Below are 60,948 nucleotides of genomic sequence, written 5' to 3'. Positions count from 1 at the left end.
AGTTTCAGGGGTAGGGATGAACTCGGTGCCAGCTGATACAGAATCGGTACTGATACCGAAAATACCGGTTACGGTACCGGTATATAAAGGTAAAAAAAACGGTAGTGAACCGGTACCAGGAACGCCAAAAGTCGGTACCGAATTGGTACTTAAGATCTTTCGGTTCAGCAAATTTGGTACCGGTACCCAGAACAATTTGCTCATCTCTGACCACGGGTTTCATACGAACAAGTGAACAACATCGTTACCATACAACTTTTTTGGTTGATTTTCTTTCGGTTATCTTTTAGTGTTTTTTTCTACATTTTCTTTTTATTCTTGTCAGCAGTTCTATTCGCAACACGCTCGTGGTGATTTCAAAACACATGTAAAGACAGACTAAATAACAAAAGAAATTCGTCGCAACGCGGCGAACTTTTTTTAACCTAGTTTTAAATTAAGGGCTAATCATCCTAGTGTATAATGATATTAATAATAATTAATAAAAAATAATAATTATTATAATGATAAGATTGTTATCAATAATAATATTGTTAATAACAGTAGTAGTAGTAGTAATAATAATAATAATAATAATAATAATAATAATAATAATAATAATAAGGGTGGGGTTCGGCTACAAAGTCCATTTTTCCTACAAAGTGTACAAAGTCACAAAACACCACAATTTTAGCTATAAAACACACTCAAAACCCACAAATAACATAGTGAAAATCACTAAAACACAATATCAAAACCCTAACAGTCCTTAAAAACTTCAAACACACGATCGTACAACTATGAATATAAAACACAACATGATAATCAACATAAAACACACTAATGTTATCCATTCGATAATCAAAGCCTTATCATCCAAAAAACAACACAAAACCCACACATATGGTGTTTTAGTAATATTCACTATGTTATTTGTTGGTTTTGAGTGTGTTTTATGGTTCACATTATTGTGTTTTTTGACTTTTTACACTTTGTAGGAAAAATAGACTTTGTAGGAAAAATGGACTTTGTAGCCAACTCTCACCCATAATAATAATATTAATATTGTTGTTGTTGTTGTTGCAACAACAAAACCAGTATGACATTTATGTTTAGCGATTCGAAATTTCAAATAGATGCATCATGAATTGAACAGTTATGTTCAAACCATTATATAAACGTTCTGTTGAAACTAGGCCTGGCAATAAAAATACATTTGGGTTTTTAGGTTATTGTGTGTCATTTTAAAAATGAGGATAAATGGGGTTTAGAAAATAATTAAAGATGAGTCAGGATGGGTTATATAATGTCTATTTAAAATAATCCTTGGGTCCGAATGGGTATTACGTTACGTAAATGAGTAACTTTAAAAACAAAAATAAAAAAAATACAAAAATAAAAAAAAATCTAAAAAATAATAAAAAAATCCAAAAAAAATTAAAAATAAAAAAAATTCAAAAAAATCAAAAAATAATAAAGAATCCAAAAAAATTCAAAAAAAAAAATCCAAAAAATTCTAAAAAATAAAAAAAATTCAAAAAATAGAAAAAATAATAAAGAATCCAAAAAAAATTTAAAAAAATCCAAAAATATTGTAAAAAAGAAAAAAAAAATAAAAAAAATCTAAAAATCATAAAAAAAATCTAAAAAATCAAAAAATAATAAAAAATCTAAAAAACTCTAAAATTTAAAAAAAATCCTAAAAAATAAAAAAAATCTAAAAAATCCAAAGAATTCGAAAAAATAAAAAAATAATAAAAAATCCAAAGAATTCTAAAAATCAAAACAATAATAAAATTCCAAAGAATACTAAAAAATCAAAAAAATTCTAAAAAATCATAAAAAAAATCATAAAATCATAAAAAAATCTAAAAAATAAAAAAAAAATCTAAAAAAATCTAAAAAATATGAAAATTCTAAAAATTAAAAAAAAATTCTAAAAAATCAAAAAAATTCTAAAAAATCATAAAAATTCTAAAATATCCAAATAATTCAAAAAAATGAAAAAATAATTAAAAATAAAAAAAATTAAAAAAATTTTGTGGGATTTTTTTAGAATTTTTTATTTTTTAGAGTTTTTTTTTATTTTTTTAGATTTTTTTGGATATTTTAGAAATTTTTTTATTTTTTAATTTTTTGAGTTTTTAGAATTTTTTGGATTTTTTAGAATTTCTATGATATTTTTATTTTTTAGAAGTTTCTTGATTTTTTAGATTTTTTATATTTTTTATAATGTTTTTTGATTTTTTTTTGATTTTTTTTTTTTTTGACTTTTTAGAATTTTTAGAATTTTTTACAATTTTATTGATTTGTTTTAGTTTTTTACGATTTTTTTTAATTTTATATTTTAAAGAATTTTTTAGAATTTTTAAGATTTTTTAGAATTTTTTTAGTTTTTTTAGAATTTTTAGAATCTTTTTTATTTTTTAGAATTTTATTGGTTTTCTAGATTTGTTTTTATTTTCTAGGATTTTTTGAATTTTCAGAATTTTTAGACTTTTTTACATTTTTTATCTGTTTTAGTTTTTAGGATTTTTTTAGAATTTTTATTATTTTTTAGATTTTTTTTCTAGAAATTTTATATTACTTTATTAATTTTTTTCGATTTTTAAATTTTTTTTAATTTTTTTATTTATTCGTATTTTTAGTCTTTCATGCCCAAACCCATCTTGAATAAAATTCATTTATATAAAAGCTTGTATTTGGGTAATAAGATTAAATCAAAAAACAAACGCCAAAGCGTCCCACATTCATTGCCTCCCCTCGACCTTGACCACGACCCTTTGCGCCGAGGTGGCGTGAAGGCTTGAGCCTGTTCCAAATAGTTGAGGAAAGTTGTCATTTGTAAATCCGGTTTAAGTTTTATTTTACTTCTATATGAAACAAGAAATGCTACAATAACTCTTGTTCTCTCTTCTCTTAAAGTCAACCTAAAAACTATAACATTGTTTATGTCATTGTTTATTAATGTTTCCGGTTTAGGATAAAATACAAAGGCTTCAAAAAATAAGAAGTCGTCGTATAAAGGGTATCAAACGGACTCCGATTGACTTTATTCAAGCGGTATTAGAACCGTTTCATCGAACTCTACAATGTGAGATTTTAAATTTTCACTTTTGGATTTATAGGCTGTAGATTTTAGAATTTTTGTTTATTATCATTGTGTCTTTTCTATATTTGCGTCGTTATGTTGTTTTTCATCGACATTGTGTTATATTTTTCAGCATTGTGTTATATTTTGCTCAACATTGTGTCATCTTGTGTGATCCATTGTGTCTCTGTACACTTCTTATTTTTAGTAGCATTTGTAGAATAACTTAACCCAATGTTTCCAACTAAATCATTGTAGGGACATCTTAATGGTTTATGCTTCATATATCATCATATCTGGTCTAACGTCTAATAGATTATTGTTAAGTGTCAGTTCGTTAGAATTCAAAGATTGGATTTGCATCAACCTTATAAAGAGCAAATTTCATATGAAGTTTTATGCATTTTTGTTAACCCTTTAATAATAAGTTTATTTATAAATTTTTAAAATTAATGAGTAAACTTTTTTAACGATTAGTCCCTAAATTCTATTAGAATAAATTTTTCCCCGGATTATTTGCAAACTCTACTGAAAAGTTGTAAACAAGATAATTTGATATATTACAATACTAGTTTGAGTATCCGTAAATTATATCATTTAACACTATTGACATAAACCTTGAAATGAAAAAAATGTTCCATTATTTATATAAATATTAAATTACATTGAACTGAAAATAATGAAAAGGATAAAATCACAAATCGTTAAAGACTTCTTTATACACCACATGTGTTTATAACTTTATAAATTCAAATTAAGAGAAAACAAACTAACCTCTGCTATGGTGAACTTATCATGCCAAAAATTTAATGCCCAAATAATTATATAAATCTATACGATTCTTTTTTTTTCTTTGGAAGTCCACAAAATCTTTATTAATCACCAAACTGGCTAACAACATATTAACCAGAAAAAAAAAAAAAAGAATACAGCTACATGTATTCAGCCAAAGTTAAACAAACTATATCCCCATACAAGTTAAATAAAAAACAATCCAACTTTCCCAAGTTAATTCTCGCCCCTTAGACCTGCTCCGCATCCATAGCCAAGGATTCGGATCTCCTCGATCAGATTCTCCACGATTACATGTTTACGGTCCATACGACTGTTTGGATGACCAAGTATACGACACAGTTTCGAATGTTGGCCTACATATGATCCAAAACAAAAATGGGTTTTATTAGCTTGTAATAAAATCCCAAACCTGCTACCAACTTGGCATGACCCAAACAGGTGTAACAGGTCCCTAAAATACCTATATAGATGGCTGATGTCTATCCTTAAAAATAAAATTTGTGGGCAATAATTACCAATACATCTTCAAAAGTTGCATAGTGTGACTATTGGGACGTAAGTGTCGACGCGCAATAATCAGATACCGAAAGAACAAATGAATAAACGTTGACAAACATTTATTTCCCATTAGCACTGGACCATATCGCAAAAAGTATCAAGAAGACATCAAGAAACCGAGGATCCTCCAACAGATCATCAACGACTTTCTGAATCAAACTTCCTTTCTCATGATCCATAATGGTGACACTGTTTTCCTTAGTCAAAGTCTGGAAAGGTTGACCAGAATCAAAAGTCAAAGTCAGAAGTCTGGAAGTTTGACCAGAAATAAAGTCAACATCAGAGGTCAAAGTTAGAAATCTGGAAATTTTACAAGAAGTTAAGTCGATGTCAGAAGTTAATGTTAAACGAGAGATCGGAGAGGAACATAATACTATCAATACCCTGCTAACCAATGAGATTACACAAAACGCAGCTTACGCTATTCAAGACGGTTAAATGCAGGAAATAAATACAAAACCAGGTCGCACTCTAACTACTTCGATTTCCGATCCACGTCTTTTTTCGGCTTAAACCCACTTTCAGAAAGAAGTTTTGACAGAAAATTACTACTGTTATCGTCTATATCTCTATCACTAAGCCTGCTTAGAGTGCTTATGAGAGACCAATGAGTCTCAAAGTCTGGTTTGTACCCAAACTGTTGCATTCTTTGTAAAAGCTCCGACGCCTTTGTAAAGTTTCTTTCGAACCGATACCTACTAACCACCGACCCAAACATCCCCTTACTCGGTTGCTCTCCTGCACGAATCATACCGTCGATTAGCTTTTCGCCTTCTAACGTTCTTCCACATTCACAAAGCTTTTCGGTCAAAACTTCATATGTTTTGATACTTGGCGCGAGTTTGTGGTTCAACATTTCGGTATAAAGATCAAGGGCGTCGTCGATCTTGTTACAAACGCTTAAATCTTGAATCAAACGATCGTAGGTTGTTGAATCTGGGATGCTTGCTTTCATCAGCATACTGTCGAGAAGATCGGAAGCTGTGTCGTTTCTTCCATGACGACACATCTTCTTGATTAGATTATCGTAGTTTATGCTATCGGGAACGAGGTCTTTACGAATCATGTTTTCGAGAAACTTTACAGCTTCTTGAAGCTTACCCATGTTCAAAAAACCCGTGACGATTACATTCTGAACAATCGAACAATGAACCCATCTTTTGGTTTCCATTTCTTGACTCAATTTCAAGACTTCCGTGAACTTGTTATCTTCTAAAAGCGATCTTACTACTGCTCGTAGAGATCGGTTGCTTGGTTTCAGGTCTTTTGACATCATTTCGGTTAGATAATAAACAGAACGTGACCCAGATTCACAGTTTGAGAATCCATATACGAGAAAGTTATACGTGACATCGTCAAACTCGAGTTTCTTTTCTTGAATTTCGTCTAGAATCGTATCAACAAATACACTGTTCTTCGAGGCGAAAAGATGGAACATGAGGATGTTATACAAAGTTATATCTATATGTGAAGAACTCTGTTTGACCATTAGATCTTTCAACGAGAAAGCATAACGGTATCGACCCTCGTTGCACATTAACGATACCAACTTACTGTAACTTGAAGTGTAGATGGTTATGTTCTTCTTTAAGATGGCACCGAATACCTCTTTGACTTTCGTCAAGTCATTAACCGCACAATACCCATGAAGCAAAACATTATAAACGTCGACGTTAGGGGTCGTAATATTGGCTAGCATCGTATTTGACATAACGAAAGCTTCTGAAAAACGGTTCTCTTTGCAAAGTCCGCTTAGAAGATGACTATACGCTACCTGATCCAAGCGATAACCGCGTTCTAAAAGCTCGTGGAACAAAAAACGAGCCGTTTTAGTGAACCCGATTCCGCATAGATTTTCAAGAAAACCGTAAAAGATTTCTGTTACTTCATGCGGGTAATCCGTCATTGCATGCTCAAAGAGAGACAAAGATTCCACCACCATATTGTTCTTGCATAACGAATCGATTAAGGTTCTATAATCATTCAACGTAGGTAACCAGTTCTTGTTTCGAATGAAATCGCAGCATTCACGAATGTCACTTGAGTTCCCTTTCTTGCATAAGCCTTTTACTAAAGCGGAATATGTCTCTTTCGTGATTACGACTTTCTTCTTGACCATTTTGTCGAATATTTTCTTTGATTTATGTACGAAACCCCTTTTCGCATACGCTTGAACAAGCAAATTAAGCGTTTCTTCATCGAGATTATCATGTAAATTCGGCGTTTTCTCCAAGAGAGTTGTGAGCGTTTTGAAACCCGAATTAGATGCATGAAACTTTTTCAGTTGTGTTGAAAAACCCGAAACCAACAATTCTTGACCCCAGTGAACCAATTCGTCTATCGTAGCAAGACCGTCATCATTCAAGATAATACGATTATAATCAGGAACCATTGCATCATCTAGAACGTTTATCGTAGTTTGGTCAAAGTCAACTACATCACCGTCTAAATAAAGTCCATTCCCCACACTATCATAAAACTCGGTTTTGGAGAACGCCACATCATTATCCCGCCTCACTTTTAAAACCGATGGATCAATACCCAACAACATAAACGCTTTGGAAATAGGATCTTGTAACGGTGAGTGTTCGATTGATCCTTTTTGCGCCATCGTTTCGACAATCACCTTCACCTCATCAAACCGTCTGTTGTTACAATACCCCGCTAAAAGAACTTTAAACGTTGACGTATCAAGTGTTACACCCTCATCTTCCATTTCAAGAACAATGTCATTGGCATGATTCCACATACCATGCTTAAAAACCGCACTAATAACGGCATTATAAGAATTTTTGTGCGGTTTTAGGCCTCTAGATACAACATTCGACAAATAAAAAAGGGCGTTTTTCAAATGTCCCTCTTTGCAACTCCACCCGATCAAGATTCCAAAGGTTATAGCATCCGGGGTGTAGCCCAAACGCTCAAATTCATTAAGAAATTCAAAAGCTTTTTTTACACCGAGATCTTGACAGATCGAATGTATGATCTTGTTGCCAACCGTGACATCGGGAAAACAATCCATTTCGATAAAAAGACTCATCAAATCATCATAATCCTTTTTCTCACAATAACCACTAGCAATTGCATCAAGAATTAATAAACTCGGCCTTATTCCATAAACATACGCCTTCTTAATCAAATTTCTCGATTCGAGAACATTCCCAACTCTACATAGAACTTGAACGACTTTCTCGTACGTTTCCTTTTCCGCCATACCCATATCAAGCATATCACCACAAACTCGAAAACATAACTTGCTTTCATCCGTATGAACAAGATAATTAACGAGAGTACGATAGCAAGACAACGATGGAACCAAATTCAACCCCCTCATTCGATCATACATATCAACACTCTTTTCTAACTCATCAACACCTACATACCATTCAATCAAACTACTATAAACTTGTTGATCATCCAACAAAATCCCTTCTTTACCCATCTCCAAAACTACCCATTCGGCATCTTTAAACAACCCGACCCGAACCAACAACTGTATCATAACCTTGAAAGACTGATCAAGATGCTTAAAGCTTGTACCTTTTTTAATTCTTGAACCGACCCACTTGAAAAATTTGAATAAAGATGCAACCTTTTTGGCATCAACACCCAATTTCTCAGAATTAGATTGAAAACCCAGTAACAATTCAAGAACATCTTGGGGTTGAAACTCAGACTTCCTCCAAAACTTACGGGTAATTCTAGGGTTTATATAAGACACATCAAGAAGATATTGTTGGACAGAGGGACTAGTGGTTGTGGGGTGAGGTGGTTTGGTTAGAAGATTAGAACATTTGGTTAGGATTGATGTTGTAAGGCTAGAAAGGTTGATTGAGGTTGTGTTTATGTGGGGTTTGTGTGGGTTTGATTGTGGTTGTTTGTTGTTACAGGGTGTGGATGAACAGTGGTGTTTGATGAAGAAAAGAGGGAAGAGATGACTGACCTTTGTGAAGTGGGTGCTTCGTTGGAGATTGAAGACCATTCGGTTGCGGAGGATTGTTGTAGTTTGTGTTCTGGTTCTTGTTCATGGTCGCATTTTGCAGAGTAAGATCTCAGAGAAGAAAACTAGGGCCCAATTCAAGAATCAGACGAGATTAAGGGCATGTTTGGCAAGCTTTTTGAAACAAGTTGTTGACTTATTTTGGTTTTTTTTTTTTTTTTTTAAGTCACATGCTCTAGGATTGTGTTTGGCAATTAGGGTGTATGTGAGACAAACAAGTTAATAAGTGACTCCATACTGACTTTCTCAAAAAGCCAATAAATCAATAAATTGTTTCAAAAAGCTTAGCCAAACATGCCCTAATGGTTGTTGTGGTTGCTTGCGACCTGTTTGTTAATATGGTAAAAGACTCATCAATAGATTGCACAATCTCTGGATCAAGCGGTGGAGACCTTATATTTTTCTTGACAAATACAGGTTCAATTCTCGTGTAGAGTGAGGTACTACTGCTGGGCAATGATAGGAGACCCGAGACCCAGAGAAACCTAGGTTCGATCCTTAAGCCAAACGGGTTTTACCGGTAATTTCACTGTTGTGCCTACGAGCGGGTGGGTTACTGAATTTTCCCCAGAATGAGTGGTGAACTCGCTTTACTCTCGAATTACTCCATTTAGTGCGATTAATACCTCAAAAACACTCGAGATTGATTATGTTGCCTGTTTAAAAAATAATAAAATAAAGCCCACAATGGAATTTTAGAAAAAGCTATAACAAAAAAATCTAAAACAGACACCTTTTTTAGCTTTTACAACCAAGCTAAACCAATCAGAACTACGGATGGCCATTTTTTTTCCAAATACCTATACACGTATTGTATTCGTAAAGATTTTAGGTATTCGGTACATGTGTTGGCATGTAGTTTTATTGATTTCGGTATATGGTAAACTTGATATCGGTACAGGTACAGGTAAAAAAGAGTACTGGTACCGAATTTTATATAGAACTTTAAGTGTTTATTATATTATGTTTTATTTTGTATTATGGTATTTATGGTACTCGTATTGATTTTACCTATTTGGCACTCGTATCATATTGGTACTCGTAACAATTTTATCTATTTGGTATTCATACTATATTGGTACTCATGTTGATTTTATCTATTTAAATACACGTACGAGTGCTCAAAAACTAAAATAAAACAAAATGGTACCAAAACGGGTACCATACCAAGATACTCGTACTTGTACCGTACCGTACCAATATATTTGGTACGGTATTAGGTACCCAGTTTTGTTCAAATTCGCTACCGATATTTTCGGGACGGATATTGTACCCAAGGCTAGCTCTTGGGTTGGCCAACCTGTGCCGTCGCTCGAGGCCCAAATTTTTGAAGGGCCCAAAATGTTTTTATAAGCTTTTAAATTATGTATTTAATATACGCATTCATTTATTATACATAAAAGGAGCGTTGGTGGTGGAGTGGAAAAATCACCTCAAAATAAAAGTGTAGGTCTCAAGTTTAAGGCTTGGCTCAACCACCAAGGTCTTTTTTTTTAAGTCATTACCTCTTACCACAATTTTGGGCCCATGTTTTTACTTCGCTCAAGGCCTAATTTATTTTGAGAGTTTTCGAAGACGACTCTGACTGTACCAATCTCATCTCTAATCAGAACGCACTAAGTTAGCTCCCACTAGCTAAGACGGTTAGTACAAGCCGATGGCTAGGGGCTTTTTTTAGTGTTTAAATAACAGCTAGGGTTTTTTTTTCTTGTTAGCCAGCGGCTAAAGGATTTTTTATATTTAGCATGGCTAAGGCGTTATTTTTTGTTTAGCCAACGATTAACTTGACTATTGGCAACGGCTAAAAAGACGTCTACTTTGGAAAAAAAAATTGTCAAATTTGTTTATTTTTTTAACTAGAAAATAACCACCCAATATTGTGTTTCGATATTCAAAAAAATAGTTGACACACCGCGTGTTCTTAACCTTCTAGTTATTGCATTAGTTAAGGTGTATGTAAAACATGTGAGCTTTCTAACTAGGTTGGTACATGTGATCGAAGGATGAAAGATAAATTATGTGATCAGAAGAATGAATGATGACTAATTAATTAATTATTTAATTAATTAAGGTGGTGTCATGTAAGATGTGCCTACTTGCTAACAGGGTGATACATGTGATTGAAAGATAGAAGATAAATCATGTGATAAAAGGAATCATGATTAGTTAATTAATTAAGGTGGTGCCATGCAAAATGTTTGTGCTTACTGTCACACCCCAACCGATGGCGGAATCATCGGGGCATGGCACTGAGCGAAACAGATTGTCCAGAAGTTTCCACAACAACTATCATTACTATTTAGTTTAAATAATACGTCCCATACCGTATCCCAAATAGTAAAACAAATTATTACAGATAACAACTAGTCAAATGTTCAGTTCCGACAACTCAGATTCAAATATAAATATAGATATTGTTCAAATGCTTCTAGAGACTCGATCTGCAAGATCTACAGACAACTATGCTCTAGACGCTTATTCTAAGCTCGCCTTCCTAGCAGATAAGCATCCCAATTGCCTGTCACATACGTTAAAATAAAGTCAACACATAAAATGTAAAGGTGAGCATACAAGTTTGATAATAGCATATAGAGTTCGAAATTCTTTACGCATAACCAACACGTACACAGAGGAAAACGAAGCATGTTAATTATCGACATGGATCTATCGATACTAATGACTGCGGGTTGACTGCCCGAGGCAGTTCGCAATACATGATTACCACCGTAATCTATGCAAGTAATTGTCCTTAACAACCCCCGTGTGAACGGGTGCTGAGTCTAAACTATAGTACTATCGTCGTTAAGGCAGGTAGACAACATTCCACGTGTAAACATAACAACAAGCATTCATTTAGTCACGTAATACATGCAGGACGGTTAGCGTTTAAAGTAATTGAGTAGTGTGTTCGATTGTGATTTAGATAAGTAACGTATGTAACACCCAAAAGTGCTAAAGCAAAAAGGGTTCGAGTATACTCACAGCGATTGATTGATGGATTGAAGGGAGCGCTTGAGAGTAGGGTTAGCCTGAATAGTTCGATAGCATAACGATGAGTAGCGCGTTAAATGGAAATAAGTGATGATGGGTCGAACAGCCTGGTCGATCGAACTGTAGGTTCGATCGAACGGGTTGTTCGTTCGGTTAGACAGTCCGTTCGGACAGCCTGTTCGATCGGTCGGTAGGCTCGATCGGTTGGACTGTTCGAGTGGATTATTTCTTCCTTTGAGTAGGATGTGTTTGTATATGATGGCTTGTTCTTTTGAAGTTTTCGTTGTAATATTTGAGAACACTGAAGTGTCCTTACCTTTCAGGTCAATCGATCGAATGGCCTGTTCGATCGGCCGGATTAACCGATCGGTTAGGTACTTCAGAATGGGTCCTCAGTGGGATGTCACCTGATCGGACGGCATGTTCGATCGGGTGGCACTCCAATACGTCGAACGAGTTGAAAATCGATTAAGTGTTGAAGCATAGTATCTCATGATCCGAAGAGTAATTCAACCCAAGCCGTAGTTCGATCGAACCGCACTTCATTCAATACTAGGCTTCCTGAAATTGTTAAGGAGTGGGGCCATGTGCTAGCCGATCGGTTGGGCTGTTCGTTCGAATAGCCTGTTCGATCGGTCAGCATTCTGACATGGTCGGCATGTTCGTCTAACACTTGGATGTTCTGATTGTTTGACGTTATATCGAGGTATTTTGACAACGAGTTGAACCATGGCACCTTCGTTCTTACTTGTTTCCCCTGCTCGGACATGAATCACCCAAGTCCGGCCGGTGAACGTTTCGGAATGGTAGTTTAACGTTTAACCCAAAATCGGTGAACCTCGTAGATAGAATCCGAATCTTGAACCACACAACCATTAGAATAATTAGTGAGTTGGCTCAAGCTCCGTTTCTACCGGTTTGAAGGCATTGAGTGTAAAAGAGTTGAAAGAAAGTTGGAAATCCTTCTTTCAATCCTTCACACCATGTAAATGTTCAGATCTGCGATAGATCTTAGTTGTTTATGTGGAAATCGGCTAGATCCAAGTGATTCTTTGTGGATTGAGGCCAAAACATGAAGTTCTTGAAGAACACCATGATGACATCATCCTAGAATACTTAGATCTTGATGATTTCATGGTTAGAAACCAAGATTTGAAAGATAGGAAGGTGTAGGTGTGAGCACAGATAAAAAACGTACAAGAATTAGGATGAAATCTTACCGGGATTGAGAGAAATCTGAGAAATAGTGAAGAACACGAGCTGGTCGGTCAGAGGGTTTCCAAAAGTGGAAAGAATGACAATGACATGCCTATTTATAGGCTTCCAAAAGGGGAAAGAGCTGGCCGATCAGCCAGGCATCCCGATCGGACAGTCCGTCCGATCGGCTGGGCTGTTCGATCGGTTAGGAGCCTGATCGATCAACAGCCTGCGTTGAGCATTCAGTGCGATGATTTCTGATATTTCGATTTCGATTGAAAACGATATGAATACGATAGAGTTTCCTATTCAAATTACTTTTAATCCCAACCACTATATCCACCATATCTACATACAAGCATCTATATTTCATACTATCCTTTCGTCACTAATCACCATAATTCGATTTCGATTAAGTTCGATTGAGTTTTGAGTTTCGATTCGATTGATCACCACACATAACATAAAGTAAGCATGCATAGGGTACACGTAAGGCACACACACACACACGTAATATAACACCAAATTCGCATAATGGTGACACTGTTTTCCTTAGTCAAAGTCTAGAAAGGTTGACCAGAATCAAAAGTCAAAGTCAGAAGTCTGGAAGTTTGACCAGAAATAAAGTCAATCTAAATTCAAATTATTGTTCAAATGAACAAAGTATAAATCTTTTTCCAAATAATTGTCTAAATGCAGCAGTTTTGATACCCAAATAAAGTCGAACCAAATTGATCACCATCGTTTAAGTCATAGTATAAATCTTATTTTGATGAAGGGTTGCGTTAAACTTACCCCGCCACCCCCTCCATTTCAACTCGTTGTCAAATCTCTAATACTCTTCCCTTACACAATAATATAAAACAAAAAAAAATCCCCTTAATTTGACGTCTGTCAGGGTACGATGAAAATTTTAGGGGGTGGGTGGGGTATGTTTCGCCAACGCCTTAGCAAATTGTCTAAATGTAACACCTTTCACACTGAAGTCAAACTAAATTCAAGAATAATATCTTGAAAGTCAAATGGGTAATTCTATACACACCCCTTTAATAATACAATTTGTTTAAGTATTTTAAAGGTATTATTTATACCAGTTGTTTGAATTACCCAGCCATGCAAGCTTTGTTGGGAGTCGTCGACAGATTTCTTGCTGGAAAAAAATTTAAGTAAAAGAAAACACCGAAAGCGAAGGCGTCCAACCCTTTTATGTAGGCACATTACAAGATAACACACATACAAACATGAATCATATAATGTAAATGATCTAACGAAAAAAAAAAAACGAAACCTCACAACATACCTGATTTGTCGAAAATCAACGCTTCATTAGTATCCTTAACAGAACCACAATCACTAAAACCTGAAATTTTTAGTTAAAATCAGGATTCAAGACGAAAAAAAAAAACAAATAAATTCAAAATAGGATACGTATGGCATACTAAGAAAATTGCAGTTGACTATGAATCGGAACACATACCTTCAAGATCAAGATTGAAGATGTATGAGCAGATATATTAAAGCTTGTGGCGATTAAAAAAATAGAAGAAAAAAAAATCGAAATCAGAAAAGAAACAAATAGACACAATATTGCGATCGAACATGAATCAGAATACATACCTTGTAAGTATAGATACAGAATGAGCAATTTCAAAAAGAAAATACAAACGCAGCTTACGCTATTCAAGACGCTTAAATGCAGGAAATAAATACAAAACCAGGTCGCACTCTAATTACTTCGATTTCCGATCCACGTCTTTTTTCGGCTTAAACCCGCTTTCAGAAAGAAGTTTCGACAGAAAATTACTACTGGTATCGTCTATATTTCTATCACTAAGCCTGCTTAGAGTGCTTATGAGAGACCAATGAGTCTCAAAGTCTGGTTTGTACCCAAACTGTTGCATTCTTTGTAAAAGCTCCGACGCCTTTGTAAAGTTTCTTTCGAACCGATACCTACTAACCACCGACCCAAACATCCCCTTACTCGGTTGCTCTCCTGCACGGATCATAGCGTCGATTAGCTTTTCACCTTCTATCGTTCTTCCACATTCACAAAGCTTTTCGGTCAAAACTTCATATGTTTTGATACTTGGCGCGAGTTTGTGGTTCAACATTTCGGTATAAAGATCAAGGGCGTCGTCGATCTTGTTACAAACGCTTAAATCTTGAATTAAACGATCGTAGGTTGTTGAATCTGGGATGTTTGCTTTCATCAGCATACTGTCGAGAAGATCGGAAGCTGTGTCGTTTCTTCCATGATGACACATCTTCTTGATTAGATTATCGTAGTTTATGTTATCAGGAACGAGGTCTTTACGAATCATGTTTTCGAGAAACTTTACAGCGTCTTGAAGCTTACCCGTGTTCAAAAAACTCGTGACGATTACATTCTGAACAATCGAACAATGAACCCATCTTTTCGTTTCCATTTCTTGACTCAATTTCAAGACTTCCGTGAACTTGTTATCTTCTAAAAGCGATCTTACTACTGCTCGTAGAGATCGGTTGCTTGGTTTCAGTTCTTTTGACATCATTTCGGTTAGATAATAAACGGAACGTGACCCAGATTCACAGTTTGAGAATCCATATACGAGAAAGTTATACGTGACATCGTCAAACTCGAGTCTTTTTTCTTGAATTTCGTCTAGAACCGTATCAACTAATACACTGTTCTTCGAGGCGAAAAGATGGAACATGAGGATGTTATACAAAGTTATATCTATATGTGAAGAACTCTGTTTGACCATTAGATCTTTCAATGAGAAAGCGAAACGGTATCGACCCTCGTTGCACATTAACGATACAAACTTACTGTAACTTGAAGTGTAGATGGTTATGTTCTTCTTTAAGATGGCACCGAATACCTCTTTGACTTTCGTCAAGTCATTAACCGCACAATACCCATGAAGCAAAACATTATAAATGTCGACATTAGGGGTCGTAATATTGGCTAGCATCGTATTTGACATAACGAAAGCTTCTGAAGAACGGTTCTCTTTGCAAAGTCCGCTTAGAAGATGAGTATCCGCTACCTGATCCAAGCGATAACCGCGTTCTAAAAGCTCGTGGAACAAAAAGCGAGCCGTTTTAGTGAACCCGATTCCGCATAGATTTTCAAGAAAACCGTAAAAGATTTCTGTTACTTCATGCGGGTAATCCATCATTGCATGCTCAAAGAGAGACAAAGATTCCACCACCATATTGTTCTTGCATAACGAATTGATTAACGTTCTATAATCATTCAACGTAGGTAACAAGTTCTTGTTTTGAATGAAATCGCAGCATTCACGAATGTCACTTGAGTTCCCTTTCTTGCATAAGCCTTTTACTAAAGCGGAATATGTCTCTTTCGTGATTACGACTTTCTTCTTGACCATTTTGTCGAATATTTCCTTTGATTTATGTACGAAACCCCTTTTCGCATACGCTTGAACAAGCAAATTAAGCGTTTCTTCATCAAGATTATCATGTAAATTGGGCGTTTTCTCCAAGAGAGTTGTGAGTGTTTTGAAACCCGAATTAGATGCGTGAAACTTTTTCAGTTGTGTTGAGAAACCCGAAACCAACAATTCTTGACCCCAGTGAACCAATTCGTCTATCGTAGCAAGACCGTCATCATTCAAGATAATACGATTATAATCAGGAACCATTGCATCGTCTAGAACGTTTATCATAGTTTGGTCAAAGTCAACTACATCACCGTCTAAATAAAGTCCATTCCCCGCACTATCATAAAACTCGGTTTTGGAGAACGCCACATCATTATCCCGCCTCACTTTTAAAACCGATGGATCAATACCCAACAACAAAAACGCTTTGGAAATAGGATCTTGTAACGGTGAGTGTTCGATTGATCCTTTTTGCGCCATCTTTTCGACAATCACCTTCACCTCATCAAACCGTCTGTTGTTACAATACCCCGCTAAAAGAACTCTAAAAGTTGACGTATCAAGTGTTACACCCTCATCTTCCATTTCAAGAACAATGTCATTGGCATGATTCCACATACCATGCTTGAAAACCGCACTAATAATCGCATTATAAGAATTTTTATGCGGTTTTAGGCCTCTAGATAAAACATTCGACAAATAAAAAAGGGCGTTTTTCAAATGTCCCTCTTTGCAACTCCACCCGATCAAGATTCCAAAGGTTATAGCATCCGGGGTGTAGCCCAAACGCTCAAATTCATTAAGAAATTCAAAAGCTTCTTTTACACCGAGATCTTGACAGATCGAATGTATGATCTTGTTGCCAACCGTGACATCGGGAAAGCAATCCGTTTCGATAAAAAGACTCATCAAATCATCATAATCCTTTTTCTCACAATAACCACTAGCAATTGCATCAAGAATTAATAAACTCGGCTTTATTCCATAAACACACGCCTTCTTAATCAAATTTCTCGATTCGAGAACATTCCCAACTCTACATAGAACTCGAACGACTTTCTCGTACGTTTCCTTTTCCGCCATACCCATATCAAGCATATCACCACAAACTCGAAAACACAACTTGCTTTCATCCGTATGAACAAGATAATTAACGAGAGTACGATAGCAAGACAACAACGGAACCAAATTCAACCCCCTCATTCGATCATACATATCAACACTCTTTTCTAACTCATCAACACCTACATACCATTCAATCAAACTACTATAAACTTCTTGATCATCCAACAAAATCCCTTCTTTACCCATCTCCAAAACTACCCATTCGGCATCTTTAAACAACCCGACCCGAACCAACAACTGTATCATAACCTTGAAAGACTGATCAAGATGCTTAAAGCTTGTACCTTTTTCAATTCTTGAACAGACCCACTTGAAAATTTTGAATAAAGATGCAACCTTTTTGGCATCAACACCCAATTTCTCAGAATTAGATTGAAAACCCAGTAACAATTCAAGAACATCTTGGGGTTGAAACTCAGACTTCCTCCAAAACTTACGGGTAACTCTAGGGTTTATATAAGACACATCAAGAAGATATTGTTGAACAGAGGGACTAGTGGTTGTGGGGTGAGGTGGTTTGGTTAGAAGATTAGAACATTTGGTTAGGATTGATGTTGTAAGGCTAGAAAGGTTGATTGAGGTTGTGTTTATGTGTGGGTTTGATTGTGGTTGTTTGTTGTTACAGGGTGTGGATGAACAGTGGTGTTTGATGAAGAAAAGAGGGAAGAGATGACTGACCTTTGTGAAGTGGGTGCTTCGCTGGAGATTGAAGAGCATTCGGTTGCGGAGGATTGTTGTAGTTTGTGTTCTGGTTCTGGTTCTTGTTCATGGTCGCATTTTGCAGAGTAAATGGTTGTGGTAGGTAGCGGCAGCTTATAGCCCGTTTACTAACTATTTCGGTAAATCCGTAACATTACTTTTTTAAATATTAAAAAGTTCTATTTAAGTAAAAAAAATTTGTTAATATGGTGAAAGACTCATCAATAAAGCACACAATGATCTATGGATTAAGCGATGGAAACCTTATATTTTTCTTGAGAAATACAGGTTCAACTCTTATTTGGTGAGTTGGTGTAGAGTGAGGTACTTTCCTGTTGGGTAATGATAGAAGACCCAGAGAAACCTAGGTTCGATCGTTAAGCCAAACGGGTTTATCGGTAATTTCATTGTCATACCTACGGGCGGGCGGGTTACTAGATCTTCTTCAGAATTAGTGGTGAACTCGGTTTACTCTCGGATTGCTCCATTTGGTCCGGTTAATACCCCAAAAGCACTCAAGATTGATTATATTGCCCATTCAAAAAATAATAAAATAAAATAAAGCCCGCAATAGAATTTTAGGAAAAGCTATAACAAACAAATCTAAAATAGACACCTTTTTTAGCTTTTACAACCAAGCTAAACCAATCAGAACTATGGATGGCCATTTTTTTCCAAATATCTAGTGTTGTATTCGTATGGATTTTAAGTATTCGGTACATGTGTTGGCACGTAGTTTATTAATTTCGGTATTCGGTAAACTTGATATCAGTACAGGTACAGGTAAAAAAGAGTACTGGTACCGAATTTTATATAGAACTTTAAGTGTTTATTATATTATGTTTTATTTTGTATTATGGTATTTATGGTACTCGTATTGATTTTACCTATTTGGCACTCGTATCATATTGGTACTCGTAACAATTTTATCTATTTGGTATTCGTACTATATTGGTACTCATGTTGATTTTATCTATTTAAATACACGTACGAGTGCTCAAAAACTAAAATAAAACAAAGTGATACCAAAGCGGGTACCGTACCAAGATACTCGTACTTGTACCGTACCAATATATTCGTTACGGTATTAGGTACCCAGTTTTGTTCAAATTCGCTACCGATATTTTCGGGACGGGTACTGTACCCAGGGCCAGCTCTTGGGTCGGCCAACCTGTGCCGTCGCTCGAGGCCCAAATTTTTTAAGGGCCCAAAATGTTTTTATAAGCTTTTAAATTATGTATTTAATATACGCATTCATTTATTATACATAAAAGCGTTGGTGGTGGAGTGGAAAAAATCACCTCAAAATAAAAGTGTAGGTCTCAAGTTTAAGGCTTGGCTCAACCACCAAGGTCTTCTTTTTTTTAAGTCATTACCTCTTACCACAATTTTGGGCCCATGTTTTTACTTCGCTCAAGGCCTAAATTATTTTGAGAGTTTTCGAAGACGACTTTGACTGTACCAACCTCATCTCTAATCAGAACGCACAAGTTAGCTCCCACTAGCTAAGACGGTTAGTACAAGCCAATGGCTAGGGGCTTTTTTTAGTGTTTAAATGACAGGTAGTTTTTTTTTTCTTTTCAGCCAGCGGCTAAAGGATTTTTTATATTTAGCCGATGGCTAAGGCGTTGTTTTTTGTTTAGCCAACGATTAACTTGACTATTGGCAACAACTAAAAAGACGTCTACTTTGAAAAAAAATTGTCAAATTTGTTTATTTTTTTAACTAGAAAATAACCACCCAATATTGTGTTTCGATATTCAAATTCAAAAAATAGTTGACACACCGCGTGTTCTTAACCTTCTAGTTATTGCATTAGTTAAGGTGTATGTAAAACATGTGAGCTTTCTAACTAGGGTGGTACATGTGATCAAAGGATGAAAGATAAATTCTATGATCAGAAGAATGAATGATGACTAATTAATTAATTATTTAATTAATTAAGGTGATGTCATGTAAGATGTGCCTACTTGCTAACAGGGTGATACATGTGATTGAAAGATAGAAGATAAATCATGTGATAAAAGGAATTATGATTAGTTAATTAATTAAGGTGGTGCCATGCAAAATGTTTGTGCTTACTAAGTAGGGAGGCAAGTACAAACATTTTGCATTAGTTAAGGTGTATGCAAAACATGTGAGCTTTCTAACTAGGGTGATACATGTGATCAAAAGGTGAAAGATAAATTATGTTATCAGAATAATGATTACTAACTAATTAATTATTTAATTAATTAAGGTGGTGTCATGTAAGATGTGCCTACTTGCTAACAGGGTGATACATGTGATTGAAAGATAGAAGATAAATCATGTGATAGAAGGAATCATGATCAGTTAATTAATTAAGGTGAGGCCATGAAAAATGTTTGTGCTTACTAACCAGGGAGATACATGTGATTGAAAGATAGAAGATGAATCATGTGATTCAAGGAATCATAACTCTTCGAATTCACAAACCAAAAAACGTGAACACTATATTGCGGGTCATGGTAAGATTGCTATATAAATTCTAACTCTGAGTATATCTTTATATATCAATATATCTTGCTAGCTAAAAAATTGAGGTTGAAATATCATGTGGCCCAAGATCGTGCGAGTTGTAATCTGTTTGTTCCTTTTATTTGTAACTCAAGATTATTATATGACTCGAGCATCAAGAGTGGCAAAGATCGTGCCTAAGATTAATCATCATCAAGTTGATGACCAAGGTTTCCCGCAGGTGGCTTATGGGCTACATAAAAGCGGCCCATCTCCTCCTGGTCAAGGGCATCATCATGTTAATAAACAAGGTTTAGAACAGGTGACTTATGTTCTAGGCAAAAATGGCCCATCCCCTGGCGTTGAGCATCATCATGGTAATAAACAAGGTTTAGAGCAGGTGACTTATGTTCTAGGCAAAAATGGCCCATCCCCTGGAGCTGGGCATGGCGGTGGGCATCATGGCGGTGGTGGGCATCATCATCAGATTGATAACCAAGGTTTTTCGCAGGTGGCTTATGGGCCACACAAAAGCGGCCCATCTCTTCCTGGTGTTCTAGGCAAAAATGGCCCATCCCCTGGCGCTGGGCATGGCGGTGGGCATCATGGCGGCGGTGGGCATCATCATCAGGTTGATAACCAAGGTTTTCCGCAGGTGGCTTATGGGCCACACAAAAGTGGCCCATCTCTTCCTGGTCAAGGGCATCATCATGTTAATAAACAAGGTTTAGGGCAGGTGACTTATGTTCTAGACAAAAGTGGCCCATCTCCTCGTGTTTAGGGGCATCATCTGTAACATCCGTCGAAAACGGATCCCTGAAACCCAACTTGAATTATAAACCGAGTTCGAAATGTTATAAATAAAGTGTGAAATTTTATTCTCCTTGTTGGCATTAATGTTTGGTTAATTGGATTGAAATAATTAAATTACTAAAAGAATATATGTATGTTTAAATTAAGAGTAAATTTCCGTTTTGCTCCCTGTGGGTAATTACTTTAACGGTTTTGCCCCAAACCTTTAAAAATAGTCATTTTCCTCCAATAGTTTGCCATGGTTTTTCCATTTTGCTCCCCGCCTCTAACTCCATCCAAATTGTCTGTTTTTCCATTTTGCTCCCCGCAATGAGCAAAATGGAAAAACCATAGCAAACTATTGGAGGAAAATGGCTATTTTTAAAGGTTTGGGGCAAAACCGTTAAAGTGACCAAACCACAGGTAGCAAAACGGAAGTTTACTCTTAAATTAATCTTGGTTAGTTTCGTCGGTTTTCCTTAGATTTTATATGCAGGGACTAAATTGCAATTTATGTAAACTGTTTAACATTAAAGGTTAGTTATAGTATGCAGGGACTAAATTGTAAATTATAAAAAACTGGTCAACAAAAGTGATAAAAAATTAAGACCCATAAGACTCGAACCCGAGACCACTCAGTTCAAAAATGACACGCAGACCAGCTGGACTACAGCATGATTTGGTGACAAAACTTCATTCATATTATTTATATCGAAATAAACGCAGGCTTGTTAATAAAAAAGAAGGGAAACAATGAAAAATAGAATCGAACCTGGGTTACCTCGCTTATTAAACAACGCAGCCAGCCAACTGAGCTGCAGGGGATCCTATACTATGCTCTGATAAAAATGAATGTTATATGCTCTTTGACACCTGCAGAAGCATAATCTTCATCAAGAAGGATACGACCAAGACTCGACGATTGATCTTCATTTTTCGCACATTTAAGTTGGAATTTAGTGAAAATGGCCCTCCATCATCAAGCTTTCGGTTACCATCCATAATCACACTTTATTGGGTTCTTTAAACCCAAGATTACAACCATTAATGAGCTATGGAACACCAATCGATTTTTCAACTGATTAGACCACCAAAGTTCATGAATTTTGTATCAAATTATTCTAGAAATCATTCCACGACATATCCTACATCTAAAACTTGCAAAACCTCTTTATAATTCAGGAATTTTATCAAGAACACAAGCTAGGACTCCAAACTTACAAGAACGATATCTCCTTCATCCGGACACCAATTCAGGAATTCAAGAGCCTAACTTCTTTAATTTTGGCTCATTCTATTCCCACCCCCCTAATTCCTGATTACACCCCCCTATTAAAAACATCACATCCATCAGTCATTTAGTTTTTGTTTTTAGCCTGTTTTGTCTTTTTGTTGTCTTTTTTTTATTCATTTATTTAATTATTAGTTATTTAGTATTTGTTTATTAATTAGTTATTATTATTATTATTGTTATTGTTGTTTTTATGATATAGTATTTATTATTAGTTTTTATTGTTATAATTTATCAAATTATATTTATAGCTGTAACAAAAGCTATATAAAAATAAGTACTTTTTTACAAAATTATTATCATTTAATAATTTACATACCGAAGTTTAATCTATACTTCCCCCAAATGTAGCAGGTTGTGCTATCCAAGGGCTCATTCTATTCCCACCCCCTAATTCCTGATTACACCCCCCTATTAAAAACATCACATCCATCAATCATTTAGTTTTTGTTTTTAGCCTGTTTTGTCTTTTTGTTGTCTTTTTTTTATTCATTTATTTAATTATTAGTTATTTAGTATTTGTTTATTAATTAGTTATTATTATTATTATTATTATTATTATTATTATTATTGTTTTTATGATATAGTATTTATTATTAGTTTTTATTGTTATAATTTATCAAATTATATTTATAGCTGTAACAAAAGCTATATAAAAATAAGTACTTTTTTACAAAATTATTATCATTTAATAATTTACATACCGAGGTTTAATCTATACTTCCCCCAAATGTAGCAGGTTGTGCTATCCAAGACTTATACATATTTTGACGTGATTCAAATATATTCTCCCAGCCAGCTGCATCATTTTCTCTCATTAATTTCCATAGGTTGTTTGTGCTGGCAATTGGATACTCTCCTTGCAATTCTACCATTATAAAATGGTTACCATTCACGTGTGCAATTGTAATTATTTTTTTTTTCTGGGAACTCGTGAGGGTCTCTCCAAAGCGAAAAACAAGTAGAACTGTTTATTTTTTCTTGAGATAAAAAATGAACGATCACATTAAACTTGTTCGCAATCAAGAATCCTGCCTCTGGCATAATCATCCAGTGTTTTTCAGGTGCAAACCCCGATCCTGACCAAGCCAAGGACGTGAACACATCTTTGAATGAGCCTAAGAAAGCCTTAGTGTACTTATTTCTAAACTCGAGTAGCTCTTCCATCAGTGATCTCCGGATAAATAACCATTCATCTTCACCGTACCCGAGAGCAGAAGCTGTCGCCCGAAACCCACAATTTCCATCACCTAACACGTTATGTATGCGTGTAACATACGCATGGAAGATTTTTGGAATTAGATGAATATAATTGTGTATCACCTGTGATGCTTTATCTTGGTTCAACCCCATGAAGTCATAGCCTGGCGCACTTGTAGAGTTGGCGAAAGAACTTTGTTCGACAATATCTTGGTTCAACCCCATGAAATCATATCCCGGTGTGTTTAAAAGGTTGGTAAAAAAACCTTGTCCGTCTGTATCTTGTGTCATGAACGGACTTGGTTCACCAGGATAGTCCTTGAATGGTTTTTTTCCGTAAATATCTTGATTTGTGAACGGACTTGTTTCACCAGGCACTTGATAGTTCACGTCTGGACTGATGTAACCAACATAATCATTAGTCTCTAGATTCCCGAATGAACTATGTCTCCAAGGCTCTTGAGTGTAATCCTGCTCTTGATAATTCGTAAATGAACTATGCATTGCAGGCTCTTGAGTGTAATCCTGCTCTTGATAGTTCGTAAATGAACTATGCCTTGCAGGCTCTTGAGTGTAATCCTGCTCTTGATAGTTCGTAAATGAACTGTGCCTTGGAGGCTTCTGAGAGTAGCTTCGTTGAAGGGGCGGTTTAGGAATTGCAGGGTTTGGTATTGTTTGTTGTTTGGATTTTGTAGTTGGTCGTCCACGAGTATTTTTTTTAACATCAGGCTCTTCAACAAAAGGTATACTTGGATTGGTTAATGCTTTTAACTTTTGTAGTAAACTTTTCTTTCCAGGCATGGATCGATTATCGAAGGCTTGTTTAAAACTTTCCAACTCGACGTCACAAGTAATATCCTCACAATATACTGGTAACTCGAGTTTCCTCCAAAATTCATCGACCGAATCTAAAGGAATAGATTGACCTGCATTAAAACATAAGTTGTCAGCTTTTAAATATTACCAAGCACATCGACCGAATCTTAGTTTAATACACTGACCTGCTTTCTTATACTTTGAGATTTCACAAGCACATGGTAATCCATAACACTTACGAACTTGACAACGACAATGTGAACGCTTTAAATGACGCTCTGCTATTATTATATCAAGTGCTTCATGAGAAACAGAGCCATGTAATAGCTTCAACATTGGTAGGTTGTGTTTATGCATTAGAACAGTTCTACTTTTTTCGAAGCTATCTTTAACAATTGTATATTGCGAGTTCACTACTTCATCAATGTGACGAACAATCTTATCTAAGGTACAATTTGCTGAATTCAAGAATTTTTTTAGCTTGGCATGTTGGCTTTCAGCTCTGTTAGTTGTCTGATTTCCGAAATGTAACATTCGTTAGTCCATACGGACACGAACATTTCTTTATACTTGTTTAACCAAGTACTATTCAAGTAATCCAAAACATCTGCAAAGATAATAATGATGATAACGATGGTAACAATAATACTAACAGAATTATAGTAATAATACATACCTTGATGATGGATTAACATTGACTGAAGTTGCTTGTAATTTTGGAGGAATGATGTCCACGTTTGAGATTCAACGAGTGCATTCCACATTGTATTGAAGATTTTCCAATCATGATCCGTGGCGAAAAATGATTTGCAGTTTCTAAATATACTTTGAGAAACGTGCCACCTACAAAGTAATCGGGTAGCATTCGGAAAAACTTTCTCGCATGCATTCATCAGAGCTAACTCCCTGTCCGTAACTATAACACGTGGTTGTTGCATGCTCCTCTCATCTAGAGTTGATTTTAAACAGTTTAATGCCCAAAGATATTTCTCCTCTGTTTCTTTACGCATAACTGCAAAAGCTATGGAGATTGTCTTGTTGGTATAAGTTACACCAACAATTTCAAGAAAAGGCAATTTATACTTGTTCATATTGTATGTGACATCCATAAGCAACACATGTGGAAAATCAAGGAAGTACTTGTATGAGATTTTAGGAACAAAGAATAAGTCTTCCAACATGTTTGAAACTCTATTGGTAGAAATTTCAAAAGTATACCCTTTATCATTTAAATGAGACATTAGCACCTCCATCAAAGATTTCCCTTTATGATCCGTTGCTCGAATTTTATCACGTGCGTTATATATGTTTTTAATTGTAGAGACATTATTTTCATCACGCTCCTTGATAACACCTAAAATATCTTTTGGGAACACACCCTTCCCCGTCAACTCTGCCACCAATTGGTGTTCATTAGGTGTCAATCGTTTGAGGATTGGGTGTCCCTCCATATATTCTCCGGGTGGATGATTATGCTCACCAGGTTTTACTTTAAACGTCCAAGAACCATTCTTTTTTGAAAATTTCCCTACCATTTCAAACGGGCAATTTATCTTTCTAGTGCCGGTCTCTCTACTTGAATCTTTATCTGATTTATACACACCACCACGATCACACATAAGTACAACTTTAGACACGTAGCCATTTTTAGCTTTCGATCTTTTAGTCACAATAGCGTAACCAAGACTACGTCCGGTGTTTCTAACCCATTCCATCAACTCTTCACGAGACTTGAACACCTAAAAGTGAACTAATATTAGTTATAATGTTCATTTTGTAAAAGAAAAAGTGTTTTTGTTGCGGTCATTGATGTTGGGACAAAAAGAATAAGATACAACTGGTAGGTATTTTGAGTTACACTTAAAAAAATCTTTATTTTTGCAAATGGTTTGGGTAGGATCATCCATAACTTATAAAATTGGAACTGCATTTTTTTTTTAAATACAACATGTTTCTAGTGCTCATTCTCAATTTACAAATATTTTCGGAGGTTTCCAGGTGCACCACTTACATGATTCCTTCCGTACTATTAAACTTATATTATTTAAATATACTTACTTTGCCATTAAAAAATAACCCATCCATCACACAAGTTCGTTACATTATGGACGAAAAATATCAATAAAATAAGTGGTGTGATAAATATACCCATTACAAGGATTAATATACCCAAAAGTCAAAGTTAATACTTTATTATCCAAACAAACTCATTTAAACTAAAACAAGACTCTTAACCTAGCTTGATTATATAACTAAGTTGAAACTTGAAACATGGGAATTAAAAACTATACATGATCTGTTGAAAATCCAGACATCTCTTTAACTTTTCTGAATGCTATGATGAAACATAAATAGATCACTCTTTGAACAAGTAAATTTATGCAGCTCTTTGAATAGCTTTCTGAAGTATATGAAGCGAATGCACTGAAGTTCTCAATTTTGGAGGAAAATGGTGATATTTTGGAGGAAATATTAACTATTTAATATCACCACCACATAGCAGAGCTTTCTGAAGTAAGTTCTCAACTAAGTTCTCAACTTCAGTTAATATCACCAAATATCAACTATAAGTGTTCAATGTGTAAAATCTCAAATATTTAATATCACCACATAGCAGAAACGACAATGTGACCATGTTTGAGCACTAAAAAAGGTAAAAAAAAAAATGACCATGTTTGACCATGTTTGGATTTAATATAAAAAAAGGTAAAAAGAAGTAATAATTTGAAACCACCACGTTTTTTTTATCAATTTTAATAATAATAATTCATTACTAATAGTAAATAATAATAATAATAATAATAATAATAATAACAAAATATAAAAAAGACAATAAAATAAAATAAAAAAGACAACAAAAAGACAAAGAAAGACTAAAAACAAAAACCAAATGATTGATGGATGTGATATTTTTATAGGGGGGGGGTATAATCAGGAATTAGGGGGGGTGTGTATAGTATCACCCTTAATTTTTCATGCCCTACGATATCCCATTATTAGTTTCTGCAATAGAGGATTCCTAGGATCTGAATTAGAACCTTGGAAAAACTAGGGTTCTTAGAGCATTCTCATCCAATTTATCAAATTATACATACATTCTACTAAAAAACAACTCCTATATCAATATATTTTCACTAAAAACAAATACTTTTTCTCTCTCCTTTTCAATTAAATAATATTATCATTACATTTTTCTCTCTGCTTCACTCACAACCACTTTCAATATATATTAAAAAAATTATACTGGGTGAACAGTGTCCTCCCAAATATACAGATGAACAATAACATTTTCTCTCTCCTCCACTCATAACCATTTTTATACCCTTTATAATATAAAACTACCCCTCACATATTTTGACGGTTTGGATGAGAATGCTCTTAGTTCATGTAAATTAGGGAGTAAATTGCCATTTTAGTTCCCGAGTTTTGTTCAAATTTGCCATTTTAGTCCAAATAGTTTTTTTTTGCCTCTGAGTCCCTGACTTTTCCCTTTTGTTGCTATTTTGATCACATACACTAACTCCATCCAAAAACTCCATCTTTAGCCAGGGGTATTTTGGGGATTTTCATTTTAAATGTTTTCAATTGCCATTTTGATCCAATTCCAAAAAATCAAAAAAATTCCAAAAATTCAAAAAAATTCAAAAGAATCATAAAAATTCTAAAAAATCCAAAGAATCCGTTTCGGCGCGAACCGTTTCGAACCCGAACCATTTTGAGCTGAACCGTTTCGACGCGAACCGTTTCGACCCGTATCGTTTCGACCCGAACCATTTCGAGCTGAACCGTTTCGACACGAACCGTTTCGACCCGTACCGTTTCGAGCCGAACCGTTTCGAGCCGAACCGTTTCGAGCTGAACCGTTTCGACGCGAACCGTTTCGACCCGTACCGTTTCGACCCGAAGCGTTTCGAGCTGAGCCGTTTCGACGCGAACCGTTCCGGTCGAAACGGTACGAGTCGAAACGGTTCGCGTCGAAACGGCTCAGCTCGAAACGGTTCGGGTCGAAACGGTACGGGTCGAAACGGTACGGGTCGAAACGGTTCGCGTCGAAACGGTTCAGCTCGAAACGGTTCGTGTCGAAACGGTACGGGTCGAAACGGTTCGCGTCTATACGGTGCAGCTCGAAACGGTTCGGGTTCGAAACGGTTCACGCCGAAACGGATTTTTTTGGATTTTTAGAATTTTTTAGAATTTTTATGATTTTTTAGAATTTTTTGGAATTTTTTTGATTTTTTGGATTTTTTTGATTTTTTGGAATTGGATCAAAATGGCAATTGAAAACATTTAAAATGAAAATCCCCAAAATACCCCTGGTTAAAGATGGAGTTTTTGGATGGAGTTAGTGTATGTGATCAAAATGACAACAAAAGGGAAAAGTCAAGGACCCAGAGGCAAAAAAAAAACTATTTGGACTAAAATAGTAAATTTGGATAAAACTAAGAGACTAAAATGGCAATTTACTCTAAATTAGAGCTTTTGATCCTAGGCCCATGTTTTGGTGAAACTGAATATAACAAGTTGTTGGGTATCATACTAGAGTAGTCAGTAGAATTTTTGGGAATTTTTCAAGTGTGTTTGGATTTACCATGAGTTTTTAATCGTATTACATAAAATGAAAATTATATTAATCATGGAAAATTATTAATGTATGAGGGTCCAGATCCAGCGGGATTAGACGGGAGTTCGGATAGAAAATAACTAATTCGGTAGAATATTATTGAGAAGAATAGAGTAGAAGCAGAATAGTCGAAAGCTTTATTCATACTGAAAGAGTTTACATCTTTTACAAGCTGGCGAAATTCTGGAGAAATTTCTCCAGCGTTTCCCCTCTGGGAACTCCAAAACCTTTTAAAATGAGAGAACCCAAGTCCCATATTTATAGGCGTTACCATTCGCACGAAGCTGCTTGGGACGAGAGGCTCCTGGTGCGTGTTTATGTACACATATTATTTAACTTGATTTTACACATACACGTGGGTTTTAATATTTATAAAAATGGTTTATACCTTAACATTAAAACACACACAACAAAGGACAAGTGTATCCCGTCATATATGTAGCAAAGTATTGGTAAGAGCCAGATATCGATCCATAGAACATGAGGTTATTAAATACTAAATCTTTGTCATTAGATTACCAGATAAAAAGATAAGTGAATGGTTGTTTAACTAAGTTATCTAAATTATATCTAAAACATAAAATATACTATTATCTTGTTTCACAAACAACCTAAACATGTTATCTATCAGATATGTCACAAAAGCACTTACTCAATTTTCCAATTTCGAGACAGTTAGTCATCCGCTAGGAGTTTTCTAACATGACAATTCTTCGAAAAGTTAACGGGATAAACACACGTTAACCACCTAAACTCATTCTTTAGCGAGCTTTTGATATTCATTCATGTGAACCTTTAAAGATAGACTAGTCATCCACTAGGAGTTTTCTAACCTCATTTATCAAAGAAAGCAATACCGATGGTCACAATACAGCCACTAGGATAAGCATTTAAGTAGATCATATAACAACATATTTCACCTTTACAAGTCTTGAACACAAATCTACCATGTCAGCAATTTCAGACCAAAACTACTAAACAAGGATCATAAATCGCAAGCAAGAACATGTAATCAACACCATATAATTCGTTAGAACCCTTACGTGCAAGAAAGTATTCCTAATCAAAATAAGATATATCTTAAGATAAAACCAATACCCCTCTCGAGTCTCATGGTGTAAACAAGTTTACAAGCAAGTGATTAATCAAGAAATAGTGATGCGGGCCCAAGTGTGGATGAGCGGGCCATCTTGTATTTGGAGACCTAAGATCGTGTAACAAAAGGGGCTTCACTAAAATGGCTTTAACTTGGGCCCACGACGGTTTGGGTCATTGTCCAGGCCAAAAAACGCTTATTTCTATTAGTTATTTACGTTTTTATGTTTTTTGAAGTGTTTTGGGCATTTTGTTTTTGGGCTTGTGTTTGGCCCGTTGTCTTTTTTAGGCCCATTTCGAATTTCTATTTCTATTTATATGTTTATCTAGTAATGTGAAGAATCAGACTTGAATTTTGAAACTACTAACTTTTTCACTTCAAATTCCGTGCCCTTTGGGTTGAATTTTGGGGTTCGGAAAAGACCTACACGGGTATTCGTAGAATCAACGTGTTTGTTCTTCGTTATCGTATCACACGCTACATCAAACAGTTACCATCCCACTAACCACAAATTCGTTATCCAAGATAATCAAACATAATCAGGAACTCAACATCAATGAAACGTTCGTTATATAATCATGAAGATTCAAACATGAAAAAGTACTAAAGTTTCATACAAACAAGATTACAACATAAAGATTATTCAAGAAATAAGTTCATTACTACTATTACATAATACAACATTAAACATAAACTAACATCAACTCATAACTTGCAAAATGATCAAAATACATGTTCAAGAACAATGAATCGAACCATAAACAAGCAAGGAATTGATGGGTTGGATCGGTTATGCTTCCAATCGATCTTGAGGCTTTAAATGGTCTGATCAGGACTGCTTCGGAACCCAGAAATCGCCCAGAAACATGGAGAAAAACCCAACATTTTGATCAGTAGCGAATGCTGATATTTATAGGCAATTTTTAGTTTGGCACGACCTTGCCGTTGGGTCGCACGGCCGTGCGATCAGGTCTTGTCGGGTGACGTAATTTCTCCGATCCTAGGTCAGCCAAGTGGACTAGTGGACAAGTTGCCTGGGTCATCAGATCGGCATGGTCATGCCATTGGTCGCACGGTAGTGCGGGGTATAACAACCCTAAAGAAAACCGACATCCTCATAATTTTTCCGACACGCTAAAAATATTTAAAATATCCCAATATGTCCCTAAATACACCCCATACGTGAAAACGGACCCCGAATACCTTAAATAGTATTAAAAATAATTAAAAAAAATGAAATTTTGGTGCGCTCGCAGGCCGCGTAGCCCTTTGGCTACACTTATGCGGGCCGCGACAACTTAAAAGCTGGCGAAACCCTGGGCCGCCACGTGGCCCAACACCCGTCCAGCCTACATAGTGACCCGGACAAGCTACTCCATTGACCGAAGTTGACGCGGGCCACGTAGGCCCTTGTCTTCTCTTACGCGGGCCGCTTAGAACCCGAAGTGAAGCCCTATATAAAGGAGGCATCGGCATTCAGTCGAGAATCATTCAAACTTTCTTTCTTTCTCTCAAATCTAAAGTGTGGGCATTATAGACGGGTATAATACCCCCCTAAATAACGAGGTTCTGCTCCGTTGTGAGTATTATAACCCCTGGATACGTATTAGATACTATGCCCGATTGATCTAGGGTTCCATAACGACTGTCGTGGTTCTGCCCGACGTAGTCGTTGGAATGCCGTCTTGGGGAGGGTATTGCTAATGTTAAAATGGGTTATTATACTAACACGCGTGCATTTGTGTAATTTATAGATTGTCACCAGGAAACCCTAAAGGATAATCTAAGACAGCAATGTGAGTTTATCCGCTTTTTGTAAACCTTTGTGTAATTTATAGATTGTCACCAGGAAACCCTAAAGGATAATCTAAGACAGCAATGTGAGTTTATCCGCTTTTTGTAAACCTTTTTGTTAACTGTTTTTACAAAACCTCATTTAATTAATTATATATTAAGGAGTTATTGAGTATTTGTAAGAATACAATTATCATGAGTATGTTGGGGTTTTGTATATAAAATTTGTTACCACCTGGTCAAGGAGTAACATTTCCACAAGTTGAGTATGACAGTACCATGGATGTTAATTGATATAACTTGGAAACAAATGTAATTGCGAGATCGCCCTCAATATTGTACAATGGTTTTTATTAAAACTTGATTGAACTGGGATTCACTCACCAGTATTTCCCACTGACAAAATGTTTTTAAAACGCGTTTCAGGTAACAAAATGTGAAAGCCAAATAGAAGCCAGCTGAACAGCACTGAAGGCTTGGAAAAGTGGCAATAAAGTTACCTAAAAATAAATAGATGTTTTTATTAAATAAAATAGGGTGTATCCCTATAAAGAAGTCTGTACTGAAAACTTGGGTTTTACCCATGTGTTTAATATTATGAAAGTGTGGTATTTTACTCTGATAAAATATTTCCTAACTACGGTCCTGATGAAAATTCCGCTGCCAAATTAAACAAAACAGGATACCACCGAAACTGGCCGCGGCCGCCCGTTCCCAGGTTTGTAATAGGGGAACGGGGGTTGCGACAGAAGTTGGTATCAGAGCTAAGCCACTGATTCAGCCACAGAAGTATTCTGCTGACACCAAAATTCAATGTGTTAGGAAATAAATTATGGGAATACGTGCATAATTGTATTTTCCTGTTATGTGTTATTTGACTATTTGTTAGTTTACAATATGAGCGACCAAGGACCATCTGACGCGTACCGTCAATTATCTGGTTCGCCTAGAAGCGAAGGTGCCTCTTCTCAGCCTGCCCTCTCGGGGTACTCTGCTGATACGAAAGAAGGAATATTCGTATTTAAGGCTCAATCTGAAGAGCCATTTCCTCAGAAAAAGAGGGGATGGTTCAGTAGGGGAGCACACGAGCGTAGAAAGCATATGAAAAAGTTACAAGAGCAGAGAGCACTAGCCGCAGCTAAAAGAGAAATTGATGCATATGCCCAGGATATGCTTAATAGGGGAATAGCCAATATCCACATCTTAGCAACCACTGCAGCTGACCCTAACCTGGAGCAAATGTTAGCACCCCAACCACAACCACCAATTCCTGACCAACCAATGGAGATAGAAAACCCTGAAGACCAAGTATAAATGCATGACTTCAATCCAGAAGAAATACCTAGGGTACCCGCACCAAATCCCTTAGACCTAAATTACGACCCATGGTGGGACGACAACAGGGACTATGTGCAACGCTACCCTATTCCAGAAGACATGCCAATGCAAAACCTAGGAGCCTACCCGGGTTTAGATCCTCTAGATCCTTATTTCAACAATGATGTGTACATTAGAGAGATCTTAGAGAATCCTTACCCATTTCAGGCCCCTACACCTCCATACCAGGAACCCGCACCCCAGATTCCGAACCCAGTCCTAGAACCTGCACCCCCAATGAGTGCATCAAACGTACAAGAACTTAGGACATTTGATGAGGAAATTTTAGAAAGTAGTGAACGAATGAAACAGGTGGGATAGCGTCTCGTATGGAAATACGACGAACGCAATATGGATTTTTGGATAAATCCATATCCATGAATGGGATGGTGAAAATGGTAGTAATAATATAATAATAAAATATGTGTGTATGTGTATGAAAAAAAAAACCAGAATGATAACCACCCGAATAACGATAATCTGAATGATGAGAATCTGAACAACAATAACAATGGAAACCAAGTGGATAATAGTGCCATCCAACACATAGTGGCACAAGGAATCATAGATGCAATGCCATTTATTATTCAAACTGTTAAGGAAGCGGACAATAAAAGTAAGCATAGCAGTAAGCGACCAACTGAACCGGAACACAGCGTAAACAGTGGACCCGTACTTCAAGTGCCCATTCCCAAAAGAAGAAGAACAATGCCATATGGTTGTTCTTATAAAGAATTCTGGTCCTGCAAACCAATAGAATTCTCGGGCAATGAAGGTCCCATTGCAGCTCTACGTTGGATAGAAAAGACTGAGGCTGTTTTAAAAATAAGCAAGTGTGCTGAAGAAGGTAAGATAATATTTGCTTCTAATCTGTTTAAGAACTCAGCCTTAGAATGATGGAACACTATCCTCCAGTCTAGAGGAAGTGATAGGGTTTATAACATGGAATGAGAGGAATTTAAAAATATGGTAGAAAGGAAATTCTGCCCTCCCAATGAAAAGGAACAAATAGCGAATAAGTTTCTGAACCTTAGGATGACCGGGGTAGATAGTAAGGGTTACACTACTACATTCTTTGAATATGCTAGAATAGTACCAACCCTTGCATCACCTGAACCGGTATTAATCCCCCGATACATCTGGGGATCAATTGGAGAAATTAGACATGTAATCAAGGCAGCTAGACCCCAAACCATAGAAGAAGCTGTAGAACTAGCCAATACCTTGACAGATGAGTTAATCCGTACTAGAGAAGAAGACCAGAGGAGAAACCTAACCCAAAGGCTTACTCAAGAATTCCGTTCTGGAAATTCCAACCGTAGAAACATAGGTTCTACTTCTGCACCATACTGCAAAGCCTGCAGAAAGAAGCATTCAGGAAGATGCTCCACTCACTATAATTTCTCCAAGGCACCAGGACACAAGGAAGAAGATTGCAAGAGGAAATCCAGTAATGGACTGTGCTTCAACTGTAGAGAAAAAGGTCACATCAAACCAAATTGTCCGAAATTGGCTCTAGCTGCGAACAATAAGAACACTAAAAATGCTAGAGCATTTGTTCTGACTGTAGATGAAGCCAAAATGATTCCAGACGTAATAGCTGGTACGTTTTTAGTTAATGATGTTTTTGCTAAAGTATTATTTGACTCTGGTGCGAATCAAAGTTTTATCAATACTTCGTTTTGCAAACTTCTAAATCAACCATTAACTAAACTACCACAAGAATGTCTCGTAGAAAATGGAGAAACTGTTAGGATTTTTGAAATCTTGCAGGGAGCAAGAATAGAAATTTTTAACCAAAAATTTATTGCAAATCTTTACCCAATGAATCTGGCAGGATTTGATGTCGTGTTAGGAATGGATTGGTTAATAGCCAATAAAGCCAGTATTTTGTGTGATCAAAAGTCAATACATGTAAATTCACCAAGGGGTGAAAAGATCACAATTAAAGGTGGTAAACTATTTAGATCCACTAAATTTATCTCTGTGATGAAAACTGCAACTTGTATAAGAAAAGGATCTATAGTGTATTTGATTTCTATAGTCACTAACACTAAAGGAAAAGAACTAAAAGACATTTCAGTAGTGTCTCCGTTTTCAGATGTATTTCCAGAAGAATTGCCAGTGCTACCGCCAGACAGGGAAGTTGAATTCAGAATACACCTACTACCAGGAACAACACCAATTGCCAAAGCACCTTATCGTTTGGCACCTGCCGAAATGCAGGAACTGAAGAAACAGTTAGACGAATTGTTGGAGAAAGGATTTATACAGCCAAGCTCATCGTCATGGGGAACACCTATTTTATTTGTTAAAAAGAAGGACAGATCAATGCGTATGTGCATTGACTACCGTGAATTGAACAAGGTCACGATTAAGAATCGGTACCCATTACTAAGAATCAATGATCTATTCGATCAACTTCAAGGAGCTCGATTTTTCTCTAAAATCGATTTAAGATCAGGATATCATCAATTAAAAGTACAGGAAGAGGACATTCCTAAAACCGCTTTTAGAACAAGGTATGGCCATTATGAATTTACTGTCATGCCATTTGGTTTAACCAATGCCCCAGCCACATTTATGGACATGATGAACCGAATATGTAAGCCATATTTGGATAAATTCGTAATTGTCTTCATAGATGATATTCTCATTTACTCTAAGAGTAAGGAGGATCATGCAAAGCATTTGCACTTACTTTTAAATCTATTAAGAAAAGAAAAGCTTTATGCTAAATTTTCAAAGTGCGAATTTTGGTTAGAACAGGTACAATTTCTTAGACACTTAGTCAATCATGAAGGAATTCATGTGGATCCAACAAAGATTGAGGCGATTACCAAATGGAAAACCCCTTAAATGCCAACCGAGGTTAGAAGTTTCTTAGGATTGCCGGTTATTATAGAAGATTTATTCGAGATTTTTCTAGAATTGCCATTCCCTTAACCAAGTTAACCTGTAAATCCATTAAGTTTGAATGGGGACTAAAACAGGAAGAAGCCTTTAGAATTCTTAAGCAAAGACTAACCCATGCACCCATATTAGCGTTACCAGAAGGAAATAAAGACTGTATAGTTTATTGTGACGCTTCTAAGTTATGTTATGGATGTGTATTGATGCAACGTCAAAAGGTTATAGCTTACGCATCTAGACAACTTAAGAATCATGAAGAAAATTATTCTACCCATGATTTGGAATTAGGAGCTATAGTTTTTGCCCTTAAGATTTGGAGACATTACCTTTATGGTAGTAAGTTTACCATTTTCACTGATCATAAGAGTTTAAGGTATGTTTTCGGGCAAAAAGAGCTGAATATGAGACAAAGACGCTGGATGGAGATTCTTAGCGATTATGATTGTAATATCCCGTATCATGCAGGGAAAGCTAATGTAGTGGCTGATGCTTTAAGTCGAAAGTATCATGAAAAGCCAAAAAGGGTACGTTCTCTTAAATTAAATCTACAAGTAGATTTAAATGATCAGATTAGAAAAGCACAAGAATCAGTAATCAAGGATGATACTGAAAAATTAAAAGGAATGATTAAGGAATTAGAACAAGGAACATATGGAATTTGGAGATTCCATAAAAAGAGAATGTGGATACCTAAATTAGGAGACCTCCGTCATCGTATATTAGAAGAAGCCCATAAGTCCAAATATACGATACATCCAGGAAGTGATAAGATGTACCATGATTTAAGGAAAAATTTTTGGTGGATAGGAATGAAGAAAGATATAGCAGCTTATGTTTCTAAATGTTTAACTTGTTCCCAAGTTAAAGCTGAACACCAGAAACCCTCAGGATTGCTACAACAATTGGAGATGCCAGTGTGGAAATGAGAATTAATAACAATGGATTTTGTTATCAAATTACCCAAAACAAGAAAAGGTAATGATACAATCTGGGTGATTTTAGATAGGCTAACTAAATCAGCTCATTTCTTACCAATGAAAGAAACTTTCCGTATGGAACAGTTAGCTAAATTATATGTAAATGAAATAGTTTCATTACATGGAATACCCTTATCAATTGTGTCTGATAGGGATAGCCGTTTTACCTCTCATTTTTTTGTCAAGTTTCCAAAAAGCAATGGGAACCAAGCTGAATCTAAGCACGGCTTATCATCCTCAAACAGATGGATAAAGCGAAAGGACAATTCAGAAAATGGAAGACATGCTTAGAGCTTGTGTAATTGATTTCGGAGGTAATTGGGACGATCACTTACCTTTAATAGAATTTTCTTATAATAACAGTTATCACACAAGTATCAATGCTGCACCATTCGAAGCACTTTATGGACGAAAGTGCAGAACCCCAGTCTGTTGGGAAAAAATTGGGGAAAAGCAACTATCTGGACCTGAGATAGTGCAGGAAACAACCGACATGATCATTCAAGTTAAGGAACGACTAAAAGCAGCACGTGATCGATAGAAAAGTTACGCAGATAACAGACGTAAGCCGTTAGAATTCCAGGTAGGTGACAAAGTATTGTTAAAAGTCTCTCCTTGGAAAGGAGTGGTAAGATTCATCAAGCGGGGAAAGCTAAGTCCCAGGTATGTTGGACCTTTTGAGATTATTAGACGAATAGGACCTGTAGCTTATCAGCTACAACTGCCAGATGAAATGGCAGGAATACATGATGTATTTCATGTATTTAATCTCGAGAAATGCTTAGCTTACGAATCACTGATAGTACCTCTTAAGGATATAGAGGTAAATTAACAACTCAAATTTGTATAAAGGCCTCTACAGATTGAAGATAGGAAAATTAAGAACCTCAAGCATAAGAGATTAGTTCTGGTCAAAGTGAAGTGGGACTCCAAAAGAGGACCATAATACACATGGGAGCTTGAATCAGAAATGTAAAGGAAATATCCACACTGTTCCAGTAGACCTCGAGGACGAGCACTAAAACAATGTGGGGAGGATATAACAACCCTAAAGAAAACCGACACCCTCATAATTTTTCCGACACCCTAAAAATATTTCTTTTATCCCAATATGTCCCTAAATACACCCCATACATGAAAACGGACCTCGGATACCTTAAATAGTATTGAAAATAATTAAAAAATGAAATTTTGGTGCTCTCGCAGGCCGCGTAGCCCTTTGGCTACACTTACGCGGGCTGCGACAACTTAAAACCTGGCGAAACCCTGGGCCGCCACGTGGCCCAACACCCGTCCAGCCTACATAGTGACCCGGACAAGCTACTCCGTTGACCAAAGTTGACGCGGGCCGCGTAGGCCCTTGTCTTCTCTTACGCGGGCCGCGTAGAACCCGAAGTGAAGCCCTATATAAAGGAGGCATCGACCTTGAGTCGAGAATCGTTCAAATTTTCTTTCTTTCTCTCAAATCTAAAGTGTAGGCATTATACACGGGTATAATACCCCCTAAATAACGAGGTTCTGCTCCGTTGTAAGTATTATAACCCCTGGATATGTATTAGATACTCTGCCCGATTGATCTAGGGTTCCGTAACGGCTGTCGTGGTTCTGCCCGACGTAGTCGTTGGAATGCCGTCTCGGGGAGGGTATTGCTAATGTTAAAATGGGTTATTATATTAACACGCGTGCATTTGTGTAATTTATAGATTGTCACCAGGAAACCCTAAAGGATAATCTAAGACAGCAATGTGAGTTTATCCGCTTTTTGTAAACCTTTTTGTTAACTGTTTTTCCAAAACCTCATTTAATTAATTATATATTAAGTAGTTATTGAGTATTTGTAAGAATACAATTATCATGAGTATGTTGGGGTTTTGTATAGAAAATTTGTTACCACCTGGAAAAGTGGCAATAAAGTTACCTAAAAATAAAATAGATGTTTTTATTAAATAAATTAGGGTGTATCCCTATGAAGAAGTGTGTACTGAAAACTTGGGTTTTACCCATGTGTTTAATATTATGAAAGTGTGGTATTTTACTCTGATAAAATATTTCGTAACTACGGTCCTGATGAAAATTCCGTTGCCAAATTAGACAAAACAGGATACCACCGAAATTGGCCGTGGCCGCCCGTTCCCGGGTTTGTAATAGGGGAACGGGGTTGCGAAACGGGGTTATCAGAATTTTAATCAGAAACCTTGGTCTGGCCATTGCACGGTCATGCGGCCCGGGAACAGATCGGCACTGGCTGTTTCACTGGCAGTGCTTCCGAGATTGAACGATCGGCACGGTAGTGCCATCAGACGGCACGGTCTTACCACACCTGGCAGTCATCAGAATTTTGCCCGTTTCATCATAAATGCATCAGAATTGTCTGTTTTCATCATATTTTTATTTTGTGCTCCGTTTAAGACCTGAAAATATAAAAGTGCCCAATTTGGTACCTAAACGTTGCGGTTTCAGTCAAAAACGCTTAAAACGAAAGTGTTTTGGGGTATAAAACATATATAATTTAACGTATATCAAACATCCCCACACTTGAACTTTGCTTGTCCTCAAGCAAACTTAAAATAAAACAAGGAATCAAACCTGAATATTTACAAAGTTAATAATTTGTTTGGTGGTCAAATTTGTTTTCAAAAAGTCATCATCAAAGATTTAAAACAAACAAGCTTTGTTGGATGTATGAAAGGATAAAGCAATGATTCTACGTTTGATTGACTTAGCATGCAAATCTTTACATTTCTCACGATGTTCACACACACTCGGTTAAATTTCTGAATCATACATATAATGTGTATGTAAAACACTCGATGCCTAGTTAATGAATCATGCAATATCATAAGCTTGTCAAAAGATCTAATTTCCACCAATTAATATGTGAAAAAAATAAATCAAGAGGTCTTTGATGGGTTGTAACGTTAGGCTATGGTTAACGGTGTGGAATGGATATTTAAAAGTGGCTAAATGGTTAAAACTCGGTGGTTATTTTAAACAAGCGTAAATGAATCAACAACTATACATAAGTAACGCATTTAAAGACGATTTTTACCCTTTTCGAGCTAAACAACATATTTGTATTCCATGCTTAAAATTGCTCTAATTTGATCGTCTTTATTCTGTTTTGTTTTTTCGATCTCTATTTTTTTCTTTTTTTTTACAAACTAAATAATTACAAACAAGCTAGTTAGATAATAACTTTGACTGAGTTTTAACACAAAGGTTTAAAAATAAAAAGGCTAAATTTGGTTTAGTAGGCTAAGTAGTTGGGTAAAATTGGAAAAACACGGAAAATAGGCTCAACATGGCGAACTAATAGATAATGTTGGGTGTGGGATATAAACAAAGAAAAGGCTAACACAAGAAGGGTATCCTAAGTGCCTCTATCATATTTATGCCATTTTCACATATTCATGATCTTGAAAAGTATACTATTGACAAGTTCTAAATTGCGTAAAACATCCGGCTCACTCATATTCCGAAAAAAAAAACAATAAGCATGTCAAGAAAGCAATAAAAGGCTCAAAAATATGCTCACGAAAACGGAAGGAATGGGTATAAATGTAAAGATAAATATGCAAGTCTTTATTTTTGTTTGTCACGCTTTTAGTTATCTTTTTCAAAAATCGACTTGGCTTGTCGGTTTTGATCAAATCTGATGCCTTCTAAAGAACGCAATTGACCGTTTTTGTAATTTTAAAGTTTTTTTTTTAAATAAATATATACAAAAACGAGGACACTCAAGGACAAACAAAGTTAAACCCTTAAACCCCTCCCCACACTTTAACTTCACATTGTCTCCAATGTGAAACACGTCTTAGTTAAGCGATTATGAAGAGCTAAACTAAAGTGTGAAAAAGAGATAGAAGTACTTTCTTAGAGTTGAAGTATACTTGTATGAATAGACTTTGAATATAAGTCTTCTCAACTCTGTGTGCATCCCTATATACCTGCCAAGTACGTCACTAACTAAAACAACAAACAATACTAATGATCAAACTGTTAGATGAGTAAAACCAAACCCATTATTAAACAACAACAAACACGCACTAAAAACAAGTAAGGAATCATGCCTTGATTGAAGATTCGAGTTAAATCCTTGCAAAAATTGGTTGGTTTTTGGAGTGGGAGAGCCAAGAACGGGTGTGCGGCCAAGATTAGTAATTTTGAAGGGTTTTATTTTATTTTATTTTATTTTATATATATATATATATATATATATATATATATATATATATATATATATATATATATTTGAAAAGTTGTTTTTATACCCTGAAAAATTATTGTTGCTAAAAAGTCATGCACTGTAGTGCGCATCAACCTGTGCACTGTGGTTCGCAACGTGGTGTCGCTGTGCACGGTAGTGCAATTGGTCTGTACGGTAGTGCGTGTCCGACGACCAACTTATGCACGTTGTTCTTGGTCAGATGTGATTATGAAGTGTACGGTCGTGTGGATCTGGTGCACGACCGTGATTTATCTGTACATTCTGCAGACAGAAGTAACAGAATGCTCTTCAACTCCTTTTTCTCAGTAGATTTCACCATTTTTGCAAGGTTTTACATGTTTGAACTTTAAACTAACTTCAAACTTCCTAAGACATGAATCACTCTTGTTCAAACCTACTAAAAACAGAATAAGTTAACGAACAGGGAAATAAATGGGAGAAATTAAATATTTACATCTTTACCCTTAGCGTGTGAAAACACGCTCGCTAAATTTGTCAGCGAGTCGATAGCTAGACTCATTTTTTCCACACTTGTTAAATGTGCGGGGCATTGACACGCCCTTTTGGATTCGGCTCTGTGTTTCCAGGAAGACCACCCGGGGGTCTCTCAGACAACATTTTAGCCAATTGTCCAACCTGATTCTCAATGGTCTGTATAGAAGCTTTCTGACTCCGCATCTCCCTTTCTTGGGCCTTGAAGCGTTCCTCGTGTTGTTGGTAGCGGTTCTCAGCTATCTGATTAGCACAATTGAAGTTTCCTAACAGCTGTGCCATCATCTCCTCTAGCTTAGAGTTACTTTGAGAGGCGTGAGGCTGGGAACTACTCCCGGAGCCTTGATGATGGTAATTTGGCTGGAAGGATGGACCCTGAGATTGGTAAGGCTGTCCCTGGGGCTGCTGTGGCACGGGAGCACGCTGAGCGTATCCGAGTGGGTTTTGGTTCCCAGAATTAGATTTCCACCTAAAGTTTGGGTGATTTTTCCACCCCGGATTGTACGTGTTGCTGTAGGGGTTATTTTAGGGCCTGCTTTGATTGCCCAGATAATCCACCTCTTCGTGGCCTATAAACATAACACCCTGCTCACAAGTACCTGGCTCGTGCAAAACTCCACACAACTCACATGATGTTTTAACCTGTGAAACGTTTTGAGATTGATCAAGCCTTGCTGCCAAAGCTCCAATCTGCGCTGTAAGAGCCGTATATGTATCCACAACATGAACGCCAAGAAGGGATGATGCTTTAGTTCGCACCCCACTGTGTCGAGAACTTGACTTCAAGGTAGCTTTTTCTATAACTGCGTAGGCTTCAATGAGTGTTTTTGTTCCAAGATCGCCTCCTTCATATACATCTAAACATTCTTGTGAGTCGTAATTGAGTCCTTGGTAGAAATTAAGTACAAGCTGCCTTTTGGACAGCCCATGATGTGGGATATCAATCAAAAGATCTCTGAATCTCTCCCACGCAGCATGTAGAGATTCCCCGTCGTCCTGCTTAAATGTCATAATACGATTCTTCAACTTGGCTGTCTTTCCTGGAGGAAAGTATTTTTGCATGAAAAGTTCTGCCATCTCGTTCCAAGTTGTGATGGATCCTGCCGGAAGTGACAAAAGCCAAGATTGGGCTTTGTCTCGCAAAGAGAATGGAAAGAGCTGCAAACGGATTGCGTCCTCAGAAACATCTCGTATTTTGAAAGTCGAACACACTTCGAGAAACGGAGCGATGTGTCGACCCGGATCTTCGTGATCCTTCCCATCAAACTTCACCGAATTTTGTAACATATTAATAATACTAGATTTGATTTCAAAACAGTGTGCAATTACTGTAGGTCGGGCAATGCTCGGTAGCGAGCCCTCTCCTCCTGGTCGGCCGGTCTCATTCAATGCCCGGTCATCTTCTGCCATGATGCTTCCTATGTCGTCTTCTGAACTCTCGCTATCAGAAAGTATCACCGGTTCGTCGATTGTTGCAGCAATTCTTTATGCAATAACACAAGATCTTTCGTGAAGCCTCCTACTTCTTCTTAGATTAGGTTCTGGTTCATTGGCTGGCTCAGCAATATTGGGTATGAGGGTTGAGGACATCAACCTACAAACAAAAGGAAAGCATTGTACGGAAAAAGAATGTAATATATTACACTATTATAAATATATATACATACATATATACTATAATACTTGTTTATTTGCTTAATTTTTTTACCAGAAATTCTGATAAATTCATCAGAATTTACTAGAAAATCTGAGTAAACGTTAATGAATTTTTTTTCATAACCAGAAATTCAGATAAATTCATCAGAATTTACCAGAAAATCTGAGTAAACCTAAATTTTTATTTATTTTTTATTTTTTATATCAGAAAATTTGATGAGATCTGATGAAATCTGATTATTTCATTGAAATTCTGATATTTTTATATTTTTATCAGAAATTCTGATAACTTCATCAGAAATCTGATGATTTTATCAGAAAGTTTCTATTTTATATTTGTGAAGTAAATAAATAAGTATAAATAAATGAATGAATAAGCAATTTAACTAAATAATGAATAGACGTAAATGAATAAATGAAACAAATAGAAATAAATGAATAAATGAATGAATGAACAGTTAACTAAATAAATAAATAAATGGACAAAAATGAATAAATAAATGCATAAATGAAATAAATATATATAAGCGGTTCGATTCTAAACACGGGCATAAATGTAAATATAAACAGAAATGAAATAACTGAATTAAAATAAAAGAAATACTGAAATTAAATAACTGAAACGAAATAAATAAATGAACTAAATAAAACAAATGAAATATTGAATTAAAAATACTGAAACGAAATAAATAAATGAAATAAATGAATGAATGGTTCGATCCCGAACACTTAACTGAATTAAATAAATAAATGAAAAATGTTAGTCGAACAATAAAATAAAAGGTTAGTATGTTAGTAAGGTTAGCGGTTAGTAGTTAGTAAAGTTAGTCAGTTAGCTGGTTAGTTGGCTAATAAAACAGAAAAGAAAAGTTAGTCAAAAGTTAGTCCTTGTGGGCGTGCCAGGCTAGGTATTCACAAGTTAGTAAATAAAAGAAAATAAATAGATACAAAAATGTACAAGTATTCACAGTTTGTACACCGGTAAAATAATGACTCAGATTTTTCCATTAATTTCGCCGTGTCCCCGGCAACGGCGCCAAAAACTTGGTAACGTGCGGAGTGCACATATTTATTTACAGTGAACTTCGCACTCACGTATGGTTTATTTATTTATAAAAAATGGTTTATACCTTAACATTAAAACACACACAACAAAGGACAAGTGTATCCCGTCATATATGTAGCAAAGTATTGGTAAGAGTCAGATATCGATCCATGGAACACGAGCGTTATTAACTACTAAATCTTTGTCATTAGATTACCAGATAAAAAGATAAGTGAATGGTTGTTTAACTAACTTATCTAAATTATATCTAAAACATAAAATATACTATTATCTTGTTTTACAAACAACCTAAACATGTTATCTATCAGATATGTCACAAAAGCACTTAATCAATTTTCCAATTTCGAGACAGTTAGTCATCCGCTAGGAGTTTTCTAACATGACAATTTCGAGACGGTCGTGCCACACCTGGCAGTCATCAGAATTTTGCCCGTTTCATCAGAAATGCATCAGAATTTGTCTGTTTTCATCAGATTTTTATTTTGTGCTCCGTTTAAGACCTGAAAATATAAAAGTACCGAATTTGGTACCTAAATATTGCGGTTTAGGTTAAAAAACGCTTAAAACGGAAGTGTTTTGAGGTATAAAAACATATATAATTTAACGTATATCAGCTCCTCTTGCACGGAAGGTGAATTGGCTCCTTCCGCATGAAAGACTCTTTCGTGCGGAAGGGCTTCAACACACAAAACCCGTTCCGTTTTCACACTAATCTATACAATATTCAACACACGCTCTATCTAGCATATTCGCATAGTGATGGACATATAAAATATGCACCAAAAAATTCCACCTTGGCCGTCAATGTCGAATCTTGATCTTTGAAAATGAGAGCAGTGTTTTGAATATTCTGCAACTTCAATCAGGCATCTTGAAATCTTCGATTGATTCCCCCTTGATTGATGATTCGGATTTGCAGTATCTTCAATACGCATAAATTCTCCCTTAAATGATCTTCAGGTCTTTGTTTGCACGGTTCACAACCTCCTCTAATTTGCTTAACTACAAACTTCAAGATTAATCATCAACTTGAAACTAAACAATGCAGCTTCTCTGTTTCGACATTAACCACATCCGCGTTCAGTTTTTAAATTACCTCTTCAGCTCAATCTTATAATCTTCAAAAACTCAACCGGCAATTGATAGAAACTTTGAATCACCACACCGGTCAACTCAAGTCTATGAATACCCACGAAAATCTGAAATCTTGTTTTCCGTAATCACCTTTAAGCACACTCCTGAATGATTGATCAGTGTAAACGAAAATTTCCACAATCAGCAAATCTTTATCAGATAACAAATCATCTGGTAACACATTAAAATTTCAGAAACATTCTTCCACGATCAGATTCACATTCTTCCTTTTCAGTCACGATAACAGATGTATAGTCTTCTCCCGTTAGTTCCGATAGCAACTTAATTAACAAACATCATCATTCCCCGGCAGTTAGTCCGAAAAACAATTCCTTTGCTCAATGATTAACCATTCTGACACTTTAGACTATCACACAACTACGATATATTTTAAGTATCGACAATACAGTTGCATCTCCTGACGCTAATCCTGCTGACCAACTTTACGAAGACTCGGGACTCAAACCCTAAGACATCAATCTGACCCTTATCTAAAGAATCTTAACTTCCTATGATCACAAACTCACGAATCTAGATCCTACGCATCTCCGGACAATCTGAAATCAAAACCACCCGAATACCGCTGCATGTCGCGAATTTCAAAAATGCCGGAATTTTAATATATTCTATGAAATTCTTATTCCCCCTCATTTTTTTTGTAAATTCTGACTTCTCTAATCTCATCACTGAATTTCCCCCTCAAAATAGGTAATTCAGTCTATTATTTTCACTGAAAAACTCTACTATGCGGAAAATGTGTCATTTTGGCCCACAAAATTGTGTTTTTCATCAATGTGGATTTTTTGATTTAGGCCTATAAATAGTCAGATAACCCAGATGATTAACATTCTACATAGGTATCAAGACTACCCCACTAACTTCAACAATCTGTGATTGCATCATCAAATCTGTTCTCTGAAGCTACCGACGGTGTCCCCGAACAACCCGTATTTGTCGGTAAAATCTCGAAAAAGTTTTCAATCACCAAATTTTTTTGGACACTCGTCTCGTTGTTGCGATCAAAAAATGCATTTTTCATTATTTTTATTTTTTTAGGCATTTGGCTCATTCGTGCGAATGGAGTGGGTCCCTTGGTGCGAATGAGCTAATTTTAGGACGAAAGATCTTTTGAACGATAGGACATATCCTTTCGTGCGAAAGACTGATCCTTTCATGCAAAAGGGACCTTTCGTGCGAAAGGGTTTCTTAATATGATCCAAATCACATTTTTTCGATCCAAAATCTTTATTACTGTGAATTTCATGATGATACTTCACAGATATGTGCAAAAATTAATTCCGGATCTAATGATGTCTTCAGTTTCAAATTCCATTTGTGAATTGACCTTCAATTTGATGTTTTACGTCTAAAAGCCCCTAAAACCTATAATTCATGAGCGTATATGATTCAATTAACTGTTAGATCGATTGAATCAGTACCGTAACTTTGATACCAATTGAGAGTCCTGGTGTAACAACCCGCACTTTCGTGCTTGTTACTCTCGTTACAATTGTTACGCTTAGTACCAGATATTCGGATCATAATGTAAACTATAACGCTTACTACCCTACTTCGCATATTTTCGCAAACACATCGCTTATTACAACACGCCATATCACAACGCTTACATTTTTTTCGCATATACTATTACGCTATTGCTACGCTACTCGCAAACGCAACGCAAACTCGAAACGCGGTTACTTAAGCTATGACCTATTATATTATATTACTAGTTATATATAAATACCTAAGTTTCAAGACTTGTTTAAACGCGCACACCCTGGCACGCGCAACTCAACTTATCGCACTGAAGCACAACATAACACGCCACTACTTATCTCACTAAAACACTTAAAGTACCCACAATGGTTAACGCAACAAAACATGTCGAACGAAACAAAAGTTGGAAAACTAACAAACGCAACCCGGCCGTCCGAACTGTAACGCCCTAACATGCAACATTCTTAAAAACGACGCAGCGGAAATAGGAGCCTTAAAATTTCTTTCTTTATTAATTACATTTCTTACATGAAGACTCAATTACAAAAATATCAAAAATTCACTAGAAGAAATTTACAACATTCACAATTAGTTAACACTTCGCGCGTTACATAATTCAAACTATGTGACCGTTCTTTCCGTACAATCCTTGCGCTTCGACTCGATCTGCGTCAGCTTACCTTCGTTAGCGAAAGAGGAAATCCGTGTGGTTCCTGTGGACATCATATACAACTTATCCGTTAGTCATTGACATCCCCATATAACATTAAACTATAGAATTTGAAAATCTTATAACACTCCACAATATGAACTTGGATTCATTTGATTATCCTTTTAAATTTTTTTGTCCAAGTTCGGCTCTCATTCCTCATGAACCTGGCGATCTCATACCTGCGTTACATTCCAACCTCAAGGCACATCGTTAGCAATCATCAATACTCAATCGTATTGAAACCATTCCAACGTACATTCATAGCAACTTACATACATACATGCATATATTTCTATATACGTACATACAATCCTATACATCTTTATACATGCATAAATTCATACACGCATACATACCTACGAGTTCTTGCTTACCACTTTTATCCTCATATACTTATACTAACATGTCATATTCACAACTTTCCATAATATAAGTTTTATATATATTGAAATACATACTTACTCGTTCCTAAACACGTTCACCTATAGATTTCCTTCACTAACACGAAGGTAAATCCATACTTATACTATCCGGAGACCCATAACATTTACTTATAATCAAAACCATCTTAAACATTAGTTATGAGGACTTGAAAACCAATTAAAATGAGTTCCATGACCAAAACAAACAAAATTAAGATTTTTGCCAGTTCACTGGTCTCTCACGATGGCCGCGAGAGACTTAGCTCACTTTGTCGCGGGTCGCGACCTATGTCGCGTGGCGCGACGTTGTTCCCTGCTTGCGGTCGCGTAGCGCGACAGACCTGTTTCGACAGAATGTTAATTTTTCTTGAGCTGCATCTGCCCAGCTATATATTGTCAACATATAACGCACAAAAACATGCATATCTTTCAAACCGACTACCCGTTTAACCTCCCGTTTCTTCCCACATGACCGTAATTTGGTCTTCTATCATAAGGACTCAAAATCTAAGATCCGGACTAAGGAAATCCTTAACTTATATTCTTTCGGCTTAATATTTAATTACGATTTATTCGACCAGTTCAATCCCACCAATTAACTTCCGGCTTAGTTAACAACCTTCGTCCTATTAGAGAATTACTTAACTTAATACTTCAGATTTTTACATAATCCTTCATGATATCCCATACTCATAAGTATCAAAATTTATTATACCTACTAAGAAGTGAATTCGAAATTCACTTACCTTGAGCGTCCATTCTCGCTTTCACTTCCTTTTCTCCTCTTGAGTAGTTAGCTTTCTTCGCTTGATTCCTTGCTGACGCGGTGCATATCCTTTCATTCCATTTTATTACAACATTGTTAGTATACATGATCATTCATCTTATCAATCATTCCGTTCCTATGTCTCATTGACTTTTATGGCAACGACTAACATACATATGGCATAGATCCATTATCACATCATTCATAATATAACCAATTCAACTTACCGTCATGTACGTCATATAATAATCTAGCAAATATTCACATGATCTCCTTATTCTTACAATAGTGTTAGGAAGTCTAACCTTATTATTCATACCTTGTTGACTTTCTAAAAAGTCAACTGTCAATCATACACACTTACAATCCGATAAACATATAACCACTTAGTTACATTACTTTCATTAATCAATTATTCACTAACATGTATAGCTCAATTCACTGAAAATAGGTTTTTTTGGGACATCCGTTTACCGTACTCACGAGCTTGTAAAAATTACAATCTTTTAATGTGACGTGCCCCTCGGAGGTGTTATCCTTGTGTTAAATGTTTAGAGTCTAACTCTCTACCAAAAATTTATAAAATCATTTACTAAGCAGCAATTTGATTCGTCACTTTCTGACTGCAGCCCACGGAAAAATTCATTTAAAAATCCTCGTTTATCCGATTGACATAATTCGAGTTGGAGATTTTGAAAACCTCCTGAAGCTTCCTACAGTAAAAATTTGAGATCATAACTCAATTCCTAAATTAAGTTATGACATTCGTAATGGGCTGTAAATTCTGCCAGAAAACGCAGCCTGAACCTTCGATACGGAAAAATTCATAAAACGTTCATTTTTCGTCGAAAAAATGCGATTCCAGTTGGGTTTGAAAGGTTTTTCCCGAGAGTTCATCACAAACTCAATAAACATCGGTTTCTTATAAGATTTGATCCGGCTACAGCCGATTAAAGTCGGCTGTAACTTTCTGGACAGATTTAGTTTTCATCAAATCTTTTCTAAATATCTCACATTGTAACTTCACCTAAACATTTCATCATACATTTAGTGTGCATACTATATTCTAATCACATAGTACAAGTAGTTTAAGCATGTTCTTTCCAATGTTCATCTCATGATTCAATTTATTCAAACAAGATCACAATGTCAACAAATTCTACATCATGTTTACTATCAAAACCTACTACATAACATCTTGTGTAACAACATAATCAAAACTACTAACATTCACATGTTCATCTCAGTCTTTCTCTTACTCATACACATAGAGTTTCATCCTAAATCACCAAGATAACTAAAATTCAGCTATTATTCAACTCAAACATGATAGCATTAGCAATCATTCATCATAATTCAGATCGAACTCACATATTCATCAACACCCACTTAATGGTTGTTCACCAAAACTGAAATATGAAACATACCTTGGCTAAACCATGCTTAGATGATCACTATTAAGGTTCATGCAATCCGTTTTGGCCGAAAATCCATTCAATTTATCGATTTAGGGTTTGAGAGGGGAAACCCCTTCCTTCTTCTTCTTTGGTCGAACACCAACACACGCCCAGATGTGTGTTTGGTGTTTCAATTTTCATTTTTATATTTTATCTTTCCATTCTTTACAATTTAACCCCTCATGTTTGGATGTTTATAATATTATGGCCAAATTGCATTCTTTTTACGTTAAAATCTTATTTACCCCCTTTAACTAGGTTCGTAATTCTAGTTACCATTCTAACGACAATTATATTGATAAATACTTATTTCGTCATATTTACATATACGACTTTTGGGGTGTTACACGAATGGACATCTGCTTGGAGGACCATCCGCTCGAATGACCTGACCCTTTTTAATTTTCATTGTATAAACACTTTTGATTGAACTTCGAATTTTAACGATTCACAAACACCAGCACACTGTTTGAATGGCCATCCGTTTGAATGGTCATCCGCTCGGATGACCATCCATTCGGATGGAACCCATCCGTTCGAATGGTTATCCGCCCGGATGACCATCCGTTCGGACCACCCGCCAAACACTTAACCATCCGATCTTCCATTTTACACACTGATCAGCCCTGTGGAAGACTTATACTTTTGTTCCCGTGTACAGGCTAACTCAACGCGCTCTCTTCAATCCAATCCAGCTTGTGTTTACTTGCTAAACGCACACTGTGAGTATACTCAAACCCATTTTCATTTAACGCACTTTTTGGTGTAACATACGTTCTCTATCAAAAACACAACACTTAAACGCATTTCAAACGCTAACCGCACTCGCATGTTATACGTGATTAGTTGAATTATTTGCTGCTATGCTCATACAGTGTTACACTAGACCGCCTCTGTAACACCCCGTGTTACGAAAGTGAAAGTCAAAGGAAGAAAAGATTGCTAATTGCGATCTGTCACTCCTTGCTTAACTGCTGATTTGACTACCTTGACTTGTAAACAGTTCTTGTATTTTTATCGCTTTAGTTGTATTATGTGGAGTATCTATTAATAATCGAGGTATAACCGATGTTATCACATGTTTTATCGCTAATCGCATCGCAATCGCATTTATGATCAGAACCTATAATTATGTATATTGTTTTACGTGTGTGTTACTTATGTGTTACTTGTGCATGCTTACTTTATGTTTGTGATGATTAATCGAAACGCAATCGCAACTCTATCGCAATTGAATCGCAAACGCTAAATGCAAGTTAATTAGGATGATTGTATGTTAGATATAGTATTGTGTGTTTATTATCAATCTATCACATCACTTAATCGAAATTCACTCAAACGCATCGCAACGCTCAACACGCGAAACGAAACGCCGAAAACCAACTCGTCAGAGCCAGTCGATCGAGTGACCACTCGATCGGATGGTCATCCGATCGGAGCCATCCTATCCGACACTTGTGCACTTTCCCTTTTTGGCAACCTATAAATACCCCCTTGTCACATCACAAGTGATGTGACAACTCTCTCACTCGTCCAACGCACTCCAGCCATCTTTTCTCTCGATTTCTCTCGATTCTTGTAAGTTTTCAACCTGAATCTTGTACTTCTATGATCTACACGCACTTCTTCATCATTTTCACCTTTGAATCTTAACTTTTAACCGTGAAATCAACGGATTTGAGGTGTTCTAGGGTGATGTCATCATGGAGTTCTTATGAACTTCAAGTCTTGACCTCATTCCACCATGAATAACTCAGATCTGAAGGATTTCCTCATGATTAAACATGACTTTGGCATAGATCCAAACATTTTCAAAGATAAAAGGATTGAAAGAATGTTTCCCAACTTTCTTTCAACTCTTTCACACTCAATGCACTCAAAACCGATAGAATCGGAGCTCACTCAGGCCTTCTACTCATTTCTTAGTGAAACTGGACCTGGTGTTATTCTGTTGTTTAACACGTTATCACGCTGTTAACTCAAACTTTTACTTAGAGAATTTTACAAAAACTTCAACTACAGATCTTCACGCTCGAATGGCCATCCGTCCAGATGACCATCCGCTCGAATGACCTGACCCTTTATAATTTTCATTGTATAAGCACTTTTGACTGAACTTTGAATTTTAATGATTCACAAACACCAGCACACTATTCTAATTGCCATCCGTTCGAATGGTCATCCGCTCGGATGACCATCCGTCCGGATGGAACCCATCCGTTCGAATGGCTATCCGCCCGGATGACCATCCGTTCGGACCACCCGCCGAACACTTAACCATCCAATCTTCCATTTTACACATTGATCAGCCCTGTGGAAGACTTATACTTTTGTTCCCATGTACAAGCTAACTCAACGCGCTCCCTTCAATCCAATCCAGCTTGTGTTTACTTGCTAAACGCACACTGTGAGTATACTCGAACCCATTTTGGTTTAACGCACTTTTGGGTGTAACATAGGTTCTCTATAAAAAACACAACACTTAAACGAATTTCGAACGCTAACCGCACTCGCATGTTATACGTGATTAATTGAATTATTTATTGCTATGCTCATACAGTCTTACACTAGACCGCCTTTGTAACACCCCGTGTTACGAAAGTCAAAGTCAAGTCAAAGGAAGAAAAGATTGCTAATTGCGATCTATCACTCCTTGCTTAACTGCTGATTTGACTACCTTGACTTGTAAACAGTTCTTGTATTTTTACCGCCTTAGTTGTATTATAAGGAGTATGTAGGATCGTTTCGTTGACCCGATGAGTCGTTCAGAGAAGTTCGTATCCGAATTGAGAGGCGAAAACTAACAATTCGGTGCAATTGAAGCCGTATTCACTTTAATCTTGCTGTTGTATTGATATCAAACACAATTACACGTTCTTACAGCACTTCGGCATCACTTCGTGGCTCGCCAGAAGAATACACCTATATCTATGTGTTTTGAATCGCTCTCCTATATATAGAGAAGCTTGGGTCGCTCATACGACATGCCGTATGAGCGATCCCACACCTTGACCATATAAGCGATCCATACCTTGTCCTATAAGCGACCCTAGACCTAACCTGAAATATAAGCGATCCTAGTTTGAACAAATAAGCGATTCTATACATTAATCACTATTTCTAGGATTCCGTGTCATGTTGGATCAGTTCAATCTTCAATACTTGATGTAAGACGTAGTCAGCAGACGTAGGTGCACTAACAAACTCCCCCTCGGATGTTGACGGAGTCTTCATCAATGTCTTCAATCCGGTCTGCAATCTACATTCTTCATCAGTCAACAATCTGCCTCTGAAATATTTGTCGTTCCAAGAATCCTGGTTCTCTATCTCCATCATCAACAAACTCTTCTCTCTTGAATGTTGACTCGGTGTCTTCAGACTCCCCCTCTCACATAGCTGGGATCGTAGTCTGGAATTCCAACTTTCACTGGTTCTGAGATCGTAAACAGGCTCCCATCAGGTTCTAGATCGAAACCTGACTCCATTCTCTCTCAGGATCAATACTTGGCTCAAGTCCTGCACAATCTCTACCCAAACATAAGTTTCTACAAAGATTAAACTTTTCAACAATTTAGAAACTATGTTGAACCAACAATCATGATTTTGCATTCAAGAATATTACTGGTTCTTATAAAAACAATTTCACTATCTACACACAAACATTTCCCAAACCAGTTCTTCAAGTTTAGCACGTTGAATTTTGAAAATCAGCATCTCAACACCAGTTGTCGAAAATCTTTTGATTTTTCAAAATTTATGCTAAAACACACTAAAAATCTTTTTGGATTTTCCGGAATGAAAATAAATGCAGAAAAAGAAATATTTACAAACAATATTTTTGTGAGTTTGTGCAAGAGGATCATATCAGTTATGAAACATATCACAAACACCGTTAAGCTTCTAATCGTTCTCAGTTCTAAACAATTTACCTAGATTGTCAGTATATTTGTCCACTTAAATTTTCACACAGATTTCAATTGATCCGAGATACGATATTAATGTTTTAGAAACTAAAACTCAATTGTGTATCACTCCACTTGAATATACTCCCTTATTCAGATCTCAATATTCCGATTAACAGGAGAGAAAAAACTACGAATGATATCTGTATATAATTTAGGGGATAAAATGCGAAAACTGAGGGATCTCAGGTCAGAACTTCCGTTCAGCAGAGAGATATCAGCTTCGACTTAGCAGTGTGTCCCCTTTAGAGGATCTTTTCAGCTACAACAACTGATCATCAATTTTAATTGTCTAATCAGCTGAGGGCTTTATGCTATATTTCAAGCATTTTTAGCAAGTATTATCCAAGGACTAGGTCAGAACTTCCATTCAGCAGAAGTCCCGGGATAATACCCCAGACATCATCGAGTAAAACGCCTAGTATATCAGAATAAGAAACCTTTCAAACGAGATTTCAGGGGTTACCTATATATCCAAGAATAGTTACCCACAAATCAAGTTAGTTTGAATTTAGGTTTATATCTCGATTCAATTTACTAAATGTGCAAAAATCTACTGACACATCCACAGTAAGATTGTTTATCACATTTAAACATTACATTTCTTTAGCATGTTGTGATAGTTCACTGATGTACTATCATTTCCTCTTTTATGCAACAAAAACTCATTTTTCCGATTTTATCATGTTTTTGTCTTTTTCAAATTTTCTGATGTTTTTGGATTTTTCTAAAAATTCTTACTCCCCCTAAAATTCAAATACATCTAAAGAAAATTGAAAACAAACTGTACAGAACATGACAACTGATATCGAATCTCCTCAATTCGCCATTCACTAGGCATAAACAATCAGAACTTCCCCTATCAACAAACTATTTTCCCATTTAGATTTCAAAACACTAAAGTTTGTTTTAATCAAAATGGTTTTTCCGGAAAATAAGTTTGCTTGATTTTACCACTTATAGGTTATCAAACATGGGGTGTGGTTCATCATCTTGTCTATCAAATTCTTGAATGACAATTAAATCAAGTTCAATTTAATGACCCTGATTTAATCACATGAAAGATCACCTAGTTCTCATTCTGAACCATTAATAACCAATACAAACATACAACTATTTGTAGATTTAGCAATTCAAGCTCTTTAAACCTGTTTTTCAACCAATTACCAGCTTTTGGTTGAATTTTCAAAGTGCCGATTCCTACTCCTCGCTTACAAACCTGGGAGTTCCGGCAAGTCCTGCACCTTCACAAACAGATTTAGAAAGATGCCGATTCATGATCCGCAATACCATCTTGGGATCTCCGGCAAGTCAGGTATCTATTCAATAAAGAATATGTCTACCCAAGCCTGACCAGCCTTGGGTAAAACCTTTTCTTTCTCCATTTTGCTTTCAATGTGATTGTGACCTCCTTTTTTGGCAGCATAAAAAGTTTTTACATCTTTTGCCTTTCCATTCACCATGTTGCCAAAAATTTTCTTCACATTCCCATTGAAAGTCTTTTCAACGTCAAATTTATCCTTTTCAGAATAAAATTGACTTGAAACCTGAACTTTTCCGATTTTGGATTGGTAATTCTTCGCATTCAGTGGCGGAAAATTCACATCGTCCACTTTCGGAATTTTTGCTTCATTTTTCTTCTCAACACGTGGCTCCTCTGATTTTGTGGAATCAGAATCATCACCAATCTTGTTACCTGAACCTTTTACAACCCATTTCTGGTTAGCAGCGACAGGTCTTTTGGAAGCACTCTTTGAAGATTCTCCCTTTTCATAAGTAGAATTCTCAAAGCCTGTAAACTTCCGGGTTGAAAGTTCAGTCATCTCCACAACTTTTTCTTTCATTTTTCCAGAGACTTCTTGTTTGGGTCTGTATGTCTTTGGACAATCCTTTGCTATATGACCCACAGCTTTACACTGAAAACAAGATCTCTGTTCAATCTTCTTTGGAATTTCTTTCTTCTTTGGTTCTTCTTGCTTCTTGGCAAGGAATTCCTGATTTGTCTGATTTCTGAATAATTTTTCTTTTTCAGCTTCCGAAGTTTTCCCTGAAACAAACATATTTTTTGGTTTATATATTTTCTCATTTTTATAATTTTTCGGTGGAATAAAACCAAGACCTTTCTTTTTGAAATTACGATTATGGTTTGGTTTCTTTTGGAAACTATAACCACAATTGTAACCCATTTTCTTGTTAATTCGTTGTTGGTCTCTTGAAGTGTATGGATTAGGTTTTCCATTAAGATTTAAATCTTTTATTTCAGAAATATCAATTTCTGTGATTTTGAAAACCTTTTGAATCATTTCAATTCTGACACTTCTTATTGGAAAACTTTCATCTGAATATAATTTGTCAGAACCTTTCAAAGTATATGCTACTTTGAATGGTTCATCATTAAATTAGATTTCGAAAGTAAAAATTCTTTGTCATAAACCCGTTTGTCCTTTTTGACTGTTTGCTTTGACGCACTGGACCCAGACTTTGACTCGGGTTTTGACTCTGAATTTGGTTCCTCAACATCATCTTTGTCTAACACCTGATCGACCACACTTTTTATCAACTTCGACTCATGATCAGTGTCTGATGATGTGTATGTGACATCAATATTCTCCGGTAAGTTATCTGATGACCCAGACTCCCATTTCAAATTGATCGCTTTATCGACTCTTTCTGAATTTGGTTTTCGAGGAGAATAACCATTTTCGACTGGAGGCGGACATCTATTGTAACTTGATTTCTTACCAGAAGCTTTTAATTCTTTTACAATATCTGTCACACTCTTTACTTCATCCGATATCTCCACTTCCTTGAACGTCTTCAAATCTTTCACTACCGGATAAATCCTGTCAACCACAAAAGTAGAACATGAGTAACTGTTTAATAATTTCTTGATTTTCTCAGTTTCTATCTTTTGTGTTGCCAATTCCAGCTCGAGATCTGCACATTTCTTTATATTATAGTTCCCTGTATCAAGCTGTCTCAAATATGCTATCTTCAAAGTGTTCATGGCTTCAGCTTGTTCACCATCAGAATCTGTATATTTGTTGATTTCTCTGTTCATAGTATCATACGATTCTTTTAACTGGTGAATGTTGTGTAGCAGCTCATTGTTCTGTTTGATCAACGAATCACAGTTCATACACTTTTCTTGGACCATGATCGGTTCAGCATCCATTTTAATCTCGAATTCAGGAACCTCTTTGACTGTCTTGCCTGAATTTAAAAAATGAGCTCTTCTCAATTTTTCAGCTTTTGCTTCTTCCTTCAGTCGCTCCTCCTCTTCAGCCTCCTCTTGATTCCTTCTTCGTCTCTCTTCAGCTGCCTCCATGACTTTCCTGCACCTTTCTGCACATTTCAAATCATAAGCATTAGCATAGAAATCATGAGTATCGACAAGACTGTTGGACATCTCATTCTTGAACATATCAACATCTCCATTGAACTTTGTTTTCAATTTTGTCCAAATTGAATACGCGGTTCCATCATGTTGAAGTAGTACCAAGATGTCCTCTTTTAAAGCTTGCTGAAGCAGATCCACCATGAGTTTCTCATTTTGATATTTCTTTTTGTCTATCATACTCATTTCTCTAGGTGTTAATGGCGTACCATTCTTCATATTGTTTTGTGTGGGTCTAACATATGGTTTTTCAGTGTGTTCCCACGCATAAAAATGATAATCCTTGACCCAATTTCCAAAACATTCAGACCACACAATATAATCATCAATATCCATGAGCTTAGGCGGTTTCTGAGACGTTTCTGTTTCATTTTTAATCAAGGCACTTTTAGTAATTGAGGTCGGAGTAGCAAAAGCGTTATAAAATTCAGATTCCATTGTTCAAATGTTCACTAATTCACAAAGATTTTCAAATTTTTGCAATCTTTTCACACAAGCGGCCCAATGAAATGACTAAATGTTCAAATAGGCGGTCCAATACACACTTCGTTCGATCGAGCCAATCAAATAAGCAATCCAACCAATGTCCAAATCAGCGATCCAACTAAATGACAAATAGGCGATCAACAGCTGTTCGTTTGAGCGGTCTAAACCGTGTTACTTCGAGCGGTCCAACTGTTAACTATTAGGAGCGGTCCAGACAGTATATGTTCGAGCGGTTCAGATAAAATCCACTCGAGCGGTTCAACCTTTTGTTTTTGGAGCGAACCAAACACAATAGTTGTTCGAGCGATCCAGAATCAATCCGATGAGCGGTCCAGGTACGTTCAATTCGAGCGGTCTAAAGATCAGTCACAAGAGCGGTTCAATCAATGTACTAATAAGCGGTCCACACTGAGATTTCAAGCGATCCAGATTCAAAATTTCGAGCGGTTCAACTTAAAACCGATCTTATGAGCGGTCCAAAAGCTTATGTCACCTTTTGCACAAATCCGAAAAAGCGATTTACCTAAAAATCAACTTTCTAGGTCGAATTTGAATCTGAAACTTTCAAGGCTTTATTAGTCCATGATTCTGAGCATACTGTGCAAATTTGAGCCGGTTTCACTGTGAAAAATTTTGAAAAAATGAAGAAAGTGTAGAAAATCAGAAGAATAGCAGCTACAATGGCAAGAACTCCTCCTCCTGAGCTCTGATACCACTTGTAGGATCGTTTCGTTGACCCGATGAGTCGTTCAGAGAAGTTCGTATCCGAATTGAGAGGCGGAAACTAACAATTCGGTGCAATTGAAGCCGTATTCACTTTAATCTTGCTGTTGTATTGATATCAAACACAATTACACGTTCTTACAGCACTTCGGCATCACTTCGTGGCTCGCCGGAAGAATACACCTATATCTATGTGTTTTGAATCGCTCTCCTATATATAGAGAAGCTTGGGTCGCTCATACGACATGCCGTATGAGCGATCCCACACCTTGACCATATAAGCGATCCATACCTTGTCCTATAAGCGACCCTAGACCTAACCTGACATATAAGCGATCCTAGTTTGAACAAATAAGCGATTCTATACATTAATCACTATTTCTAGGATTCCGTGTCATGTTGGATCAGTTCAATCTTCAATACTTGATGTAAGACGTAGTCAGCAGACGTAGGTGCACTAACAGAGTATCTATTAATAATCGAGGTTTAATCGATGTTATCGCATGTTTTATCGCTTTATCACTAATCGCATCGCAATCGCATTTATGATCAGAACCTATAGTTCTGTATATTTTTTAAGTGTGTGTGTGTTACTTCTGCATGCTTACTTTATGTTTGTGGTGATTAATAGAAACGTAATCGCAACTCTATCACAATTGAATCGCAAACGCTAAACGTAAGTTAATTAGGATGATTGTATGTTAGATATAGTATTATGTGTTTATTATCAACCTATCGCATCGCTTAATCAAAACTCGCTCAAACGCATCGCAACACTCCACACGCGAAACGAAACGCCGAAAACCAACTCGTCGGAGCCACTCGATCGAATAACCACTCGATCGGATGGTCATCCGATCGGATTGCCATCCAATCGGATTGCCATCCGATCGGAGTGTCATCCGATCGGAGCCATGCTATTCGACACATGTGCACTTTCCCTTTTTAGCAACCTATAAATACCCCCTTGTCACATCACAAGTGATGTGACAGCTCTATCACTCGACGAACGCACTCCAGCCATCTTTTCTATTGATTTCTCGCGATTCTTGTAAGTTTTCAACCTGAATCTTGTGCTTCTATGATCTACATGCACTTCTTCATCATTTTCACCTTTGAATCTTAACTTTTAACCGTGAAATCAACGGATTTGAGGTGTTCTAGGGTGATGTCATCATGGAGTTCTTATGAACTTCAAGTCTTGACCTCATTCCACCAAGAATAACTCAGATCTGAAAGATTTCCACATGATTAAACATGATTTTCACATAGTTCCAAACATTTTCAAAGATAAAATGATTGAAAGAATGTTTCCCAACTTTCTTTCAACTCTTTTACACTCAATGCACTCAAAACCGATAAAATCAGAGCTAATTCGAGCCTTCTACTCATTTCTTAGTGAAGTGTCGGTCTGAGATCAGACTTTTATCGATGAGACAACCGATTTCGGAATAAACATGAACAACCGTCAAGGAACAGTCAGCTGGTCGGATTAGGGTGATTCATGTTCGATCGAACGACTTGGGACTTGACGAGGTTCCGTTGTTTAGCACGTTATCACATCGTCTCGATCATACTGCAAAACCTTGCAAAATAATCAAGTTCAAAACGATCAGATTCGTCAGGACGGATTGCCGTCCGATCAGATTTCCATCCGATCGAACTGCAATCCGATCGGATTACACTTGGTTCCAACACTTAAAAATTTCAAACTTTTCAAGGTATCTGGATGTCGAATGGATTGTCGTTCGATCGGATTGCCATCCGATCG

The 60,948-nt window shown here is 36.3% G+C and overlaps 2 protein-coding genes across 5 annotated transcripts; one reads left to right on the top strand and one right to left on the bottom strand.

Moving 5' to 3' along the window:
* Positions 1 to 4,225: 4,225 nt before the first annotated feature.
* LOC110868689 (pentatricopeptide repeat-containing protein At5g15280, mitochondrial) lies at positions 4,226 to 17,906 on the bottom strand. Of its 2 annotated transcripts, XM_035975317.1 has the most exons (4): positions 14,229 to 17,906; positions 14,089 to 14,131; positions 13,912 to 13,971; positions 4,226 to 4,632 (listed from the first exon to the last, which is right to left on the bottom strand). In XM_035975317.1, the coding sequence occupies exon 1, from the start codon at positions 17,837 to 17,839 to the stop codon at positions 14,342 to 14,344; it is 3,498 nt and encodes a 1,165-aa protein (XP_035831210.1). In that variant the 5' UTR covers positions 17,840 to 17,906; the 3' UTR covers positions 4,226 to 4,632; positions 13,912 to 13,971; positions 14,089 to 14,131; positions 14,229 to 14,341. The 2 variants fall into 2 exon arrangements, with proteins under 2 accessions (XP_035831210.1, XP_021973616.1); XM_022117924.1 differs by having other exon boundaries at positions 14,089 to 17,906.
* A 2,278-nt stretch (positions 17,907 to 20,184) lies between these two features.
* Positions 20,185 to 21,196, top strand: LOC110867351 (oleosin-B4-like). Of its 3 annotated transcripts, none has more exons than XM_035975315.1 (2): positions 20,185 to 20,310; positions 20,541 to 21,196. In XM_035975315.1, exons 1-2 carry the CDS (start codon positions 20,233 to 20,235, stop codon positions 21,078 to 21,080), a joined length of 618 nt encoding a protein of 205 aa, XP_035831208.1. In that variant the 5' UTR covers positions 20,185 to 20,232; the 3' UTR covers positions 21,081 to 21,196. The 3 variants fall into 3 exon arrangements, with proteins under 3 accessions (XP_035831208.1, XP_035831209.1, XP_021972115.1); XM_035975316.1 differs by lacking the exon at positions 20,185 to 20,310 and having other exon boundaries at positions 20,317 to 20,610; positions 20,689 to 21,196; XM_022116423.1 differs by lacking the exon at positions 20,185 to 20,310 and having other exon boundaries at positions 20,317 to 20,715; positions 20,860 to 21,196.
* The last annotated feature ends 39,752 nt before the right edge of the window (positions 21,197 to 60,948 follow it).

This window comes from Helianthus annuus, chromosome 7 (assembly GCF_002127325.2).
Source record: "Helianthus annuus cultivar XRQ/B chromosome 7, HanXRQr2.0-SUNRISE, whole genome shotgun sequence".
NCBI classification, from domain to species: Eukaryota; Viridiplantae; Streptophyta; class Magnoliopsida; order Asterales; family Asteraceae; genus Helianthus; species Helianthus annuus.
Note: the sequence above shows the minus strand (reverse complement) of the source record. Positions and strands in the feature narration are given on the sequence as shown.

Bases quoted from the DNA above. Each gene is read 5' to 3' on its own strand.
- LOC110868689 (XM_022117924.1), bottom strand. From the start codon at position 17,839: ATGCTCTTCAATCTCCAGCGAAGCACCCACTTCACAAAGGTCAGTCAT.
- LOC110867351 (XM_035975315.1), top strand. From the start codon at position 20,233: ATGAATCATGTGATTCAAGGAATCATAACTCTTCGAATTCACAAACCA. The intron at 20,311-20,540 runs GTAAGATTGCTA...GGTTTCCCGCAG, and splicing joins ACACTATATTGCGGGTCATG to GTGGCTTATGGGCTACATAA.